The sequence below is a fragment of the Kogia breviceps genome, chromosome 4, assembly GCF_026419965.1.
Source record: "Kogia breviceps isolate mKogBre1 chromosome 4, mKogBre1 haplotype 1, whole genome shotgun sequence".
NCBI lineage: Eukaryota > Metazoa > Chordata > Mammalia > Artiodactyla > Physeteridae > Kogia > Kogia breviceps.
This window is the reverse complement of record NC_081313.1, coordinates 115483591-115537815: the sequence shown is the minus strand read 5'-3', so window position 1 is coordinate 115537815 and position 54225 is coordinate 115483591. Positions and strand designations below refer to the sequence as shown.

Sequence of the window (54225 nt, the reverse complement as noted above, 5' to 3'; positions counted from 1 at the left end):
TTGCGATAAAGTTGACTTTAGAATACAATCTTTAATAATACATGTTAATCTAAACAACATGATTTACTTAAAATCACTTCTATATAACACCCAAAGAATGGGTTCAAAACATTCCCAAGGGTGTTGGTAAAACCATATATTACTATGAAAGGGTTAAAAACAAAACAAGGTTGAAAATGTTCATGTAGTGTTTAAGAACTCTGGGTTTTGGAGTCAGAGCTGGGTTATAATCTAAACATTCTCCTTGGAAGAGTGATGCAAACTCTGAGCTTTCGTTTTCTTCATCTGTAAAACTGGGATGATGCAATATCATAGAGCTGTTTTAATGGTTAAACCAGATTATGTATGTAAAAGTACAGAACCTGTAACAAGGTAAGCCCTCAATAAATGTTAGTTACCCTCCCCCCTCCCCCGGGGTAAGAAAAAGGTGGGTAAAGAGGAAGAGTTCTCCACCTGTGGCAATACAACTTACTTCTTTAAGAAAAAATCTAGAGGATACCAGACATCCTTGCTACACACATACAACACTATGTCATAGCGGCACAGAATCTGCCCATGAACTACACTCTTATCTTTCGTCCAGTCACATCATTCTGCACTCTCTTGCCCGTATTCCCAATCCTAGCTTCCCAAGTCACCTTCCCAATCACTCATTCCTCTCTGCCCCGCCCAGAAGTCGTGGCTATCCCCACTCTTGTTCTAACTTTCGCGCCCCACTAGTTCTTCGCCAGTCGGAGAAGTAATTGCCTCTTCCCTCCCCGCCTCTTGCTGACGTTCCAAGAAGGCAGATTTCTGATTGGTTTTTCTGGAGCAAGAGCGTGCCAATAACAGACAGACGTTTTTGGTGAGGCGGGGCAGCCAGTATTTTCGCTGGTGATTGGCTGGGGTGGCCAAGACTAGAAAATGGCTGCAAGCTCCTCTGTAGTCTCGGTGGCAGTGTCGGCTGCCGTGGTCCCCGCCCTGTCATCGAGCGGCGATTTCTCAAATTTGCGGGAAATTAAAAAGCAGCTGCTACTTATCGCGGGCCTTACCCGGGAGCGGGGCTTACTGCACAGTAGCAAATGGTAAGATGTCGGAGTCCGAGGGGACCGAGCTTGGATCCTCGGCCTTGGGGGTCTTGAGCTGATTTAGTTTGTGTGGGTGTTCCAGGTCTGCGGAGTTGGCCTTCTCCCTCCCGGCGTTGTCTCTGTCCGAGCTGCAGCCGCCGCCACCTATTACAGAGGTAAGCACGTCTTCACAGTGAGTGCTCCCCATCATCAGAAGAGATACTGAGTGCCCTGTCACCGGAAGGGAGCATACTGCTTAGCAGGGATGTTTGTAGAGGAAATTGAAGCATTCAAAGAGCTGGGTGTTTTAAGCGATTTTATCTGTATGTTTTTGCTGAGTTTTGAAAGACTTAGTGGTGCTCTTACTTAAGCTGGAGAGATTAGTAAACAATCCTTGCTTAAGATTTCAGCCTTTTAGGTTTTCTAACTCAACCTAGACACTATTCATAACGAGGAGAAGCGTCAAAGGTTTCTATTGGTTTGGCCAAAAAGTTCCTTAGGTTTTTAAATAAAAATACAAATCACATTTTCACCAAGAACTTTATTGAACAACGTATTCACTGTTCCACTACCTTCTCACATTTTTTAGGCAACTTCATAATTCCATCTTACCAAAATTTTTTATCTTTTTTTTTTTTTTTTTTTTGCGGGCCTCTCACTGTTGCGGCCTCTCCCGCTGCGGAGCACAGGCTCCGGAGGGACGCACAGGCTCAGCGGCCATGGCTCATGGGCCTAGCCGCTCCGCAGCATGTGGGATCTTCCCGGATCAGGGCACGAACCCGTGTCCCCTGCATTGGCAGGCGGACTCTCAACCACAGCGCCACCAGGGAAGCCCAACTTTTTATCTTTTTGAGCAAAGAACTGTTCCAGGTGCCTTTTACAGTCTTCCAGGGAATTGAAATTTTTTCCATTAAGAGAATTTTGTAAAGACCTAAATAAATGGAAATCCAAAGGTGCAATGAATGTCTGGTGAATACAGCAGTTGAATCAGAACTTCCCAGCCAAGCTGTAACAGTTTTTGCCTGGTCATCAAAGAAGCATGCAGTCGTGCGTTATCCTGATGGGAGATTAGTATTCTGTTGACTAATTCTGAAGGCTTTTCGTCAAGTGCCGCTTTCAGTTGGTCTAACTGGGAGCAGTACTCGTTGGAATTAATTGTTTGGTTTTCCGGAAGGAGCTCATAATAGAGGACGCCTTTCCAATCGCACCATATACACAACATCACCTTCTTTGGATGAAAACCGGCCTTTGGTGTGGTTGATGGTGGTTCATTTCGCTTGCTTCACGATCTCTTCCGTTCCACATTATTGTACCGTATCTATACACTTTTCATCGCCCGTCACAATTGTTTTAAAAACGGAACGTTTTCATTGCGTTTAAGAGAGAAAACACATGCGGAAAAACGGTCAAGAAGGTTTTTTTTCCGCTTAACTTAAGTGTAACCCAAACATCAAAGCAATTCACATAACCAAGCTGGTGCAAATGATTTTCAACTCTTGATTTGGATATATTGAGTATGTCAGCTATCTCCTGCATGGTATAACGTTGCTTGTTCTCAATTAATGTCTCAATTTGACCGCTGTCAACTTCAACTGGTCTACCCAACCATGCAGCCTCATCCAGCGAGAAATCTGCACGAAACTTCGCAAACCACTTTTGACGCGTTCGATCAGTCACAGCACCGTCTCCATACACTGTACAAATCTTTTTTTGCGTTTCAGTTGCGTTTTTACCTTTCTTGAAATAATAAAGAATAATATGCGGAAAATGTTGCTTTTTTTCCTTCCAACTTCAAAATTAAAATGGCTACACAAAAGTTCACCAGCTTTGATAAGTTTTGTAAAAAATTAACCCCGATATGACAGGTGTCACAATACACTGTAACAAAATTGTTTCAAGTGAAGTTAAAGACAACTAAGCACTACTAGAGCCATCTAATGGAAAAAACCGAATGAACTTTTTGGCCAACCCAATACAACAGCACGAAATTGATTTTGGATCCAGACAGCTCTGGGTTCAAATCTCAACCATACTAGTGACTTTTGGTAACTTAATTAACTTCCTGAGCCACAGTTTTCCCCATCTGTGGATAATAGTATTTATTTTGTGGGGATATTGAGAAAATTAAATGAGATAGTAATACATTTTATGTATGATCTGTAGTACATATGTTTACATAGTCTGTGTCATCTGAAAGATCTTTATCATAATCCATTTTATTTTTCCTGAAGATGCCATTTCTTGATTGCCACCCCCACCAACCACACACACACACACACACACACACACACACACACACACACACACTTAAAAACAATGAATGTTCCTTAATCCAAAAGATACAATGCAGGTGAGAGAGGCAGGAGAAGAAATAAGTAAATGGTGAGTGTACGTGAAAAGGGCCACCAGAATCCTAAGCTGAATGGCCATATTTAGGACATGTTCATCCAATGAAGAAAATATTGAACATAATTTTGGTTCCAGTTTTGTGCTGGTAATATTTGGACATGAAGGATGAGGAGAATGAAATTACTAAAGTTTTAATCAACTTATCCTTAGAATTTGGGAAGATTGTATGTTTTTACCTCAAATGTGCATCATTTCTTTCTTTTTTCTTTTTTTTTTTACGTAGAGAATTATAGCTGTGTTTTTTTGTTGTTTGTTTTTACAATACTAACATGTCAAAACTTTCTTGAAGGGCTTCCCTGGTGGCGCACTGGTTGAGAGTCCACCTGCCGATGCAGGGGACACAGGTTCGTGACCCGGTCCGGGAAGATCCCACATGCCGCGGAGCGGCTGGGCCCGTGAGCCATGGCCGCTGAGCCTGCGCGTCCAGAGCCTGTGCTCCGCAGCGGGAGAGGCCACAACAGTGAGAGGCCCGCATACCGCAAAAAAAAAAAAAAAAAAAAAACTTTCTTGAAGTACAAAAAGTATAAGTAATTCCACAGCATGTTGCATTTATGTGAAAATTTAAAAGTCTGCCGAAGGAAAGGAATGTCAGATATTAATGCTAGACATTTTTCATGACTTTTTCACTTTTTCCTCATATCAAATCTGTATTACTGGCTCCATTTTACAGATGAAGAAGTGAATACTCAGAGAAGCGAAGTAAGTTCCCTACTAATGTCTTAAAACCAGGAAATCAAGGAGTCAGAATTTAAATCCAAGTCCCTAACACTAAAGCATATGCAATTTCCAGAAACAATAAAAGTTTGTTTTTTTGCAGAAACAATAAAAGTTTCTGAGTGCATTGGGTTAGTTTTTAAAATTTTAATATTTTTAATATTTTTCCCCAAACTTTTATTTTGAAAAAGTGTTCTATGACCTTACTTCATAAACTAATAAATAAGTATCAGGTTTTGGTTGGTTTTTTTTGTTTGTTTGTTTTTTTCTCGATACGCGGGCCTCTCACTGTTGTGGCCTCTCCCGTTGCAGAGCACGGGCTCCGGACGCGCAGACTCAGTGGCCATGGGTCACGGGCCTAGCTGCTCCACGGCATGTGGGATCTTCCCGGACCGGGGCACAAGCCCGTGTCCCCTGCATTGGCAGGCGGACTCTCAACCACTGCGCCACCAGAGAAGCCCCAGTATTAGGTTTTGGGGAGGAGGAAAATAATTATTTTTTCTTACATCTTGAAATTAATGAATATTCTTGGATTGAACTTTTGTTATCCTGTTCCTAACCACTTACATAAACTTGTCTCTTTTTTAGGAGGATGCCCAGGATATGGATGCTTACACTCTGGCCAAGGCCTACTTTGACGTTAAAGAGTATGATCGGGCAGCACATTTCCTGCATGGCTGCAATAGCAAGAAAGCCTATTTCCTGTACATGTATTCTAGATATCTGGTGAGGGCCATTTTAAGATGTCATTCTGCTGTCAGTGAAGCATCCATATTTAGAATCCCAGTAGCAAAAGTTTAATCTTCAAATAGTTTAGCAAAAGTCTACTTGATGAATGTACTTTATAAATACTTAGCAATAATAAAGAATACATCATAAGTAAAGTAAAAAAAAATAAAAGATGGTGTGAAAGAAAATATAAAAATATTGGTAATATTCATTATTGACAAAAGTTTGGGTCAGTAGACCGTCTGTTTCAGGAGTAAAAGTAGTTTGGCGTTGGTTTGGTTGGCGTGCCTGTGGGTGAGATTTGGCGCCCAGAACCACTGGGGCCTCAGCCCACCCACTCCTTGGTATGGGGAGATGAAACCCGGGCCCCGACATGTGTGGGCCGCTGCTCCGGGCAGATTATGTCGATTTGAAATACTATGCCCAAACAATTCTTCTTTAAGAAACTTAACTTGTCCAATAGAAATACTTCAATATGTGCACAAGGATATATATATGTACAGGGCGGTTCATTGAAGGGTTTTTTGTAATAGCCAAAAAAATAAAAAACCTAAATAATCATTAGTCAAGAAATTCATTGTTAATTTTTGCCTGAAGTATTCTTTATTATAATGTTGCAAAATGACGATTTTCTACTCCAGTACTCTCGAGTAGTAAATTCTACTCTAAGCAAGAGCCTGTCTTCCCCTTCTCCACTTATTTATGTATTTATCTAGTATCAGTATGGACTCAAGAATTCCTATATTTTTAATTGTTTATAATTCATTACTTCACTTTATCATTTTGGTACTCAGATTATTCCAGATTTGGCCAGTGGGAGCCCCTGAATACTTGTTTAAAATTAGTGACCAATAGTAGATGTCATTTTGGTTGGACTTGTACCCTTTAGGTCGAATGAGGCTGCTACAAGTTTCAGAATAAGCGGAAAAAAGACCTATTTATTGATTTTCTCTTACAGTCTGGAGAAAAGAAGAAGGATGATGAAACAGTTGATAGCCTAGGTATGAATTTCTTTCTCTTGCCTTTTGGACTAAAACAGAGGTTGCAAACTCTGTAATGCCTATAGGAGCCAGGCAGGTAATATAAACATGGGAAGTGGACTGAGGAGGAGTCTGCAAATTGGAGAGCACAACTGGCTGGTCGTCACCCAACTCCCTCTGAGGGTTGCCCTGTGGGAATGTGGGCCTGGTGTTGTCAGGGGCTTTCTTCCGCTGGCCCTACCCTGTTCCCTGCAACCTGAACCTGGAAATGTAGATTTTTAGTTGAGGCTTCTGATTTTTAAACATTGATAATTAATTCAGATTTTTAAAAACCTGTGTGGGCCTAACAAAATATGACTGCAGACCAGTTATCAGTTGCAGTTTCTATAATAAAGTAAATGAACTGTGTAAGATGTCATTGGCCACTTGTGAGTATTTGCTGGAAGTTCCAGGTGTAACTTTGGTTGATGCCAAAGGGAGTATCTAGGTCTATGAAATGAAAAACAGCAGTCTACCCTTAGATCAGAAACTCTGTTTCTTTCCTAGGCCCCCTGGAGAAAGGTCAAGTGAAAAATGAGGCTCTCAGAGAATTGAGAGTGGAGCTCAGCAAAAAACACCAGGCTCGGGAACTTGATGGATTTGGCCTTTATCTGTAAGTGTTATAGTAATTTGGAACTTACGTGAGATATTCTTCTGAGTAGAGGGGAGATGTTGTTAACTTCTGTGATCGTTCCCTTCTTTCCTAGGTATGGTGTGGTGCTTCGAAAGCTGGACTTGGTGAAAGAGGCCATTGATGTGTTTGTGGAGGCTACTCATGTTTTGCCTTTGCATTGGGGAGCCTGGCTAGAACTCTGTAACTTGATTACAGACAAGGAGATGGTAAATTGAGATGAGCTATGTGAAAAATCTTCTGTTTCAAGTCTTATGTAATTCTTTAATAATGGGGTAGGGGGAGAAAGTTTTGCTAAACCTTTCATTATAGCTACCTCTTTGTTCCTTCTCTAGTCTCTTTCACTGTTGGGATTTAGGTCTTTATTTGAAAGACTAATGTCTAGATCTTGTTTGGTAGTTGCTGTTGCATTTGCATTCAGTTGACTTAGAATATCTTTTCTTATTCACGTTTTCACATTCTAGTTTTACTGTAGCTTGTTTTATAGATTAAATGTTATTATAGTTTCTCTCCTAATTCCAAATATGCTATAGGAACGATTTCTCTGATATCAAGAATTGAATTAAAAACATTTTTAATGTTTCTTTTGAGCTGTCATAGGTCTCTGTTGAGATTTAGAGATTTGTTAATGAAATAGTGTATATGAAATTGCTTTATAAACTGTATTGTTTCATTAGTCATTGTTAGAGAACATTGTCTACAAAGTTTATTTTGCTGTTCTTCAATAGTTAATAGAAGCAACAACACACTCCCTTTTGTTGGCTCTGAAGGACCAAGGGCTGGTTGATTTTCCCCAATAGTGATACATGCTACTACATTTGTGTCTGAAATCTTAATCTTGGTTTACTTGTATTTACCTATCTCTGACTGCCTACTAGACTTTCATTGAAAGTTTGTTTTATCTCTGAACTCAGAATATGCAAAACCAAATTTCTCATCTTGCCTACCAAATTCTCTTTCTTCCTCCCAACTTGATGGACTCTCAGTTGTATCTCTGTTGCTCAGGATGCACCCAGTCTTGACGCCTCAGAGTCATATTTTGTCTCTTTCCTTTCTCTTATTTCCCTTTATCTAGTCAGTCGCCAGACATTGCCATGGTTACCTTCTTGTCTGCATCTCTTTTTCTTGGTTTCCTTTGCTGTCTTGGTTATCATCTCAAGTTTGGATTGCTTAAAAGTAATAAATACTTTCTATCTAGCTTTCCCATTTTTATACTCCCATTTCCAAGCCATCTGACATACTGTTTTGAAACTTATTCTTAAAGCACCCATGTCATCATATCATTCTTCTGTCAAAAACTGCAGTGGTTTCCTGTTGCATCCCATTTCCTGTTGCAGCATAGGACCCACCCTATCAATTCAGTCTTATTTTTCCACTACTTCCCAACACACAGCCTCCCCTCAAATTGAGCTAGTTGCCTCATTCTATTTACCCACACTCATCATGACTGTTTTTCCTCTATTTTTGTTGTTCTTACCTAGAATGTTGTCTTTTTTCTCTTCCTCTCCCTTTTTCTATTCAGTTTTTACCCATCCTCCAAGGCTCGCCTCAAATCCTATCGTTTCTTTGAAGCTGTCCCCAGCTAGACCATTCCTCCCTATTGTGCTTGTAAGTCCTATTCACTTAATTGAACTGCCCTGTGTTCATTATTAGGTACTCTAATAAAATTTTGGTGATAAATTCTTTTAGACAATAAAGATAGTTCCTTGATGTTCGTTTGGGAGAAAGGTCAAAGTATATTAAGTGTGTTCCTCTCTCTCCTGCTGCAAGCTGAAGTTCCTGTCTTTGCCAGACACCTGGATGAAAGAGTTTTTTCTGGCTCATATATACACAGAGTTGCAGTTGATAGAGGAGGCCCTGCAAAAGTATCAGAATCTCATTGATGTGGGCTTCTCTAAGAGCTCATATATTGTTTCCCAAATTGCAGTTGCGTATCACAATATCAGAGGTGAGTGAATAAGGACAACGAAATACCATCAAACCCTGAAGGTAGCGCTGTGTTGTTTTCTGAACTCTCTGTCTTCTTTCTGCAGATATCGACAAAGCCCTCTCTATTTTTAATGAGCTAAGGAAACAAGACCCTTACAGGATTGAAAATATGGACACATTCTCTAACCTTCTTTATGTCAGGGTGAGCTCCTTCCTTTGCTTGGACTTAAGCTCTTTTGTGCTTTGATCTCCTGGGTTGGATTGTCACCTAGTAGCATTAGCTACAAGAAAAATTATGTAGGGGTTCCTTTTTCATGCTTAGATTGTCTTTCTTTTCTTTCAGAGCATGAAATCTGAGTTGAGTTATCTGGCTCACAACCTCTGTGAGATTGATAAATATCGTGTAGAAACATGCTGTGTAATTGGTAAGAGTCACCACTTTTTTTCTTTTTTTACCTTTATTGTAAGTAATCCAAATGTAAAAATAAAAATAATATAAAAGTGTCAAAAGAAAAAAAGGGAATTCCATGGCAGTCCAGTGGTTAGGACTCCGCGAATCCACTGCAGGGGGCACGGGTTCAATGTCTGGTCGGGGTACTGGGATCCTGCATTCCTGCATGCCTCACAGCACAGCCAAAAAAAATAAGTGTCAAAGGTAACAAAATTATATACAATAGAATGTGAAGGATCACTGTAATCCCACCCCCAAGATTGGTGGATATGACTCCAGAATATTTTTCTGTGTGAGTACTATAAATGGTGTATGTGTGTTTGAGTACTAAAAATGGTGTATGTGTGTGTGTATGGTTTGCTTGCAAAAACTGTATCATTATACACACTGCTTTGTAATGTCCTTTTTTTTAACCTAACAATATATCTTTTCCATCTTTTCATGCTAGTACATACAGAGTTGTATTATATTATTTTTGATGGCTATTTAGTATTTTATTATATAGATGTGCCATTATTTTTATTTAATCATTTTCTATTGTATAAGTTGTGGCTAGCGTTAACATAAAAATTGCTTCAGGAAACATCTTTGTATGTATATATTTATTTTTGCATGTTTATGCAACTATTTCTGTTTAATTAGTTCCTTGCAGTGAAAGGCTGGATCAAAAATGTGTGTATTTTATATATATATATATATATATATATATGTTTTTTTTTAAAATAAATTTATTTATTTTATCTATTTTATTTTTGGTTGCGTTGGGTCTTCATTGCTGCACGCGGGTTTCTCTAGTTGTGGTGAGCGGGGGCAACTCTTCGTTGTGGTGCGCGGGCTTCCCATTGTGGTGGCTTCTCTTGTTGCAGAGCACGGGCTCTAGGCACGTGGGCTTCAGTAGTTGTGGCACACAGGCTTAGTTGCTCCGCGGATGTGGGATCTTCCTGGACCAGGGCTCGAACCCATGTCCCCTGCATTGGCAGGTGGATTCTTAACCACTGCGCCACCAGGGAAGCCCCTGTATTTTTAAATTATTATTTTATTTATTTATTTTTATTTATTTTTTGGCTGTGTTGGGTCTTAGTTGCGACACTCAGGGTCTTTGTTGAGGCATGCAGAATCTTCTGTTGCAGCGTGGACTCTGTTGTGGCACGCGGGCTTCTCTCTAGTTGTGGTGCGTGGGCTCCAGAGCGCGTGGGCTCCAGAGTGCATGGGCTCTGTAGTTGTGGCGCGCGGGCTTCAGAGCTCTTGTACTCTAGTTTGCAGCACTCAGGCTCAGTAGTTGTGGTGTGCGACTTAATTGCCCCGTGTCATGTGGGATCTTAGTTCCCTGACCAGGGATCGAACCCACATCACCTGCATTGGAAGGCAGATTCTTTACCACTGGACCACCAGGGAGGTCCCAAAGCACGTGTATTTTAAACTTACTAATATTACTAAAATGTTTGTAAGAATTTCCAATCCTATGAAAAGAGATGAGAGTGTATCTTTTTCTGTATCTGGGTGTCTCACTCTTGGCTCTGTTGACATTTTTGTCTGATAATTTCTTTTGTGGGGGTCTGTCCTGTACATTGCAGGGTGTTAGAAGTATACCCAGCTCTACCCACTAGATGTCAGTAACCTCCTTCCCCCAGTTGTGCAGATAATGCCAAATAACCTCTTGGGGTCAGAATCATCCTTGGTTGAGAACCATGGCCCTATGTACTTGGCCACACTACTGTGGCCTGATAATCCGTTGACATAAATAGATGAATGGCCACTCTTGGATAAAAGTAAGCTTGGTTGGTTGTGATTGAAAGCCTGAGTTTCCTGGAGATGAAAGACCCTGTTCCTGGGTCTTTGGTGACACTGCATTGAGAACATACATTTGTATGTTAGGATGTTGTTAATAAACTGACAGAATTTCAATTCAGTCGTTCAATAAATATTTACAGCCCTTTAGGAAGTTGTAGTCTAGTATGGGAAATAAATATTAAAAAAACAAAAATCCTATGGGAACATAGGTAAGAGGAACAAATGATCTTTTCAATATCAGAACATTGTGAATGAAATATAAAGTCCATTAAAGTGAGGATGGAACACCAGTTTATTCAGAAAACATCTTTTGAACATCTTCTGAGTGCCAGATACGGTGGTTTGTGTTGCAATACCTACCCCATTACCTACTGAGGAAGACCAGTAAGAAACAACTGTAATATAGTGGGTTGAGGGTTATGATTGAAGTAAACATAGGATGCTAAGAGAGTGCATAGGAAAGGTAGCTAATCCAGTCTGATTAGGGAAGGCTTCTTGAGAAGGTGATACCTGAAGGATGGGCAGGAGTGAAAGAATTCACCAAAGGAGGAGATGGATTGACTTGGGAAGGGTATTGCAGTGCAGAGGCATTGAAGTGTGAAACAGACAGTGATCCTGAAATAATTTAGTGTCCTGAAGCATGGTGTGGGAGGAGGGAATGTATGAATGGGGCCAGATCTTGAAGAGCCTTTTGTGCCTTACTTAAAGTTTGGATTTTATTCTTAAGGCAGGAGAAGTCTTCTGAAGGATTTTAAACCAGAGAATGATAAATGTTTTTAGATTTTCATTTTCAAATGATAACTGGAGATAGTATGCTGGGAGGATTAGAAAAAGGGCAAGACCAACAAGGAGGCTTTTGCAATAATCCAGTCTAGAGATGATGAGAGCCCAAGCTGAGGTATTGGCAGGAGGAATGAAGAGAGGCGATTAGATTTAGAAGATATTTAGGAAGTAGAACATACAGGAATTGGTGAATGGGTAACCAGATTGATAACAGTGTCCTTCACCTGAAGAAAGGAAATAGAGGTAGGGGAGATAATGAACTGTTCTTTTTTTAGCCTACTAACTTAAAGCCAGTTAAAATCAAAGGATACGTACCTATGAAGAGTAATGCGTTAGGAGTTTCTGGTTTTTTACTTTATGTATTTATTTATTTTTTGGCCAGGCCTTGCGGCTTGCGGGATCTTAGTTCCCAGACCAGGGTTTGAACCCGGGCCCTTGGCAGTAAGAATGCGGAGTCCTAACCACTGGACTGCCAGGGAATTCCCATCTGGTTTTTTAAATAATCGTTTGATTGGTAAACTTCTTAATGAACTGTTTTTTCTTCAGTGTGTCTGTAATGCCTAGCAAAGTTCCTGACATATGGTCAATAAGTGTTTGTTGAATTCAGCCCACCTATCTTAAAAATCAAGAAAAAGGAACATTAGATATGACAAAAAATATATTTCATCTTTCACAAAGGAGAAAGAAGGGTGGAGAGAGAAGAGAAGAAACTGAGGACCTGAAAGAGAATGAAACAACTTAAGAATAGAGTGATGGCAAGAATCTCCTACTTGTTTAGCCCTTGCTTCTGCAGTTATGTCTTGATGTGAATTGAATGCTTCCTTCTGCATCTTTTCTGGAGTCACAGTCTCTGAGAGGCAGCTTTACACACACACACACAAATACTATATGTATGTGTATTTATATATGTATATATTACAGTATAGCATGGTTAAGATTTGGACTCTGCAACAAAACTGCCCAAGTTTAAATCTTGGTTTTGCTACTAACTAGCTGTGTGACATTGGATTTAACTTCTATGTGCTATACTTTCCTCATCCATAAAAGGATAATAACAGTAGAACCTTCTCCCATGTATTCATTGTGAGGAGTAAGTAACTTAACATATAGAAAGCACTTATAACAATGTAAGTTGCCCAGCACATTGTAATCATTCAGTACATTTTAGCTGTTCCAACTGGTCAGAAAATCTCATCTACTTAATCTTTGCCCAGAACTTGCCTGTTCTGACTTCCTTAACATCTCATTTGTCATACTGACTCCTTTAGCAGCTAAAGCTTATACCCTTGCTACCACTACTTCACTTCTCCTATTCTATTACAGAAGTTAACCTTTGGACAGTCTGCCTAGAGTTTGCTTATTCCTCTGTCTCTGGGTCTGAGTCAGTGGCAGAAGCAAAGGTATCCTTTTATAGGGCATAAAGCCCTCCATCTTGCTTTTTTCCCAGGTGAATGTGAACTTGAATGATCTTAAGTGATACAGACAATTGTTATAAATAATTTCTCCTGAATCAACCTGACAGCTGAATCTAGACAAATTAAAAGTAAAGACAAACACATATATAGAAATCTTATTACTTGTTTTTTTACCAAAGTGGAATCGTATAATTTCTCTGCAATTTGCCTTTTCCGTTTGACAGTATATCATTATCTCTGTAAATTAGTATATATACATTTAAATCCATCTTTTTATCTAGTTTATTCACATGCAATTTATACATAAAGGAGATTTTTTAAAGTGCAGGTTTTTTTCCCTCACTGCACCTTTCCTCCTTTAAAATACTTTTATTAGCATGTCCCATACCACATGAAAAATACACATACACATATGCAGGGTTTAATGGGCTGTTTGCTTACAAAAGTAGGATCATATTACACACATTTCTCTGTATTTTACTTTTCTCACTCAACAATATCTCATGAAAAATCCCTCAAAGTCTTGGTATATCTCGAATTGCTTTTTCTTCTTTTTAATTTTTATTATTTATTTATTAATGAATTTATTCATTTATTTAATTTTTGGCTGCATTGGGTCTTCGCTGCTGTGCGCAGGTTTTCTCTAGTTGTGGCGAGCAGGGGCTACTCTGTTGCGGTATGTGTGCTTCTCTTGTGGAGCACAGGCTCTAGGCGCGCGGGCTCAGTAGTTGTGGCTCGCGGACTTAGTTGCTCCGCGACACGTGGGATCTTACTGGACCAGGGCTCGAACCCATGTCGCCTGCATTGGCAGGCGGATTCTTAACCACTGCGCCACCAGGGAAGCCCTCTTCTTTTTTAAAAAATTGAGGTATAGTTGATTTACAATATTATATTTGTTTCAGGTGTACAACATAGTGATTCAAGTTTTTTATAGATTATACTCCATTTAAAGTTCTATAAAATATTGGCTATATTCCCTGTGCTGTACAATATTTCCTTGTAGCTTATTTATTTTACACGTAGTAGTTTGTACCTCTTAATCCCCTATGCCTGTCTTGCCCTCCCCACTTCCCTCTCCCCATAGGTAACCACTAGTTTGTTCTCTTTATCTGTGAGTCTGTTTCTGTTATATTCATTCATTTGTTTTATTTTTTAGATTCCACGTATGTGATAATAGATTGTCTTTCTCAAATTGACATTTCACTAAGCATAATACCTTCCAGATCCATCCATGTTGTTGCAAATGGCAAAATTTCATTCTTTTTAATGGCTGAGTAGTAGTCCATTATGTATGTATACCACATCTTCTTTATCTATTCCTCTGTTGATGAACACTTAGGTTGCTTCCATATCTTGGCTATTGTAAATAATACTGCTGTGAACATTGGGATGCATGTATCTTTTCAAATTTGTGTTTTTGTTTTCCTTGGATATATACCCAGAAGTGGAATTGCTAGATCATATCGTAGTTCTATTTTCAGTTTTTTGAGGAACCTCCATACTGTTCTCCCTAGTGGCTGCACCAATTAACATTCCTACCAACTGTGTACAAATGTTCCCTTCTCTCCACATCCTCACTAACATTTGTTATTTGTGATCTTTTTGATGATAGCCATTCTGACAGTTGTGAGGTGATATCTCATTGTGGTTTTGATTTGCTTTTCTTTAAAAAAAAATTATTTATTTTTGGCTGCATAGGGTCCTTGTTGCTGCATGTGGGCTTTCTTTTAGTTGCGGTGAATGGGGGCTACTCTTCGTTGTGGTGTGCGGGCTTCTTATTGCTGTGGCTTCTCTTGTTGCAGAGCACGGGCTGTAGGCATGTGGGCTTCAGTAGTTGTGGTGCATGGGCTCAGTAGTTGTGGCTCATGGGCTCTAGAGCACAGGGTCAATAGTTGTGGCACACGAGCTTAGTTGCTCTGCGGCATGTGGGATCTTCCTGGTTCAGGGCTCGAACCCGTGTCCCCTGCATCAGCAGGCGGATTCTTAACCACTGCGCCACCAGGGAAGCCCCATGATTTGCTTTTCTGATGATTAATGATATTGAGCATCTTTTCATGTGCCTATTGGCCATCTGTATGTCTTCTTTGGAAAAATGTCTATCAGGTCTTCTGACCATTTCTTGACTGGGTTGTTTGTTTTTTTGATATTAAGTTGTATGAACTGTTTATATATTTTGGATATCATTTGCAAATATTTTCTCCCATTCAGTAAGTTGTTTTCTTGTTTTGTTCTGTTTTGTTTTAATTAATTTATTTATTTTTGGCTGCACTGGGTTTTTGTTGCTGTGCACAGGCTTTCTCTAGTTGTGACAAGCAAGGGCTACTCTTCGTTGCAGTTCACAGGCTTCTCATTGTGGTGACTTCTCTTGTTGCGGAGCACGGGCTCTAGGTGCGCAGGCTTCAGTAGTTGTGGCTCGTGGGCTCTAGAGCATGGGCTCAGTAGTTGTGGTGCATGGGTTTAGTTGTTCCACGGCATGTAGGATCAAACCCATGTCCCCTGCATTGGCAGGTGGATTCTTAACCACTGTGCTACCAGGGAAGTCCCTGTCTTTTCGTTTAGTTGATGGTTTTGTGTGCTGTGCGAAAGCTTTTATGTCTAATTAGGTCACATTTGTTTATTTTTGCTTTTGTTTCCTTTGCTTTAGGTGATGGATCCAAAAAAATATTGCTATGATTTCTGTCAAAGGGTGTTTTGCCTCTGTTTTCTTCTAGGAGTTTTAATGGTTTCTAGTCTTACATTTAGATCTTTAATCCATTTTGAGTTTATTTTTTTATATGGTATTAGAAAATGTTCTAATTTCATTCTTTTACATGTAGCTGTCCAGTTTTCCCAGCATCACTTATTGGAGATTGTCTCTTCCTCATTGTATATTCTTGCTTCCTTTGTCATGATTAATTGACCATAAGTGCGTGAGTGAGTTTCTGGACTAGTACCATACTGTTTTGATCACTGTAGCTTAGTAGTATAGTCTGAAGTCAGGGAATATGATGCTTCCAGTTTTGTTCTTCTTTCTCAAGATTGTTTTGGCTGTTCAAGGTCTTTTGTGTTTCCATACAAATTTTGGGATTATTTGTTCTGGTTCTGTGAAAAATGCCATTGGTATTTTTTAAAAAATATTTATTTATTTATTTGGCTGCGCTGGGTCTTAGTTGCAGCACACGGAATATTCATTGCCATGTGTGACATCTTTGTTGTGGCATGCAGGATCTTCTGTTGTGGCATGTGGGATCTTTAGTTGCGGCATGCGGGATCTCGTTCCCTGACCAGGGATTAAATCCGGGCCCCCTGCATTGGGAGCACAGAGTCTTAACCACTGGACCACCAGAGACGTTCCACCATTGGTATTTTGTTAGGGATTGCATTGAATCTGTAGATTGTCTTGGGTAGTATGGTCATTTTAACAATATTAATTGTTCAAATCCATAAACAAGGTATATCTTTCTGTTTGTGTCTTCAGTTTCTTTCATCAGTGTATTATAGTTTTCTGAGTACAAGTCTTTTAACTCCTTAATTAGATTTACTCCTAGGTATTTTATTTTTTGGATGTAATTGTAAATGGGATTGTTTCATTAATTTCTCTTTCTGATAGTTTGTCATTAGTGTATAGAAATGCAACAGATTTCTGTATTAATTTTGTATTGTGCAACTTTACTGAATTCATTGATGAGCTCTAGTAATTTTTTGGTGACATCTTTAGGATTTTCTATGTATAGAATCATGTCATCTGTAAACAGTGGCAGTTTTACTTCTTCCTTTCTAATTTGGATTCCTTTTATTTCTTTTTTTTTTTTTTTTTTTTTTTTTTTGTGATACGCGGGCCTCTCACTGTTGTGGCCTCTCCCGTTGCGGAGCACAGGCTCCGGACGCGCAGGCTCAGTGGCCATGGCTCACGGACCCAGCCGCTCGGTGGCACGTGGGATCTTCCTGGACCGGGGCATGAACCCGTGTCCCCTGCATTGGCAGGCGGATTCTCAACCACTGCGCCACCAGGGAAGCCCCTATTTCTTTTTCTTATCCAATTGCTGTGGCTAAGACTTCTAGTAGTACACTGAAAAAAGTGGCAAAAGTGGGCATCCTTGATTTTTTTCCTGATCTTAGAGGGAAAGTTTTTAGCTTTTCACCATTGAGTATGATGTTAGCTATGGGCTTATCATATATGGCCTTTATTATGTTGATGTTCCCTCTATACCTACTTTGTGGGGAGTTTTTTTTATCATAAATGCATGTTGAATTTTGTCAAAAGCTTTTTCTGTATCAAGATGATCATATAATTTTTATTCTTCATTTTGTTAGTGTGGTGTATCACATTGATTGATTTGCAGATATTGAACCATCCTTGCATCCCTGGGATAAATCCCACTTGATCATGATGTATGATCCTTTTAACGTATTGTTGGATTCAGTTTGCTAATACTTTATTGAGGATTTTTTCATCTACGTTCATTAGTGATATTGGCCTGTAATTTTCTTTTTTGTGGTATCTTTGGTTTTGGTATCAGGGTGATGCTAGCTTTGTAGAATGAGTTTGGAAACATTTCTTCCTCTGCAATTTTTTGGAATAATTTGGAAAAGATAAGTGTTAGCTCTTTTCTAAATGTTTGGTAAAATTCACCTGTGAAGCCATCTGGTTCTGGACTTTTTTTTGTTGGGAGTTGTTTAATTACTGATTCAGTTTCATTACTGGTAATTGGTCTGTTCATATTTTCTACTTATTCCTGATTTAATCTTGGGAGATTATACATTTCTAGAAATATGTCCATTTCTTCTAGGTTGTCCATTTTATTGGTATATATTAAAAATAGGTTTATTGAGGGATAATTTACATAACATAAAATTTACTTATTTTAAGTTTACAGTTCACTGAGTTTTTGCTAATTTATACAGTTGTGTAACCATAATCATAATACAGTTTAGAACACTCTGTCATACCAAAAAGTTCCCTTGGGTCTATTTGCAGTCAGTCCTACTCCCAATCCCCAGCAGATCTGCCTTCTATCTGTATAGTTTTGCCTTTTCTAGAAATTTCATCTAAGTGGAATCTTGGAATATTTAGTCTTATTGTCTGGCTTTTTTCACTGAGCTCTTTTTTGAGGTTTGTCCATGTTGCAGCATATGTCAGTAGTTCTTCTCTTTTTACTGCTGAGAAGTATTTCGTTGTCTGGATATATACTACATTTCGTTTATCCATTTACTAGTTAGTATAAGAAAGATGGCCTTTATTCCCTTTCTTCAAATAAAATTTTTATAGAATCTTAAAATCTTTCATATATTCTTTTTAAGACCAATGATAATAGAACTTCCTTGATTCTTGTGGAAGAGGGGAGTTCAGAGTGCTACCTTTTTAATCCTTTAGGCACCTCCTTAGAAACCTAGGAAGATAGTTGGAAAACCACCTATCTAGGAATTCCCTACCCTTTATTAAGGACATATGTATATAAATGCTATATCGAGAGGAAATAAAATGAAGAAAACCTTTGTGGTGTTAGGTGGTTTTTTTTAAACCAGAATGTGTGATAGATAAAATATATTTTCCAAGGGAATGATGATGTTGCCCATATGTAGAATTTGGCTTTTCTGCAAGGACTTTGGGGGAATGGGTTATGGTTCATGCCTACTCTGTGGAATGCTGCCTATTTTAGTGACTTATTTTTGCCTTTCTAGTTATTTATATATTTTGTTTGTTTTTCAATTAGGCAATTATTATAGTTTGCGTTCTCAGCATGAGAAAGCAGCCTTGTATTTCCAGAGAGCACTGAAATTGAATCCTCGGTATCTTGGTGCCTGGACGCTGATGGGACATGAGTACATGGAAATGAAGAACACATCTGCTGCTATTCAGGCTTATAGGTGAGCATTTAGTTGGAGGGGGAGATGGAGCAGATTGTTGTGATTTTAGGAGTCTCTATTGAGCCTGCAAGTTGCTAACTTTGATTCTGCTCTCTTACCAGTCTCTCTTCCATTTCTTAGGCATGCTATTGAAGTCAATAAGCGGGACTACAGAGCCTGGTATGGCCTTGGGCAGACCTATGAAATCCTCAAGATGCCATTTTATTGCCTTTATTATTATAGACGGGCCCACCAGCTTCGGTAAGTCGGGCCACTTGAGGATGTGTTTGTTGTGGGAAGGGCTGACACTTTTATTTCTCTTTTGATAGCTATTGAAGAATCACAGTGAATGGTTTTGACTCTTAGAGACCTAAGTTTAAACATGCCATATGTTGTTTGGTCATTTTTATGTAGTGTATTCTACTAACATGTTAATAGTATAATTGTGAACACAAAATAATATAATTACATGAAGTATTGGATTACAGCCCATTCCCTTCATAGCTTTGAAATAGTGGTGGTGGTTCCTCAAGGGAGGACTTCAGTTTTTGCTTGGATTTCCTATTTCTCTTCCCTCTCAGGCCCAATGATTCTCGTATGCTGGTCGCTTTAGGAGAATGTTATGAGAAACTCAATCAACTAGTGGAAGCCAAAAAGGTATCTGAAATTGGGTCCTGGAGAATTTGTGTGGAAATCTGCTGTTTGGATGAGGGGTTGAGCTATCTGTGCTTAATTTTCCTTCGTGTGGATCTATCTACATAGGGAAGTCTGAATATTTATAGGCACATAGGGTGTATAAAGCAAAGTGGGGCTGACATCATTAGTGGGAATATTAGTATGTAGCCTGGACCCATCAGATCTAGTAAAAATGCTTTGTATTCTCCAAGTCTGAACTTCTGGGAGGCTTGCAGGACCTGAGTCTCTATGTGATTAGTCATGGCACATGGGGCAGTGGTTGAAGTGACCAGTTTATTTATTTTTTTGACAGTGCTATTGGAGAGCTTATGCTGTGGGAGATGTGGAAAAGATGGCTCTGGTGAAACTGGCAAAGTGAGTGTAAGAGTGACACGCTAGTGATATTTCTGTTGGCTTCTCTGGTGAGGTGGGTCCTGCACATTCTAGAGCTTCCCATCCATCATCTACATGAATGAGGGGATGTAGCACAGTGTATGATTACTGATCTGGAAATTTAGCCATCTTGCCTCAAGAGAATGCTACTTCTCTTTGAAGAGGAATTGTTTTCCTATTTGGAAAATTCAAGAGTGAATTGAAAGAAATGAAATTTTTATGTCAGAGCAGTCTAGGAAAACTACTTTAGGTACTAATCTCCTCCTGATAAGGCCCAGGAAAATAAGGAATAACTCAGAAATGATAAGGAAAGAGGTTCTTAAATGCAATTTAATTCCTGCCAGTTCTTTTCTGGATTCTTACCAAAAATCTGAATTGCTTGGTATCTTTTTTAATCTCACTCAGGGTATTACCAGGGAATTTTTGCAATATATGTTATCCAGCTTAAGTGTTTACTAACTTTCCCTCCATCACCAGTAGCAGAGTAATGATTCTAAGCTTTGATAAAGTTACCACCACCTCTGGGCACTAATACTATTCTGGGTCCCACTGTGTCATTTATGTCAAAATTTGTACTTATCTATATATTATCATTTTTTAATCTTAATTGTGTGCTTTTACTTTTTATCACTAGCTTGCTTTGAGATATGATTTATACTTAAAGACCAATTTCTTTTGTAGGCTTCATGAACAGTTGACCGAGTCAGAACAGGCAGCCCAATGTTACATCAAATATATCCAAGATATCTATTCATGTGGGGTATGTGTCATGAGCATGAGAATTGGGTTGCTGATCTTATTCTTGTCACCTCAGTCATTCCTGATTTCCTTATCTAGGAAATAGTGGAACACTTGGAGGAGAGCACTGCTTTCCGCTATCTGGCCCAGTATTATTTTAAGTGCAAGCTGTGGGATGAAGCTTCAGCTTGTGCCCAAAAGTGCTGTGCATTCAATGATGTGAGTATCAGTTCTTTAGTAAAAGGTTTGGAGTTTAGGTTCTAGCACATGACTTTACTATGATCTGGGGGTGGAAAGTGGTTAAGAGGGTGAGTGGTATGCATTCAATCTGTAGATTGCTTTGGGTAGTATAGTCATTTTCACAATATTGATTCTTCCAATCCAAGAACATGGTCTATTTCTCCGTCTGTTTAAATCATCTTTGATTTCTTTCATCAGTGTTTAATAGTTTTCTGAGTACAAGTCTTCTGCCTCCTTAGGCAGGTTTATTCCTAGGTATTTTATTATTTTTGTTGTGATGGCAAATGGGATTGTTTCCTTAATTTCTCTTTCTGATTTTTCATTGCTGGTGTATTGGAATGCCAGAGATTTCTGTGCATTAATTTTGTAACCTGCAGCCTTACCAAATTAATAGATTAGTTCTAGTAGTTTTCTGGGGGCATCTTTAGGATTATCTATGTATAGTATCATGTCATCTGCAAACAGTGACAGTTTTACTTCTTCTCTTCCAATTTGTATTCCTTTTATTTCTTTTTCTTCTCTGATTGCCGTGGCTCAAGAGGGAGGGGATATCGGGACATATGTATGCATATGGCTGACTCGTGTACAATAGAAACTAACACAGTATTGTGAAGCAATTATACTCCAATAAAGATTTAAAAAAAAAAAAAAAACAGGGTGAGTGGAAAGGCTACCTTGTTCTGTGGAACTTTGTATGTCAGTATTTTAGAAACTGTTTTTGAGAAAAGCCTTGGACATATTTTGACACATTTGCCTGACTTTGTTTCAGACCCGGGAAGAAGGTAAGGCCTTGCTCCGGCAAATCCTACAGCTTCGGAACCAAGGCGAGACTCCCTCCACCGAGATGCCTGCTCCCTTTTTCCTCCCTGCTTCACTGTCTGCTAACAACACTCCCACACGCAGAGTTTCTCCACTCAACCTGTCTTCAGTCACACCATAGTTGGCTACTTTCAAGCCAGCACATTGCTAGACCCATATTAAGACCTACCTCCATGTAAAGAACAGACACGTCTATTCTTCCAAGGACCTTAGTTCTTTTTGTTTGTACACATGGAAACAGCTCCTAGGGGACAGTTTATAGAATCACCTGCAGAGTAGACTGACAGAAGAATCCTGGCAGGAACAGATACTGTCTTTGCCAGTTTGAAGCACTTCTATCTTCTGTTCAGAGTGGCTATAGATCTTGGCCTTTTTCCCAGACCTTTTTGCCCCACAAAAACATCCCTTTAACAGCACTTTAGCACAGGCAAGGCTACAGGGACAAAGTTTAAATGCTGCTGGGAGTGGGAGGTTTCTTTAGAGAGGCAAGGAAGAAAGAAGGGAGAAAAGCTTGCCACTCTACCCTCTGCTGATAGTAGGGCACTGGATACCCTAGGAAGGTCAGGGCATTGGATAGACATGATTCATCATTCTTTGACTTGCTGAGCATGACTATTCTGATATCAGAGATTAGGTTTAAATGGGGTGAAGGTATACTTTTGTTCTTACTGCGGAGACGTTCTGCCGTTTTGGTTTTGAGGCGTCTCCTAGAAGCTTTCAAATTGGAAGTAACTAGAGTTGAACAAAAGAAGGGGCAAAAGGACTCTCACTGAGTGTGGAATTGCTGATGGCCCCTACTAAGGGGAAAAGATGTCTATAGAGTTAGCTATACCCCTACTAAAGCAGAGCAAGGAGGCAGGGTTACAGAGAGTTTCATGGACATTTGGGTGTGATAACTTCTGTGACTGTACAGATAATAAACTCTTAGAGTCGGTCTGTTGTTGTTTTTTTTTTTTTTGGCGGTACGCGGGCCTCTCACTGTTGTGGCCTCTCCTGTTGCGAAGCACAGGCTCTGGACGCACAGGCTCAGCAGCCATGGCTCACGGGCCCAGTCACTCCGCAGCATGTGGGATCTTCCCGGACCCGGGCACGAACCCGTGTCTGCTGCATCGTCAGGCAGACTCTCAACCACTGTGCCACCCGGGAAGCCCAGAGTCGGTCTGTTTTAATAAATATTTTGCCATAATTGTCTCTCCCCTCCACATGCCCCCCCATCTCCAAAAGAATGGTTTTTTCCTAGCCTTCATGTATTAGACAAGGTAAAAGCAATCATTCTTGCTATGCTCTTGGGAGAGTTTCAGGCCTGTGCTTGTGTATTCAGTAGGAGGTAATATGCTATGACTATAATGCCTGCTGTAATGAATTTGTACAGTAAATGCTATGGGTTATTCTGAGCTCAGGGCCCAGCCTTCCTTTATTTTTGTTCCAAAACAAGTTTGTTACTCATTCATCTCCTAATGTGTGACACTTCATTTTATTTTTTTATGAATAACTTTTTTATTAACCTTTTAATCATTTGGTTAATTAACCTGTTTTTGTTTTGTTTTTAGTTTTTTAACATCTTTATTGGTGACACTTCATTTTATATTAAGGAAGGTTTAGAATATCTAATGTCCCTTGAATTAATTTCTTATCAAGCTTTCTTGGGTTAGCTGTGCACCAGTTGCTGGTCTGCACTGCCATTCCGGTGCAAAGTTCCCAGGGGCCCGAATGATATTTGATTTTCAATTTTTCTGTCCCTTTTATAATTTACTTCAATGATTATGCTAAATTTAGAATTCAAATTTAAAATGTGAACAATATATTTATTTTAATATAACTTTTGTGTGCATAGAAACCATATAAGTAAAAAAGTGTAAGATTACATGGGTGATTATATTACAAAAGGGAGAAAAACTAGTGTCTGAATATTGCATTCTGGATAGAGTTCCAGGTATATATATAGTAAAGCTTTAAAGAGACCTATTTCTTAAGCTGAGCAGCTGACCCACCTCAGGGCAATGCTCTCTCCTTCTCACAACCTTAGTATTTTTTGCCAAAAGGCCCAGATTTGAGTAAAGGGGAGCACCGTGAGCGCAGGATCCGGGCATAAGGGCTGCAGTCTGTTGAGCTTTGGCAGGTGGGTGTTCGGGGAAGTAAGTTACGAAGAAATGGTTTCTTCCCTGGGGGCTGTTGGTTTGGTTGCTGGTTTTCCTGGTTGGCACCGAGGCGCTTTTTGGTAGAAGCCTGGCCTTGGAGTTTCAGCACAGTATGATACTGCTCCGCGATGCATGCTGCCTTCTTCCGAAGGTCCAGTTTCACTAGCATCATGTTATTCTGCAGCTCAGCCAGGGTCTGATCCTAAGGAAGATCAACAAAGTTATAGAAAACATTTCTGTCTAATCTATTAGAGAAACAGGAGGGCAAGGTAATACACACTATCCACTACTAGTTACTAAAACTGCTTTTTACAAAGATTAACTCTTTATGGTCAGAACTTTTAACTGAATAGGAGGGTATTTTCTTTAAGACCAAAACAAATAGCACTGAATAGAAGGACCTTTTCTAACACATCAGGTGGTATGAACTTGAATGATTTTACTTAACTTCCAAGAGCCTCAGTTCCTAGGTATCAAATTAGCCTAGGATGGTTTTTTTTTTTTTTTTTTTTTTTTTTACATTTGAATACATCTGGAATCAGGATGCATTTACTGATGACAGTGTCATAGCTTAATTGTTAGTGTTTTGTCTTACAATTAATTGTTTCTTATAATCTAAGCATCTTGGATGAAATATGATAGTACCTACCTCTCTAGGGTTGTTATAACAGAAAAAGCCCACAAATTACTTAACATAATGCCTTGTACTTAGTGAATGGTTATTTTACAAGGAAGAGAAACTCCCCTCACTATAAGATTAGCCTAAAAATCTTTACCTTTCTCTTTCTCATGTATACTCTGAAGTGGGCTGATGGGAGAAAGTGGTATATAGGCTTCCCTAACCTGTTTGATTAAGATGTCATCACATGTGGCTAAGGCTTGGCGAAGTTTTCCTGCTCCAGTGCTATGGCAACAGGCTCTTTCTGCTGACTGAAGAGACCCACCAAGTTTCTGAAGCTCTGTCCGCAGCAGCCTTATATTCTGAAAAAGGAGGAGTAGGAACCAAATTGTGGCCAGGATCAACCAGTGATCTGGAGGAGTCGGAGAACCATTTGAAAAGTAAAACTAGAAAGGCTAGTCATTTGAATGAAGTAGCCACTCTCTAGGACTGCAGAGAAAACATCTTGTCCTCATATGAACCATGGATAAAGTGTTGGAAATTGCCTTAGGTGAGAGCTTTGGTAACAGAGAAAGGTAATTACCTTCTGGCCCTCCTCTAACTTTTTGTCCACATCAACGATGAAGGGCTTGGCTGAGGGTGGTGGTTCTAACATTTTCTGATACTTCTGCAGCTCTGAGAGAAGGAAAAAATAACCTTACATGTGTAGGCTTTCTAGCCTTGGACTTATCTCTTTAACTGAATTAACAGTAGCTTGCAGCAAACATAACAAGTAATGCCATGTGTATCCTAGAAAGAAGGGTCAGGGGGATGTAGCTTGGAGTTGAGGAAATTATGTTGGAGCTGCACCAGAAGGCCCAAATTTGAAGAACAGCTCTTCCCTGAAACTGTTATGCTTCCTGCCCTGTCTCCTTCCTCACCTTCATTGGTGGAGTTTAGCTCTGCTTTGCATTGTTCCAGTTTAGCTTTAATCTCCTGGAGCTGCTGGGTGGAGGCAGAAGCCGCCAACCTTTGTGACCGCCGTAAGGACAGTTCAGACCCTGATTGTTGATGGGCCGCTGGCTGCTGTCTGGCTTCCTTCAAGAGAGCTTCTAGCTCTTCAATCTTCTCATCCCGCTCCTAAGAAGGAAGCAGAGAGCACAATTCCATTCAGAGTCAGACAAATCCTACAGGAATAGATGAACAATGAGCAAAAATTTCCCTGATACATGGGCCTCAAAATCCTGTTTGTTAGCACTTACACAATTTCCTGGCCAATCAAACTCTTAATCAATTAATCAAACATAGACTGACAAGTACAAAGCACTAAGGAGACTATAGAAAGGTGAATTACATATTCCTACCCCTATGAGAGTTTATATAATCTTTATCTCAGGCAAGCTAGCGATGGGAATCTGAGCAGCTAGTTGGGAGTGGTTCAGGGCAACTCACCTGAAGTTCTTCTTGGTAAAAACTTGTCAGTGATTCCTTGAGGATCGTTAGTTTCTCTTCATACATTTCCTCTAGTAGTTCCTTTTGGGTGTCCAAATGTTCACTGTCAGAGGAGAAGAGAGAAGTGAGTGAAGATTCTGCTGAGTGAGCTTGGAGAGCAGATCTTGAGGCACTACTCCATCCTAGTCTCTGCTTCCCACCCTCAGGTCTAGGTGACAGAACAAGAGGGGTTACTCAGCAGGTACCTGCACCACTGTTCCCGTTGTTGCATCTGCTCCACCATCTCATTGCAAATTTCATCACGGAGCTGCATCTCCAGCCTCAACTTTTCCTGCCGTTCTTTCAAAACCAGTGCTTTCATGGCTCCCACCACCTGTAGAAGCTCCTAGGAGGGAAACAGGTCAGAGGTCACTAGAAGCCCATGCCGTAAAAAGGCACAGGCCTACCTGGAAGGTAGCATGGAAAATGTATAGCCATCAAGCTGCTGCACCAAAGCTTTCTTGCATTCTCACCTCCTTGCCATATGTGGAGATGTCAACTTCATTTTCAATATCATCATCAAGGCCTGGGTCTGTTTTAGCTCCAGTCGCTAAGCTGGGAGATGCCCGCAGACTGTGTTCTTTGATGAATGAATGTAGCGATGGGAATCCCAGTTGCACAGGTGGAGCATGCACAAGCTAGTGAGGGGGAAAAATCTTAACTGAATCCATTACTAGTCCCTAGTAGCTTCCTTAAATACAGGTACCAGCCCAAAGTGAGCACAGTCATCAAACCTATAGCTTCTCACCTGGCTAGTAATGGCTGAGAACTTGGCCACATGAAGGGTCTCATCATAGGTAGATGCACAGGGATTCACATTGACAATCATGCAAGAGCGGCCTCGGCCTGTGAAGAAGCCTTGGAACACTCGAGTCAACTTGCTGTCACGGAAGGGAACCAGGTTCTGCTTTGACCTGGCAGGGAATCAGAGAATAGAGCTGTGAGCAGAACTCCAGCCCTTGGGGGTATCCTAGCACTAGCCCCAGTGATGACCAGGAAGTCTCTTAGCAAACTGTAGAGCTCCAGGCCATCCTGGCTTGCAGTGAAAAGCTTACCGGTTCTGCTGGTTTTGGCGCAGGGCAGTAATACAGCGGCCCAAGGTGTGCAGAGAAGTGTTAATGTTTCCTGCTTCCTTCAGGCGCTCACCACTCTTTTGATCTTTGCAGCGCTCCGAGCCAGCCAGATCACAGAGTGATAACCTTGAATGATGGACAGGATCTAACATAAGGACCCCACGTTATGAGCTTTCTAGCCCTTTGTATAGTTTTAGGGAGGGGAGGACCCATGAAGAATCTCTGTACCCAAGGAAGGAGAGCATTAATCTAGCGGAAGTAATTCCCCTGAGGACCGCTCTCGTCCCCTCCCCCAATTACTGTTTATGGCCAAGAACCCAAATTTCTAAATGGAAAAACTTACTCGCTAATCTTGGGGATTATATCCCCTTCCCCCTGAAGGTGCAGGATCCGGACTGAGAAGATGCTATGACTGGAAGTTAAGAAAGAAAAGTCACTGCATATCTTCTATGACCAGGTGGAGGACTAATGTTTCCTGGAACACAGTGAAAGGCTGACTCATAACCCACTAACCTGCGGCTGGAGTTCTGGTTCAGGTGGGTGCTGGCAAAGCTCTGGTTTTTACGACCCACTTTCAGGAGTTTCCAGGCCTCCTCAGCATCCTGAACATGAATCCAATTGAGATCTGAGAGGCCAAGGAAAGAAGGGCATACATAAGAGGGGAGCACCTAACTCTTTTCCTAGTCTCTCCCAAGGTCAGCACCTAACTCTTCCTAGTCTCTCCCAAGGTCCCCTCCAGGGTTCATGCCAGCCTCCCTGCTTTCCCATACCTTTCACGTAGGGATTGCCATTCTGATCCTCACACAGCCGCAGTGTCTGCCTCTTGCGCTGCTGGCTATGTGGTTCTAACAGGTCATAAAGCAGTTCATTGTAGATCTCAAAGAAGGAGATCCAGATGGAGAAGCGAATATCTGCAGGGACACTTACTGGGGCAGTGTCTGGCTGTGCCCATTGGTGACTCGTTTCTGGGGAAGAAGCCAATGTACACAGCATCAACTCAAGAGTAGTCCATCTCCTCTTTGGCCTGCAGGGGCCTCAGAAGGTGGAGCTTAAGTTGCAACCTCTGGTCTGTACCCCTGGAAGTTTTGGGGAGTAGAGAATAGGTTCCTACTGTTACTTGGCACAGAGCCCAGTCATGGTACATACCATCCAGCTGGCTACTGCTGGTAAACTGACTGGTGGAGGAAAGCCCAGCAATGCCACTGTCAAAGCTGGTGCTGGTACCCATCCGACTTTCAATGTAGACATTCTTCTTCAAGGAGGTGGACAGCTCCTCCTGGAGGGGTCCAGGGATAAGATAAGCACAAAACTTTCTGGAGATTTTGTCCCCCATCCCTGCCTCTGTGAACACCAACACTTTACCTCTTGGAGGCCTCCATTTAGCAGGGCCAGTTTCTTCAGTTCCTCCTGTCGGATCTGCTTGCTGTCTAGCCACATTACCTCGTTGGAGAGCACAGGCTTCAGATCAGGTGTTGGATGAAGTTGGCCTTGGAGACTATTGAAAATCAGAGCCAGGGACCGGGGCAGGATCCCACCATCCTTGATGGTACCTGGAGGCATGTGAAAGGTGGACAGCTGTAATAAGTGCTATTCCCCAATTCAGAGCATCAAAAGGCAAAGACAGCAGTTCTGTGAGGCCTATTACTCACCTTGAATTGTGTGGGTTTTCCCTGAGTTGGTGACTCCGTATGTATAGATGAGCCAGTTCTGTCCTTTAAGTACATCCTTGACCATCTCCTTCACAGTCAGGTTGAAGAAAGATTCCTGGCCCACTTCTGGCCCAAAGATCTAGAGACACACCCAATTTCTCAGAGGCCCATCCTTCGTCTCCCACTTTTCTCTGTGCAGAGCCAGCAGATACATCCCTTCCTGGGTGGTTGGCTCTGGAGACTACTCAAGCAACTTCTAACTGCATTGCTGCCAGCTACTGCCTAAATACTCTCTGCTAGTCCATTTTTCATCCAAATCAACAAATACTTATGGAATGCTATCCACTAAGTCCAATGCTGCACACAAAATGGAACAACATAATGGTCACAAGCATGGGCTTGGGAGATAGATGGATCTAGACTCAAGTCCTAACTCCACCAATGACTAGCTACATGGCTTCAGCAACATTATACTCACCGAGCCACAGTATCCTTACCGGAAATTAGGGACAATGATGATAATAATAACAATAGAGTTGTTAGGAATTAATGCACATAAAGTACTCGACACACTGACTAGCACATAACAAGGGTCCCCCAGATTGTAGACATGCATATATAAGGAGTCACAGTCAAGTAAAAAGCTTTCCTTCTAAAGAGGGAATAAAGTTGCCCCTAGGTGTTGGTCCCTTGTTCACATGTCAGTAACTCCATACCTGGGAAAAGGTGAATCTGTGGGTGGCCTGACCAATTCCTCGCTCGTTGCTCTTCTGGGCAAAAGAGTCCTTGGGTGCCTGTAGGGCGAGGGTCTCTATATTCTCAATACGGACACAACCCTGAGAAGGGAGAAAACACAGTTGTCACAGAAGGAAACATTCCTGGGAACCTCTACTGTACTGTATCATTCCACCTTGAATCCTCCCTCCTCAGAAACTTACCTGATCCTCCTGTCGTTCTAACTCTGAAGATAACAAGGGCCTGACCCTCAGGTATACTTTCACCTTCTCTGTACTATCTTCAGATGGAACCTGTGGCAGAATTCCAGGCCAATATCACAGATTAATCTCAACAGTTACTTCTGAGCAGATGGGCAAATATAGCATATTTCCTGGGAATCATGCTAACACTACCTCTATTCCTCAAATGATTCTATGCCATTACTTGGGTTCCATAATCATTCCAACCCACATGGAGTTTTTCAGTACTTAATCACCCTTCCTTGTCTCTTCACTATACTGAAAACTTGATTTACCACAGATTATCTGAGTCAGAACTAGTTGACTGGTATGAAAATCAGTGTGTGATATAGCAAAAGACAGTAGTTAAGCACCTTGGAGGCAGACATACCTGAATTTGAGTCCCAATTTCATCATTTAGTAACTATAAGATCTTGAAAAAGTTCTTTAAATTCTTTTCACCTCAGTTTCCTCATCTGTAGAGTGGGGTTAATAATAGCACCCACCACGTTCATTCAACAGATATTTAGAGATCTGTCTACTCTGGCCCAGAAATTCTAAGAGCTCTGGTAGTCCACAGTGAAGAACATTAACAAGGCTCCTGCTCTCATGAAACTTCTACAAAAGGGGAGACTTCTGAGTAGAGTTGTTCTCAACCATGGCCATTTCCCTTTCAAGGGACATTTAGCAATGTCAGGACAGGTTTCCTGGTTGTCACAAATGGTAAGCAGCTACTGACATCTAGTGGGTAGAGGCCAGGAATGCTGCTTAACGTCTTACAACGCACAGGATGGCCCCGTATAACAAAGAATTATCTGGCTCCAAACATCAATAATGCTGCAGCTGAGAAACCTCAGCTCAGCAAAAAGAAAGGCTCCTTAAATGGAAGCTATGGTTGATATTAAAACCTGAATGTACATTCCACCTACTTAATGGCAATATAGCCTTGTGCAAATTATTTAAAATGTCTGGGACTCACGGCAAAGGAGACACAATTGCCTTCCTTCATAGGATTAACTGAGAGTATGCATTTGAGGATGTTTCATTAATGCAATGCAATTAATAGTTTTCTTATGGACACACAACTGTACAATTTTTACTTGTCATGCTCTTAATTTTGAGTTGATCTCTCAAACCCTAGGATTGCTGGATTTTTTTACCTCATGCTACTCTGTATGGACAACTAGTAGGCTGAGGATATCACTTTCTGTCCCCAAGCCACTCTTCAACTCCTTTACCTGCTGCTTGTCTTCCAAGGAGGTGGAGATGACAGAGCAGTCTGACAGCAGGTCCTTGCGTACCACAGATCCCAAATCTGCAGCTGTGGACTCAAACACGGGGGAGACTACGACCTCCTCATCCGACAGCAAGCCGGCTGGTGGAGAAAGGATCCCTTGCGACATTTCAGCAGGGGCAGTTTAGGTCTAAAAAGACAAGAGTGGGTAGAGAGGAGAACCTTTAAGGGATAAAAGGGACTGCAAATTCTGGGTAAGAAACAATTCCCTGGCCCCAGGACAGTCTAGTCTCGCTGCCTGAATTCTTACTCCTTTTTCCCTTAAACTACCAGCAAAGGGGAAGGGAATGAGAGAAAGAGTTAATCATTTAATCCAATCTGAGGCAGCATTTCGGACCGCGAACAGGAATGAACAGATATCCGGCTCCGAAAGCATAAGGTCACGCTCCAAGTAGGGTGCCTCGCTCAACGGTGTCGTGGAGGCGATGTCAGTAGCCCTAGGCTCCTGCTCCAACCTCGCCCCCCAGGCCCACAGTGAGGACAGTGGTATTAAGAAAAAAAGGGATGGCGGCAGTTCCGCTTTCTGAAAGCCGAATCCGCCAGGGCAAAAGCAAGTACCCCAGCTGGGCTCAAGCACAGCCGCACACTCACCCGAAGACGCCACACTTCTCCTACGGTACCGGCTCACTCTCACTCCGCGGCCGAACCTGGACTTTCCTAGCTTGAGAGCACAACTCCGCCCACGAGGTGCACCTTTGTTACTGATACAATGTTTTAAATTACGCGCTGCTTTCGTTCGGCCAATCAGATAACGAAATCTGCACCTACCAATCGGCGCAAGGGGGCGGGCGAGACCGGGAAACTGCTACGGCTTGACCTCTCTTGCTCTAATGCAGGACGGGTTACCAACTGTCGGAGTTTGGAGTTGGGCCCACTGGAACTCCGGTTTATCAGTTTTTCTTGAACTCTAGGCATTTCTTTTCTAAGAAGCCTAAATGCAATCCTTAGGCTTCAGTCGCCATCCTCTCACAGGAGACCTAGTGTAGGGCGCTTGTTCATACTGGGGGTTGGGGGTGGGTAGGGGACTACATTTCCCATGACGCACCGCGAACAAACACCGGAACTCGATTTCCCAGAATCCCGCGGGCTTTAGCCCTACCAGTTGGTCTTCCTTCAGGGGTTGGAGACTTCGAGGCCAAGATGGCGACAGGAACGGGCAGTAAGTAATTGCGCTGCTCTTGTGTGGAAGGTGTTTGTAGAGCCAAGGCCAGGCAACAGATTTCTGTCACACTCTTAGAGAGTAGGAGCAATGATTTGCCTGAGGGCCCACCAGGGCCGCCAAAGACCTGCGCTCGACCGGCGTTGTGAAGGCCAACGGTTGGGGGCCTAGAAGCGTAGAGTCTTGTTTCAGTAAGGCCGCGGAGTTTTGAGAGAAGCACCTCAGGGAGTCCTTGTATGTTTGGGAGCTCCGCAGAGTGAGAGGAAAAAAGGTGCCTCAGAGGCTCGGGCGTGTGGACAAAAATGTCCACACGACAGCTATATGGAATGGCCGGCGTCTCAAAGAGTCGTTTTCTGACGAACGTTTGTGAGGCCCGTACTCACAGAGAAATGGGGTATCTTAACCGTGAGCTTTTTTTGCCACTGGGGGAAAATTGCATTTCGTGCATCTCAGCCATTTCCCCCGTTTCACGGAATGAAAAGGTCTTTTAGGCCCAACAGCTAAAGGGGAGTGGGTGTTCCTGAGAGAAGTAAACAAGTTTATGCTAAGAAGGAGGTGGGGCAGTGTGTGGTGGGGGTGGGAGGTTTGGCCGCTCGGAATCCTGGGAAATAGCCCTTGCGTCCAAATTGGAATTCTTGTTTGGCTACGCCGCGGGGCTTGCAGGGTGTTGGTTCCCCCTATCAGGGATCCAACCTGTGTCTCCTGCAGTGGAAGTGCAGAGTCTTAACCACTGGACCGCCAGGGAAGTCCCTGGAATAAAGCATTCTTAAAACTGGGTCTTTGGGGAGAACTGCTCTAAATAAATGACTTAAAAAAAAAAACATAGAGTAACCATGGCATTTGAAGAAAAAATGTTTTGCCATATACTCAGTGCAGTTCTCATGCAATGAATAGGCATCACCCTAGTGGTGGTGTTTACTAGAGGGATGAAAATCAAGATTTGGTAATAGTGGCTCACTTTGTCCTTATAGGTTGAGATGTTTTGTGTTAGGCTTTTAGTCCTCCCTTTGGGGCTTGGAATTAGTGTCTCAGTGGTTGTCTCCAAGTCTTCTCTTCTTTCAGAACATAAGCTGCTGAGTACTGGCCCTACAGAGCCATGGTCCATCCGAGAGAAGCTGTGTTTAGCGTCTTCCGTTATGAGGAGTGGAGATCAAAATTGGTAAGGTATCTAGGATGTCTGCTTTCTTGGGTATTAGAAACTGTCGGGTATTTTTTTTTTTTTTAATACCGGTGGATTCCAGTAGTTAACCTTTGTTAACCTTTGTTTTTTAACAGCTTTATCAAGATATAGTTCACATACCATAAAATTAACCCAGTATATTCACAGAATTTAGTATATTTAGAATTGTAAGACCATCACTAGAGTCTAATTTTAGAACATTTTAAATACCCCTGAAAGAAGCCTCTTATCCCTTAGCAGTTATTCTACAGTCTCCTCTTTACCTCTCTAACATCTCCCCTCCCCCTTCCCCACCAACCACTCATCTACTTTGTCTCTCTATAGGTAACTTATTTTGGACATTTCATGTAGATGGAATCATATAGCTTGTGGTTGTCTGTGACTGGCTTCTTTCACTTAGCATAGTGATTTCAAGGTTCATTCATGTTGGAGTATGTATCAGTACTTTATTCCTTGTTTTGTTTTTTTTAAATATTATTTGACTGCATTAGGTCTTAGTTGCAGCATGCGGGATCTTTCGTTGTGGCGCGCGGGCTTAGTTGTCCTGCAGCACATGGGATCTTGGTTCCCCCGCAGCACATGGGATCTTAGTTCCCTTACCAAGGATCAAACCCTCGTCCCCTGCATTGGAAGGCAGATTCTTAGCCACTGGACCACCAGAGAAGTCCTTGTTTTGATTAAATAATAGTCCCTTGTGTGGGTATGCCACATTTTGTTTACCATTTGTCAGTTGATGAACATTTGGGTTGTTTCCATTTTTCTAACTATTATAATTAATGCTGCTATGAACATTCGTGTACAAGATTTTGTGCAGACATGTTTCCAGTTGTCTTGAAAGAGTGGAATCGCTAGATCATATTGTAATTCTCTATTCAACTTTTTGAGGAACTGCCAAACTAGAAAGTGGCCCCACTGTTTTACATTCCCATCAGCAATAAATGAGGGCCCCAATTTCTCTGCATGCTTGACAACATTTATTGTTGTCTTTTTTCGTTATAGCTGTACTAATGCGTATGAAATGGTATCTCATTGTGGTTTTGATTTGCATTTCCCTGATGACCAGTAGTGATGTTGAGCATGTTTTCATGTTCTTATTGGCCATTTGTTTGTCTTTTTTGTAAAAATGTCTGCGTTTGGATTATTTTTGGATTGTTTTCATTTTATTATTGAGTTTTAACAATTCTTTATATATTCTGGACACAAATCCCTTGTTAGATAGATGATTTGCAAATATTTCTCCTGTTTTGTGTGTTGCCTTTCTTTGGTATTGTTGATATCTGTTGGTATTGTCTACAGCACAAAAGTTTTTAGTTTTGATACGAGTTTATTTTTTCTTCTGTTGCTTGCGCTTTTGTTGTCATAGCTAAGAAACTATTTACGTCTATATTTTCTTCTAACAGCTTTCAACTCTCCACATTTAAGTCTTTGATCCATTTTGAGTTAATTTTTGTGTAGGTTATATAGCAGGAGTCTCTTTTGCATGTAGGTATGCAACTGTCCCAGGACTCAGTATTTGTTGAAAAGATTATTCTTTCCCTGTTGAATTGTCTTAGCACTCAGTATTTCTTTTAAGTGCCAGAAAATAGGACTGTGTGTGGTTTCCAGTCTTTTTTGCTACCAGGACATACGCTTTCATTTTTAACATTAGTACTTTTTTTCCACCCTCTTTTTTCTCTCAGGATCTAAGGACACCTTTTAATTGTCTTAAGTGTTCAGATTACTTAATATACAAATTTGCATTTGTATGGTATATCTCTACTACCTTAACCATTAAATGAATTTACCAAAGCACCATTGCTGGTCACACTTAGCACTTATACAATTTTATGTATTTTTCAAATAAGTTTTCAAAGATGAAACCAGGATCTTCCAAGTAGCAGCTGTTCTCGAGCTGGTAAATCCTGTGACAAAATGAAGCACACTAATTTGGTAAATCTCAGATTGAACTTAAATATAACTCAAATATAAACTGAACTCTTTTTTTTTTTTTTTTTTAATAAATTTATTTATTTTTTGTGTGGTACGCAGGCCTCTCACTGTTGTGGCCTCTCCCGTTGCGGAGCCCAGGCTCCGGACGCGCAGGCTCAGCAGCCATGGCTCACGGGCCCAGCCGCTCCGCGGCTTGTGGGATCTTCCCGAACCAGGGCACGAACCCGTGTCCCCTGCATCGGCAGGCGGACTCTCAACCACTGCGCCACCAGGGAAGCCCAACTGAACTCATTTTTAAACAAAATACCAAGTAAACTGAATTGAAATAGAATCTAATCTGTATATTTTCTTACATTTTTATAAAAAAAATAGTAGAAGAACACTTAAGTAAAACTTTAAAATTTTAAATTGTATTTATATTTTGAAGAGGTACTTAAGTCATAAGGTTCAAAATTCAAAATGGTTGGGACTTCCCTGGTGGCTCAGTGGTTAAGAATCCGCCTGCCCGGTTGAGAGTCCGCCTGCCGATGCAGGGGATGCGGGTTCGTGCCCCGGTCCGGGAGGATCCCACGTGCCGCGGAGCGGCTGGGCCCGTGAGCCGTGGCCGCTGAGCCTGCGCGTCCGGAGCCTGTGCTCCGCAACGGGAGAGGCCACAGCGGTGAGAGGCCCGCGTACCGCAAAAAAAAAAAAAAAAAAAAAAAAAGAATCCGCCTGCCAGTGCAGGGGACATGGGTTCGAACCCTGGTCCGGGAAGATCCCACATGGCGCGTAGCCACTAAGCCTGTGTGCCACAACTACTGAGCCTGCGCTCTAGAGCCCGCGAGCCACAACTACTGAGACTGTGTGCCACAACTAGAGCCCACGCATCTAGAGCCCATGCTCCACAACAAGAGAAGCCACTGCAGTGAGAAGCCTGCACACTGCAACGAAGAGTAGCCCCCACTCGCCGCAGCTAGAGAAAGCCCGTGTGCAGCAATGAAGACCCAAAGCAGCCAAAAATAAATGAAGAAATAAATAAAAGTTTTTTTTTAAATGGTATACAGTGTTTTCCTCCCATCACTGTATCTTATCTCCCAGGGTTAGCAGTTTCTTGTGTGTTTCTCTGCCATTAAATTTGTATACATGAATAAATAAATATTTTCTTTTCCCCCCTCTTTTTTAAACACAACTGGTTATATATAATGCACAGTGTTCTTTACCTTATCACTGCTGCTTTTTTTTCTTTAACTTAGTACTGTATCTTAGACCCTTGTATATTTTTATATGAAGATCTAGCTCATTTTTTTTAACAGCTGCATGATATTGTTTTATGCAGTACCATAACTTATTTAACTAGAACTCTGTTGATGGACATTTGCTAATATAAATATAGCCTTGCATAGTTATGTATGAATTGTATCTAAGATAAATTGAAAGTAGAATTATTGAGTCAAAGAATATATACGTTTATAAAATTTGGTAAGTATTTCAAATTACCCTACTCAGAGATTTGTTTTCAATTTATACTCCCATTGGTAATATGTCATAGTACCTGTTTTTCTATGGCCTGGTTCATAGAATGTGGTGTTATGTATTTTTGATCTTTGACAGTGTAAGATCAGACTTTGAAATAGTTCTCATGTCTTTCATTTGCATCTATCCTATGATGAGTGAAGTTAAATATCTTCTTGTGTTGAAGAGCCACGTGTATTTCCTTTTTTGTAAACTGCTTTTTCCTGTTTTTCTATTTGACTATTAGTCTTTCTCTTTGACTGGGGATGGGGGGGTGGGGTGACTCCTTATATATTAGGGAGATTAGCCATTTGTCTATTTTGAGGTGCATTTTTTTAAACCACTTTGCTATTTGGCTTTGCTTAATGTAATATTTTTACATGAAGAGTTTTAAAATGTAGTTTATTAATAATTTTCTCTTATAGCTCCTGGATTTTGTGACATAATTAGAAAGTTCTTACCTAGTCTGAGATTATAAAATAATTCTCCTTTGATTCCTTCTAGTACTTTTTTTTTTTTTGCGGTACACGGGCCTTTCACTGTTGTGGCCTCTTCCGTTGCGGAGCACAGGCTCTGGACGCGCAGGCTCAGCAGCCATGGCTCACGGGCCCAGCCGCTCCGCGGCATGTGGGATCTTTCCAGACCAGGGCATGAACCCGTGTCCCCTGCATCGGCAGGTGGACTCTCAACCACTGCACCACCAGGGAAGCCCCTTCTAGTACTTTTATGGTTACATTTTTTAAAATATATAAATTTTTGATCGATTTGGGGGCTTTTCTTGGTATAAAGAAAGGTGTAAATTACGGCTCAAACTTTATTTTTTGCTGATAGCTATCCACATAACAATGTTAAAGTAAATTTTTTATGAAAGAACTCTGAAACCATTATCCCAACACAAAATTCAAAACTTTTTTGTTTTTAAAGTTGTGAAATACTTCAGCCACAGAAAAATAGGGCGAGTAATACAGAATGCCCATGTATCTGGTACCTGGATTTAAGAAATCTTAATATTTTGTCATGTTTCCTTCAGATCTTTTAAAGAAATAGACAGAGTTGAAGCCCCTTCACACTCTTGCATCAAGCAATTTCAGTCTGTTTTCATTTTTGCCTGTTTCTTCCTTTGTCTTTATACCTGTAACTTTTTAAAAAGTCATATGAGTGCATCAAAGCAGAAAATTGTGTCACTTTTTTTCAGTTAATATTATGTTATAAGTACATTCTGTATCACCACATATATTATACTTCATAGTTATTTTTATGGGTTTTTAATATTTTCTAGAGGTGAAGTGCCATAAGTTAAACATCCTCTTGCAGGCATTTAGGAAAAACCTAACTGTTCATCAGTCTGGTCAAGTCTACATGGTGCTTTCTTTCTGGTGCTTGCTTCTTTTGTTATTTTCTTATATTCCTAAGAGCTGTATTAATAGATCAAAAGATTACTTTTGGGGTCTGGAATATTTTACAGATTGCTTCCCAAATGACAGATGTTTTCCGAAAGAACCAAGATCAACATAAAAATATTTTCCCAAATGGGGCTTCCCTGGTGGCGCAGTGGTTGAGAGTCCGCCTGCCGATGTAGGGGACGCGGGTTCGTGCCCCGGTCCGGGAGGATCCCATGTGCCGCGGAGCGGCTAGGCTGGTGAAGCCATCCGGAGCCTATGCTCCGTAAAGGGAGGGGCCACAAGGGTGAGAGGCCCACATACCGCAAAAAAAAAAAAAAAAAAAAAAAAAAAAAAATATTTCCCAAATGAACAGAAATGATACTTTACTAGGTCCTAATAACTTCCCTTCACTCAGGAAATACATCATGTAGGAAAACTGTTTAGCAATAACGCTTTCCCTCTAAAATGACTTTTCAGTAGCTATGTCATTTTTCATAGTCACATATTCCAGAATATTTCCCAGTGACAATTTTTTTTTTTTTTTTGTGGTACACGGGCCTCTCACTGTTGTGGCCTCTCCCGTTGCGGAGCAGAGGCTCCGGACGCGCAGGCTCAGTGGCCGTGGCTCACGGGCCCAGCTGCTCCATGGCATGTGGGATCTTCCCGGACCAGGGCATGAACCTGTGTCCCCTGCATCGGCAGGCGGACTCTCAACCACCGCGCTACCAGGGAAGCCCTCCCAGTGACAGTTTTTTACTCCAGAGTTTGTACTGTAAACCTCAGTATACCTTCTGTCTTTTTTTTTCAATTTGGTATGTGATAAGGCTTTTCTAATTTTGTAGGGTATCAGTTAGCAGAGCAATCAAGCCCTTTGCAGAACCTGGCCGCCCTCCAGACTGGTTCTCTCAAAAAGTAAGTTCGCAAGTAAGCGTTCTTTTAGAGCACTTTTTGAGATGTGAAGTGGGTTCCCTTCCAGGTCCTGCCTTTTTTTTTTTTTTTTTTTGGTCTTAAAGTATCTTGCTTATTTATTTGTTCTTATTTAAAGTTTATTGAAGTATAGTTGACTTACAATGTGTTAATTTCTGCTGTACAGCAAAGTGATTCAGTTATATGTACATATATTCTTTTTCATATTCTTTTCCATTATGGTTTATCACAGGATATTGAATACTGTTCCCTGTGCTATACAAAAGCACGTTGTTGTTTATCCATCCTGTATATAATAGTTTGCGTCTGCTAATCCCAAACTCCCCATCCTTTCCTCCCCCACACCCCCTTTTCCTTGGTAACCACAAGTCTTTTCTCTATGTCTGTGAATATCTTTTTTAGCCATTCACTTGTCGATGGATATTTAGGTTGTTTCCATGTCTTAGCTTGGCTCTTGTAAATGGTGCTGCTATGAACATAGGGTTGCATGTATCTTTTCAAATTATAGTTGTGTCTGGATATATGCTCTAGAGTGGGATTGCTGGATCATATGGTAGTTTTATTTTTTGTTTTTTGAGAAATCTCTGTGCTGTTTTCTACAGTGGCCGCACCAATTTACATTCCCACCAACAGTGTTAGAGGGTTCTCTTTTTCTCCACACCCTCTCCAACATTTGTTATTTGTAGACTTTTAAATGATGGCCATTCTGACCAGTGTGACCAGGTCCTGCCCTTTTAATCACAAGGCTTTTGTACCATGAAGAATAGTTTGAGAATACTTTTCCTTTTTCTCAATATTTGCCGATCCATCCGTGTATGCCCACACTATTACAAACTGTTCTTGTTAGTGTAGCATAACAGTTAAAAGGCCAGTCTTGTACATTAGATGGATCTGGGTTTAATATGACTCCACTTGAAAACTTTGAACCATGAGCCTCAGTTTTCTGATTTGTAAAATAGGGATAAAAGTTGATTCAGGATTGTTGAAAATACTTAGTTGAGGTAATACCTAGAAAGCATTTAGCACAGTTCCTTGCGTACGGTAACTACTCAGTAGATATTAAATATAAATATTGGCTCTTAGCTTGTCTTTCCTCAAATAGACAAACTCCACGCCAGAAGACTTCCTTTTCTGTGTTATGGTATTGATTATTTTGAACTAATTTGATTGCAAAGTAATTTGTCCTAGAAGCTACTCCTACCTTAAATATAGCTCCCCTGTCTAAACTTTAGTCTAATATGTTGAAACTTTGAAAGGTCATTCCTTTTTAGGTTTGCTCATCATATTTTCACTTTTTTCCATAGCATTGTGCTTCCCAGTACTCAGAGCTCCTAGAGACCACTGAGACCCCAAAGTGAGTACAAAGCCAGGCACTTGAGCCAAATCTTTTTTTTTTTTGCGGTAAGCGGGCCTCTCACCGTTGCACGCAGGCTCAGTGGCCATGGCTCACGGGCCCAGCCGCTCCGCGGCATGTGGGATCCTCCCGAAACGGGGCACGAACCCACGTCCCCTGCATCGGCAGGCGGACTCTCAACCACTGCGCCACCAGGGAAGCCCGCCAGATCTCTTTAGTGGAGAATATTTACCGTGGAAGTCTGATTTTTTTATGTTTATATCATGGTGTGATAAAAGTTAGAAATTATCTCTGGTTAGATGGTGGAGAAGGCCCAAAGAAAGCAAGTGGGAGTAGGAGAAAATGTTCTCTTATTCAAGTGTGTGCCTGTTTTTTGTTTGTTTGTTTTTTAAATTTTTCCATAGACGGAAACGGGGTGAAAAGGGAGAAGTGGTAGAAACTGTTGAAGATGTCATTGTTCGGAAACTGACTGCTGAGCGAGTTGAGGAACTAAAGAAAGTGATAAAGGAAACCCAGGAAAAATATAGGTACTTATCAGAGAATGCAAAATGGTTGGGAGAGACAAATCGGGCTGGCTTATACTAGTCAGAATTTTTAAAATAGATTAAAAAAACCCAGTCTACCTACCTCTCATCCTACAGACGGCTGAAAAGAGATGCAGAACTAATTCAAGCTGGGCACATGGACAGCAGACTGGATGAGCTTTGCAATGACATTGCGATGTGGGTTATATTATACTGTTCTTCCATCTGTACTCCTTTTTCTCTTTTTATCCTCTTCTTAAGTAACCTGGCTTATTTCTTACATCTGCCATCCCTTTAGACTTGAGAGATTCTGGAAAGGGAAAGCTGCAGGGTGGCCTGGTGGCTGGGAGGGGGTAGTGAGTCCTAGAAGGTAATGTAATAGAATATTTCAGTGTGAGAACATAACTTAGTTCTAACTTAAAAGTGGCTCTAGTTTGCCTGGGTAAAGAACGGGTAGTTAGGCAGAATACTCAAAATTCCCTGTTTTGCTGATAAAGATTTATTTTTTAGGTTTTTCCTGTAGAAAGTGCTAGCCTGGCAAAAAAATTTCCTTGTGAGGGCACTGTGAAGGAGCTACAGCCAGCTAGGATCTAACCCTTACTTTCCTCTTTAGGAAAAAGAAATTGGAGGAAGAGGAGGCTGAAGTAAAGAGGAAGGCTACGGATGCAGCTTATCAGGGTAAGGAGAACCTAGTGACTCTGTTTAACAACTATACACTACTACATGACGATGACAGTTGAAGACTGTTTGTTAACACAGAATCTACTAATTCCAGTTGCATGGTTTTCTCTGTCATCTTCTCTTTTACCAGAATAAAAACGTCCCTTTATGTCCAGGAAGAAACTCTTAGAAAGTGAGCTCTGCTGAGGTCTCACTAGACCTTGTGTTCTTTTAAGACACAAAAGCCTGATAATAACGTATTGAACATAAACAAGGTTTTAGAAGTCTAAGCCTGTAAAAAGATTGAGACTAACTTAGTCATTGGATAAGGGGAGGAACTTAAGCATTTCTAATTCTAGGAATACATGCTTTGAGCCATTGAGGTCTTTCCCTCTTGCTAAAAGTAGAATCTTAAGTTGTTGAAGAGGATATTGAGGGATGTTTAAACTACTTTCCTACTCCAAGGACCTTTAGGGTACACAAGTTTGCTTAGGGTGAGAATTGCTCATTGGAAAAATTAGGCTTAAAACTTGTAAAGAAGGCTTTCTAATCCAGATTCTTAATGCTGCCTTAGTAATGTAACATCCCTATTTGTCCTTTCTTATATAATAGAGTCTAGCTTTATTTATTTAATCTTGAAGACAGAAATTGTTCTTTTCTATGTTCTAGCTCGTCAAGCAGTAAAAACACCCCCTCGGAGGTTACCTACTGTGATGGTTCGCTCTCCTATAGATTCTGCCTCCCCAGGAGGTGATTATCCACTTGCCGACTTGACTGCAACCACTATGGAAGAGGCCACCTCTGGGGTGAGTATATTTCTATCCACAGGAATTGATCAGCAAAGGGGCAGTAAGCCAGAAGAGAGCTGAGTGATGAGGAAACCACTTTTTGGCTTAGAGGCAATTTCCTCTCTTGGTCTGAATGCTAAAGACATAATTTACCATGTTCTGTGCTCTAAGATAAGAATGGACCTAAAAACATTGAGGCTTTTGACATTTTTAGAGATAGGTAAAAGACTAACTTAAGGAATTACTTGTAAGTGTACTGGTCTTATGAAATTCCTGCTGAAATATAGGATGATTTCTCTGTAAATATAATATTGGTAGTGGGTAAGGAGTTTATAAAAGGCAAGTTGGGTGGAATGGTTGAGTCATTTTGGGTTTGAGTGAGTGGAAGAGAAAAAATTATGGGAAAGAAAGGTGTGGTTGAGAGCAAGATGGGTAGAGGGTTTCTGGGCAGTTCCACTCAGGACTAATAAAGTAATAGGTAGACACACTAACCCATCCAGATTAGTAGGGAACCTTCCTGAGTTTGAGAAGTCAGATAAAGGTTCTCTGTTGTCTCTTAGGTAACCCCTGGGACTTTGCCGAGTACCCCAGTCACCTCGTTTCCTGGAATTCCTGACACCCTTCCTCCAGGCTCTGCACCCTTAGAAGCCCCCATGACCCCAGTAACAGATGATTCACCCCAGAAAAAGATGCTTGGACAGAAAGCAACTCCACCCCCCTCCCCTCTGCTGTCAGAGCTCTTGAAGAAGGGCAGCCTCCTGCCTACTAGCCCCAGACTGGTATGGAGACTTCTGTGGGTGTTTGAGAGCTGTGGTGATTAAGTAATTTGGAAGGGAGTGCCTGGGACCTAAAATATAACATGGAAAAAAAGTTCAAAAGAGGAAGAGATCTCCTAGTTAAATGTTAACTTAAAAACAAAACAAAATAGTTGATAGTATCCTTGGGTCCTGAGGTATCTGAAGCCATAATTACTTTGGTTCTCTTCTCCAGAGAACTCTTGTCAATAAGTTTTGAAAATCAGAGTTTCCCTTGGGTCTGAAATCATTTTCTTTGGATATTAACTTTTAGTTTCATGAAGTTTGGCCAACTGCTGGAGCTTTTTTGGGAAGTGGTAATCTAAAGGAAAGCTTGAGTGTAGCCTTCACCTCTATTCTTCCCTGGTAGGTCAATGAGAGTGAAATGGCTGTGGCTTCTGGCCACCTGAACAGTACAGGTGTCCTCCTGGAGGTAGGCGGGGTCCTTCCCATGATACATGGTGGGGAGATGCAGCAAACACCCAACACTGTTGCAGCCTCCCCAGCTGCCTCAGGTAAGTCACTACTTTTCTGTTGTCGACTTTATTTTAGAGATGTTGAATATGGCATTGACTGCTCTTGGTTTCTAGCCTTTGTTATTAAGCAATTGTGAATCCTAGATTTAAAGCCCAACCTTGGAGCTACTTTACCTGTTAAACCACATGGTGCTTGAAATTGTAAATCCATTTCATCTTCAAAATACTGACTGTCCTGGATGACCACAGCATAGATACTGAATGAGAGGAATAGTGAAGTTAATGGTGAAGGTGCAAAAATCACAAAAGAGTGCTAGGGATACTTGAGACTATAGCATAGGCAGACAAGATTTGGAACTAGAACACTAGTCTTAAAGAGTCTCAGGCCTGCCACACACTGGTTTTGTGACCTTGGATAGGTAACTTAATTCTTGAGCCTCAGTTTCCTCTTTTATTAATTGCAATATATATACTTCACAACGATGTAGTGAGAATTAAATGAGGTAAAAAATGTAAAGCAAAAAAGAGTTTTAAAAAATGCCAAATATTTGATTTTGGTATTTGAGTGGTGTTAAATTTGGGTGGTTTATAGTATGCTTAACTTCAGTAGAAGGGACAGATTTATTCATAACTTTTTAAAAAAATTACCACTCATTTTTCATGTGAGCTGTGTATTCTAGTGCTTTGAGTCATTCCTAACTTGGCAGAAGATCTTAAGTAAGGTTTGAAAAAATAAGGATATAGGTAATGAGCTTATTTAACAGAGGAGTTACTTTCATCCTTTGAGACTAAAAATTTTCTTGGTTGAGTCTTAAAGTGGCTATGTTTGCTTCTTGCTCATGTGCTTTCTTCTTACCTCGTTTGTGTACCTCTTTGTCTGTTAGGTGCTCCCACTCTTTCCCGGCTTTTAGAAGCTGGTCCTACACAGTTCACCACACCTCTTGCTTCCTTCACTACTGTTGCCAGTGAACCTCCAGTTAAAATTGTGCCACCCTCTGTAGAGTCTGTGTCCCAGGCTACCATTGTCATGATGCCTGCGCTGCCAGCACCATCCTCTGCTCCGGCTGTCTCCACTCCTGAGAGTATAGCTCCAGGTGCGTCCTTGACCCACGCCCTGAGCAGCAACTAGATCCAAAATTTCATTTTGAGCTTCAGTTAGAGAAAGGTGACCAAGAGCATCACCTTCTGTTCTCTGTGGACTTGTGCCGTCTTTATTCTTACAAAAACAAGGATTTGAGAAGAAGTGGGTGGGCATTTATGTGTTGGGGCAAAAGGGCTAAGTGTACATATATGAATGGGCTTGAGAATATGTTTTCACTTTTCTAGATAAAACTGAGGAGAAGAAAACATAGACAGATGTAAGATAACTTTTACTGAGCTTAAGTGTATCGGTGCTTGACATCTGTCCACAGCTTTGGTGTGATCTCCAGGTGGGCAGTTGGTACCAAATAAGCTTCTGAGATGGTTTTCTTTTCCTGTTATTCAGTGAGTCAGCCTGACACCTGTGTTCCCATGGAGGCTGTGGGGGATCCACATACTGTGACTGTCTCCATGGATAGCAGTGAAATCTCCATGATCATCAATTCTATCAAAGAAGAGTGTTTCCGGTCAGGGGTAGCAGAGGCCCCTGGAGGATCAAAGCCTCCTAGCATTGATGGGAAGGAAGATTTAGATCTGGCTGAGAAGATGGATATTGCTGTGTCTTACACAGGTGAAGAGCTGGACTTCGAGACTGTTGGGGACATCATTGCCATCATTGAGGACAAGGTAACTATTCAGCAAAGCCCCAAAGAATGTCTCATGGGTCCTACATAGGCTTCTCTCCTCAGCCTCTCTTTGCTTCTTGTAGTAAGAATTACATAAACAACTTTCCTGCTTCTTCACATCTCCATCTCTGTAGTCCCAAAGCCCTTTGATGCTGACATACTAGTCATGTACCCAGCCTTTCCTATGTTAACTGGTTTGCACCAGACAAGTACCTGTCCATTGGTTGCTTCTGCTACATGGAGAAGGTGGAGAGAGAAGCTGCAGATTCAGGCCATCTCATTTGGTGCTAATGAATTGAGGGACTTAGGCTTCTTATTGTGACTTCAACAGTGTATGTATTATGGGACAGGTAGATGATCATCCTGAAGTGCTGGATGTGGCAGCAGTGGAAGCAGCACTGTCATTCTGTGAAGAGAATGATGATCCCCAATCCCTGCCTGGCCCCTGGGAGCACCCTATCCAGCAGGAACGGGACAAGCCAGTACCTCTCCCTGCACCAGAGATGACGGTCAAGCAAGAGAGGCTGGACTTCGAAGAAACAGAAAGCAAAGGAATCCATGAACTGGTGGACATCAGGGAACCCAGTGTTGAGATCAAAATGGAACCTGCAGAACCAGAGCAAGGCATTTCAGGGGCTGAAATAGTGTCTGGAGTTGTTCCAGCCACGAGTATGGAGCCACCAGAACTCAGGAGTCAGGACTTAGATGAGGAACCCAGAAGTACTGCAACTGGAGAAATTACTGAAGCAGATGCTTCCAGTAGGAGAGGCGATGAAACTCCAATTACAACAGTGAAGACAGAGGTATTTAAGATCGGGGGCTTGGGGGATGGGGGCAGGGGGTGGAGGGTTATATCTTAAGTAAAAAGTGACATTTTAGGCCTTTGGTTTTCCTGTTGCATGCCTGAGTTCTGACATGTTGATGTGTCCAAAGCCCATAGGTATGATCAGTGCTATATATACTTAATCCTGTTTTATTAAGGTGACAATTAGAATCATATTACATGGGTAGGAGGACTTAGAATTTCTTGTATAGTCTCATTATCATTGAAGAATAATGTATAAGCTGTAGTGATTTACCAGGACTTAAGGTATTTGTTCTTTTTGGTCTTCAGGCATCCCCTGAAATCATGTTGTCTCCGTCACATGGCTCAAATCCCATTGAAGATCCTTTAGAGTCAGAGACTCAGCACAAGTTTGAAATGTCAGGTAAATAATAAAGCCAGGAAATATGTACTCTATAACTAACTTTAAATCATTTGCTTTGGCTTCTGAGGGATTTGTGGGTTGTGGGCAAGTAGAGGAGGTAGAATAGGTCAGCATGGAAAGGAGAGCTGCAGGGGACTATTGTCCATAGGAAGGGGAAGGCTAAGGTGGAAAAATCTTCAGGTAGTCTTTCTCTCCTCTGCAGACTCATTGAAAGAAGAATCAGGGACTATTTTTGGAAGCCAGATAAAGGTATTTCAGACTTTTCTTTATTCCTCTTGCTGTGTGACTAGATTTTCCTTTTAATGAATTTCAGTAAACTCGCATCATTATTCTCTGAGATGAGACTGATTAAGGAGTTTCATGGGGAAAAGCTGCAGTGGACAGTTAGGCATAGTGGGAGTACTATGGCAACAGGTGCTTCCTAATTGAAAGAGTTTGTGAATATCACACAGACCTTTCTTTGCATATAATGCACAAAGAAGCTTTGATACATCCAGAGTGATTTGGAGTGAGTAGGGATATCAGAGCCAGGGAGAGCATATAGAAATCAGATTATTAATTATACTATTCAGAGAAAGTCATCCAAAGTTTTCTTATTAGAATTACTAAAGCAGTAGTAACAAACAGACTTAATGCGATGTGAGCTTGCTCCATCAGATGAGACACAAAATAAAAACTATTTTTGATAACTTTGTACCCAGGGTCAGAGTTCCTCTCAAGAGCAAGGGGAAAGAAGGAACGCCTCTTAGCTTAGTCTTAAGTAAGTAGCTTTTTTTTTTCTTCCTTTAAAAAAGATCCTGGGTCTTATTCTTTGTCCAGGTTCTAAGTTATTTGATCAGTCAGTATCTGTAAGTAGATGGTAGTATAAGTGATAGAGGGCTCAGTCAGGAAACAGTGTGAGGTCATTTTCTAGAACTGATCTAACCCAAAAGACATCATGTTTAGTGATGCTTTGCTGGATAGCTTTGCTGTCCTTTCCATTTGTTGACTGGAGCACACTATGTCTAAGGATGCCCCAGGTGAGGATGAGGAGGAAGATGGAGTCAGTGAAGCGGCCAGCCTAGAGGAGCCTAAGGAAGAAGATCAAGGAGAAGGCTATTTGTCAGAAATGGATAATGAGCCTCCTGTGAGTGAGAGTGACGATGGCTTTAGCATACATAATGCTACGCTGCAGTCCCACACACTGGCAGACTCCATCCCCAGCAGCCCTGCTTCTTCACAGTTGTGAGTATCTGCGATTCTTTATTTGAGGTCAAGGCAGTGAAGGTGAGAAGTAGGAGAAGATCTTTTCTTTAGTCTTATTTTTTCATCTTCTGTTTCTTGGTCTGGAACAAATATCTGACAAGAAATAATTAGGACTCTTTTTTTTTTTTGGACTTATGCCAAGTGGGGCTCCCATATTTCCTTTATTTCAGCTCTGTCTGTAGTGAGGATCAGGAAGCTATTCAGGCACAGAAAATCTGGAAGAAAGCCATCATGCTTGTATGGAGAGCTGCAGCTAATCATAGGTGAGTGGGCTTTACCAAGTAGTAGGAACATTTTCTCCTACTCCTCCTCATTGTTGATAATTAGAAAAAAGTCTAGTACGCTTATACAGGACTGATGGCATTGGCTCTTACAGCCTTCAGCCGCTTAGATCAAGTTCCCTAACCTGTGCTTCTTGGAGGATAAGTCAGTAATTGCACCATATTCTTTTTGGACAGGTATGCTAATGTCTTCCTGCAGCCTGTTACAGATGACATAGCACCTGGCTACCACAGCATTGTACAGAGGTAAGCCATGATCCATTCAGCATGTTGACTAGGCCTGAATTGTAAGTTGTCCAGTATTAGTGGACTTTTGCTCTAGACAGAAAGTTTAAAGCAGATGTTTTTGATGTATGACCAAGTGCTAAACTAATTATTTCACTGACTGGATCACTGAGTCTAAAAGAATTAACTTCCTTTATTACCTTTCTCAGTACTTACTATACAGGCTGAATTTGGTTTTGGGGTTAAGTACTTGTTTTAGGGTTTGGTGTTTTGAGTCCTGGCAGCTGGGACTAAAGGTATATATGAGGAAATGCATACGGTAATAATATATTCAGAGATCCAGTGGAGTCCTTTTCCCCTCTATGCTCCTATTTCCCCCTGCTCTGTTTTTTAGGCCTATGGATTTGTCAACTATTAAGAAAAACATTGAAAATGGACTGATCCGCAGCACAGCTGAATTTCAGCGTGACATTATGCTGATGTTCCAGAATGCTGTTATGTATAATAGCTCAGACCACGATGTCTATCACATGGCAGTAGAAATGCAGCGAGATGTCTTGGAGCAGATCCAGGTACTTTGAGGATCCTGAGAATTTTAAAATACTCAAGAGAAGGATTTGTATTGATGTTAGGAAGGGGTGTTGTGGTTTTTGCTTGGAATAGCCATCAGGGACACAATTTTGTTCTTGCTGGATTCATGTTGATTTTCTCATGTTGGTTTGGTAAAAGAGTTGTGAGAGAATATTCTGCCTTTCTTGGGCAAATATATTGTTTCCTGAAGTTTTTAAATAAAATTTTTGTAAAATGGTGAATATATTTTTAAGTGATATGAATTATGTGCATGGTAGACGATCCTTTTCATTGCAGGGAACCTACTTTTATCCTACAGTTACATTACCAGGCACCCTTTGGGATATTGAACTTGGAGGGATGTTGTCTATCTCTGCAGAGTCTGCCAGTCTACTTAAATTGCTTCAGTTCATCTAGTTTTATTCTCTCTCATTCTCATTCTTAGAGCATAGAGATTTGTTTTTTAGGATTTTCTTAAAAAATTGAAATATAGTTAATTTACAGTGTTGTGTTAGTCTAAAGTGGACAGCAAAGTGATTCAGTTTTATATCTATTGGGTTGGCTAAAAAGTTTGTTCAGGTTTTTCAGATAACATTTTATAGAAAAAAATCCTAACGAACTTTTTGGCCAACCCAATTTTTTATGTCTATTCTTTTCAGATTCTTTTCCATTATAGATTATTACAAGATACTGAGTATAATTCCCTGTGCTATAGAGTAAGAACGTAGAGATTTTGATGCTGTATTATAACAACAACAACAAATTAGAGCTATTTGGCATTTTCCGATTCCTTAGCGTGCACAACTAGAATTAAAACCTAATGTGCTGGGCTTCCCTGGTGGCACAGTGGTTGAGAGTCTGCCTGCTGATGCAGGGGACACGGGTTCGTGCCCCGGTCTGGGAAGATCCCACATGCCGCGGAGCGGCTGGGCCCGTGAGCCATGGCCACTGAAGCCTGTGCGTCTGGAGCCTGTGCTCCGGAACGGGAGAGGTCACAGCAGTGAGAGGCCCGCATACCAAAAAAAAAAAAAAACAAAAAACCTAATGTGCTAACTAAAACTCCTAATCGTTCAAGACGTATTTGAATGCTGTTTGCAGAACAGTACTGTACTACTATTTACAAAGCCTAAGGTGTCTTCATTCTTCCTTGATGGATCAGGTCTCTAGGGCCAACTCTGTTTCTTCTCCCTACAGCAATTCCTGGCCACACAGTTGATTATGCAGACATCTGAGTCTGGGATCAGTGCTAAAAGTCTTCGAGGGAGAGATTCTACCCGCAAACAGGATTCTTCAGAGAAGGTGAGGAGACCAAGGAAGAGCCTATGTGCCAGTGTTCCAGTGATAGAAGTTTGAAGCATCCAAGGAACCTTATGTTACTACTTGGTACTTCCAGGCTTCTACATTCCAATGGTATACAGACATAAAGATTTTAAAATGGTAGTTGTTTGCTCCCATCCAAACACTGAAGAAACCTGCTGTGACTGGAAGACCCAGTCACATGGGAGAAATTGTGAGCTGAGTGCATGAATTATCTCCTCTCGGAGAGTGCTCACAAGGTGGGAGAAATAACTTAGCTTGCAGCATTTGGGGACCATCAGTTGCTATTCCAGAGACATAATGGCCAGATTGCTTTTGGATCTCTTTCCTCTTATTCTTGAGTTTTAAAATTTTTGTCTTCGTGTGTGTGGTGCTTGTGTCTCTGTCCTGAGGTTTGGGGTGCTTGCAGCTGAGAGTTTCCGTGGAACCTGATCAGTGTTTGTTTGTCCTCTAACAGGACAGTGTCCCCATGGGCTCTCCTGCCTTCCTTCTCTCTCTCTTTGTAAGTATTGAATGGCTGCAAGGGGTGGTGTTGCCACAAAGTTTCTCAGCTCTTGCTGGGGGTGGGTGGCAGAGGGAAATCAAACATGCAGACTGTGGCAATGTCTTAAACTTCTGTTTATTCAAGTCATCGAATAAGAAACTCTCTCTTCTGCACTCCTGTCTTTCTGCATGTGTGTGTGTGTGGGCTGGGTAGGGACTATTTATGACTTCACTGAGCTGAAATGAGGTATTATTGGTAAGGATCTAGGATGCACCTGCTCCTCATTTCTTGACTGCACCTTTTGACAGTTCTTTTCTTACAAATATAAGATTGCTCAGAGCAGCAACTGCTAGCTGGCTTTTAAAAAGTGTTCCTCATACCTACAGATACTCAGCATATGGGTTTTTTCTTTTCCTCTAATATTAAATTTCAAGAGTGATGACTGATACACAAACATTCAGTAAAATTTAAGATAAAGATCTCAGTAACAGTGACCACTACATACAGTAGTGGCTGGTGGAATTGGAGGTAAGCTTAGTAAAGCTAGCCTAAAGACTTATTTTCCTCTGTAATTTGAACAATACTCTGACTCTCTGTTGTTCATTATGAGGCACTAAGTCATGATGTAATAGAAGGATATCAGCCTAGAAAACCACATGATCTTAAAACTCTGGATTATCTCTTGGAGCTTTGTTTTCCTCATCTGTGTGATGGAGGTAATATAATGAGGTGCCTGTCCAGCGTACCTCACAGGGATGTTGTGAGGATAAAATGGCTTGAAAAAAAAAGGAAGTGTTATACAAATGCAAGGGTGGTATTTTTATACTTACTGTTGCCTCAAAGGCAGCTTGTGTTCATGAGCTCTAAGAATTTTAGAGTCCTTGCATGTTAGAAATGTAAAAATGGCCTGGCCCAGCAAAAGTGTTCACTAGATCATCTTACCTACAGGCCTTAGTCCATACCACAGACAGAACACTGTAATCTCCATTCTTTCCTACTGGCCTGCAACAGTGACTCTGGATCCCCAAACAATTGGCTGGTTGTTGCAAGGCTGGTTAATAGAATCTTTTATCTATTGAAGACAGCAAAGTGTTGCACAAGAGGAAGGAGCTGGGCTGCAGGGAGAGAGCAGCAGATGGAAAGAAGCCTTCTGATTGTCCTGATCTCATGGAAAACAACTCAGGAGGTGCTAGGGAACTAGTGCCAGGGTCAGTCTGCAGGAAAGGCCTTTCTTATAGGGATCAACAGCTGGACAGGTATGTTAGCTAAGAATCTCACTATCCACTGCCCTTTCTGACTCTCCCACCCATCTTTTACTCTTCCTGTTCCTTTGCACATGATTTGGGACCTGGGTGGGATGACTCATAGTCATTCTGTGGGACCCCAGGTGAACTCCATTGACCTCTATGGTGGGCAGAAGCAAGGTACTCTGTCCTACATTTCCTCTCACACACTACTACCAGGTGCTTTTTAGCCCACTCTGTGGGAAGACAGATAAATGCCCCTCATTTCCTGGATTTTTCTGCTGATTCTCACCCCTCTTACCCCCAAAAACCAAATCCCCAGCATTCTTGTTGCACCTTTTCTCTTACCTCATAGCTAACTCACTCATGCTCCCTTTCTTTGTCTGCCTGTCATCTAGGATGGGGGAACCAGGGGGCGCCGCTGTGCCATTGAAGCAGATATGAAGATGAAAAAGTGAAGCCTCAGAGTATCTGCACTGAGCTGAACATGAAATAGAAGTAAAGATAGAGCTTGGGCTTGTGGAAGTTCCAGAAGTGGAAGTTACAGAAGAGGAGGTGTCTGGGCCACATGACATGAGCTGGAAAAATCTCTCTCAGAGAGTTGGAGTAGCACAATTGCCTGTTTTAGGGCAAAAATCTTGGGATGTGTTAATGTCCTGATGTGTTGCTAGCACATTGTAGCTAGTTTGTACTGTCTTGTGAAGTGTACAGACTTAAAAAAAAAAAACCTGTGAAGTGTATGTGTACACAATAAACTCTGAAAGAAAAGAAAACTCCAGCCTTTGGTGTGTTCTTTGAGTGTGTGAATGTGTTTGTGAAACTTGTAATTTCTTCTATATAGAAACTTTCGTCATTTGTGGGAATGAGATTGTTGGGGGGAAAGTGGTCTTATAATATGAACTGTTCTACTACAGGTCAGAGAAGGTGAGTAACCAAGATTGAGTTTATAATGTTTAAAAGTACTGCATTGTGCCATAAGTACTGCCTCATTCAGCCCTTCTTCAGTGTTTGGTAAAACTTAAGGTTTTCAGAGTTCTCTGTTCATGTCATTGCTTAAAGAAGATTAAAGCATGGATATAGGTAGCATCTTTATCCTCGGCATTTGTTCTACTTATACTGTCTTTGCACATGGTATTTCTTGAATAGTGTATTGTTATTCCTCTATGTCTATGTGTAGCGTTCTTGTGTATTTTAGAATTCATAACATTACTATCTGAAGGCTAAACTCAGTTATCAAGTTTATCACCTGAGTTTATTCCAACTTCTGTTACTAAATAAAAACTATATCAGTGAAGTGAACTAGTGAGCTTTTTATTAAAAAGAGATGGAGATTAATAAGGTATTGTCTGGTATTTTGAGCCTTCTTGAGAAAGATATAGAACTTTATGATTGGAAGTCACGGATCTTTTTGGCTTAAGTAAAACTATAAAGCTTGCTGGGATCCTAAGGAAGTAGAAGATACCTTTGTGAGTGATAGTTCAGTCAATCCAGGAGTTAGAAAATTAAATACAATTACAGTATATTCCCAAAGCAGTCTGCAAACATGCATGTGATATAAGCAACGGAGCCCTAAAAGTTGGAGAAGTTTGTGGAGGAAGAGGTCCATTAAAGGACATAGATTTGGGGTTGGTAGAGAACGTGATTTATAAGCTTAGCAAGCTAAATTAAGGTATAGGCATCTGAGGTGGGGGAAATAAGGAGACTAATGTAATTAGGAATTATATTAAGGACTAGTGAATTACAGGTACCAGGCTAAGGAGACAAAATAGAGCTTGATTTATGGAGGGCTTTGAGTGACAGATTGAGAAATTTGAAGTGGTAGCTATTGTAAAGCATTGAATAGGGAGACTATTCAGAGCAGGTTGGATTAAGAATAGAGAAACTGACCAGGAGGCTATCACATTTATTCAGATATAAAGGATGGGCACTGAGAAAAATTATTGTGGAAGAAAATTGGGAAGTGGCCTTGTTTACTGAATATAAGAGAAGAAAGAGTCAAAACAGGACTAAGAAAGTAGTGTTGATGATAGGCATAAGGAACTTCGGGAGAGCAAATTTTTGGGAGATGTTCAGAAAGAAAAGTGATTTTAGTTTTATAAGTGTTGATTTGAAGGAGATGGTAGGGCACCTAAAGGGAGTTGACCTTTGGGTACATGGAGAAATGAGACCAGAATGCATATAAAAATTAAAGGTGGAGAGATTCGGAAGCCACCTTAATAAAGATCAAAGTTGAAACCTCAAAGTAGCTGTATGTTTTTAAGGACGTATTAAGGAAGCAGAGGCCCAAAGAAGAACATAGAAGATGGATGTATTAAAATTGTAAAAGGGAGAGGACGAAGGGCTAAGAAAACCAGGACTGCAGTGTACTGAAAGCAAGGAAAGATATTTTTAAAACTTGATTTACAGTTCTCTTT

The 54225-nt window shown here is 41.1% G+C and overlaps 3 protein-coding genes and 1 non-coding gene across 24 annotated transcripts; 3 read left to right on the top strand and 1 right to left on the bottom strand.

The window, feature by feature from the left end:
- The first annotated feature begins 873 nt into the window (after positions 1 to 873).
- CDC23 (cell division cycle 23) lies at positions 874 to 22544 on the top strand. 2 transcript variants are annotated; one of them, XM_059061270.2, is made up of 16 exons: positions 874 to 1064; positions 1150 to 1222; positions 4758 to 4895; positions 5857 to 5899; positions 6425 to 6530; positions 6625 to 6757; positions 8319 to 8496; positions 8582 to 8679; positions 8821 to 8902; positions 18611 to 18764; positions 18885 to 19004; positions 19325 to 19400; positions 19732 to 19793; positions 20493 to 20571; positions 20649 to 20768; positions 21559 to 22544. In XM_059061270.2, exons 1-16 carry the CDS (start codon positions 904 to 906, stop codon positions 21727 to 21729), a joined length of 1794 nt encoding a protein of 597 aa, XP_058917253.1. In that variant the 5' UTR covers positions 874 to 903; the 3' UTR covers positions 21730 to 22544. The 2 variants fall into 2 exon arrangements, with proteins under 2 accessions (XP_058917253.1, XP_066887820.1); XM_067031719.1 differs by lacking the exon at positions 21559 to 22544 and adding an exon at positions 21329 to 21426 and having other exon boundaries at positions 895 to 1064.
- Positions 5157 to 5275, top strand: LOC131756514 (small nucleolar RNA ACA64). The gene has a single exon (XR_009335687.1). It is a non-coding gene; the product is annotated as a small nucleolar RNA ACA64 (small nucleolar RNA).
- An 851-nt stretch (positions 22545 to 23395) lies between the features above and the next one.
- On the bottom strand, positions 23396 to 31749 carry KIF20A (kinesin family member 20A). Of its 2 annotated transcripts, none has more exons than XM_059061250.2 (19): positions 31399 to 31749; positions 30752 to 30937; positions 29496 to 29585; positions 29274 to 29393; positions 28558 to 28696; positions 28271 to 28458; positions 28055 to 28184; positions 27679 to 27873; positions 27422 to 27533; positions 27252 to 27320; positions 26891 to 27034; positions 26584 to 26749; positions 26309 to 26473; positions 26042 to 26181; positions 25797 to 25899; positions 25286 to 25484; positions 24949 to 25040; positions 24590 to 24727; positions 23396 to 23948 (listed from the first exon to the last, which is right to left on the bottom strand). In XM_059061250.2, exons 2-19 carry the CDS (start codon positions 30914 to 30916, stop codon positions 23631 to 23633), a joined length of 2673 nt encoding a protein of 890 aa, XP_058917233.1. In that variant the 5' UTR covers positions 30917 to 30937; positions 31399 to 31749; the 3' UTR covers positions 23396 to 23630. The 2 variants fall into 2 exon arrangements, with proteins under 2 accessions (XP_058917233.1, XP_066889497.1); XM_067033396.1 differs by having other exon boundaries at positions 31576 to 31589.
- A 140-nt stretch (positions 31750 to 31889) lies between these two features.
- LOC131755057 (bromodomain-containing protein 8) lies at positions 31890 to 52584 on the top strand. Of its 19 annotated transcripts, XM_059061245.2 has the most exons (22): positions 31905 to 31966; positions 33029 to 33125; positions 38791 to 38860; positions 40180 to 40229; positions 40634 to 40756; positions 40871 to 40951; positions 41367 to 41431; positions 42083 to 42219; positions 42762 to 42980; positions 43366 to 43510; positions 44356 to 44565; positions 44958 to 45238; positions 45588 to 46040; positions 46352 to 46445; positions 46648 to 46694; positions 47455 to 47669; positions 47861 to 47953; positions 48149 to 48217; positions 48591 to 48768; positions 49961 to 50065; positions 50541 to 50585; positions 52210 to 52584. In XM_059061245.2, exons 1-22 carry the CDS (start codon positions 31948 to 31950, stop codon positions 52267 to 52269), a joined length of 2856 nt encoding a protein of 951 aa, XP_058917228.1. In that variant the 5' UTR covers positions 31905 to 31947; the 3' UTR covers positions 52270 to 52584. The 19 variants fall into 19 exon arrangements, with proteins under 19 accessions (XP_066887809.1, XP_066887804.1, XP_066887813.1 ...); XM_067031703.1 differs by lacking the exon at positions 38791 to 38860 and having other exon boundaries at positions 31899 to 31966; XM_067031702.1 differs by lacking the exon at positions 40871 to 40951.
- Positions 52585 to 54225: the final 1641 nt, after the last annotated feature.

Excerpts from the sequence above, each read along its gene's own strand:
- KIF20A (XM_059061250.2), bottom strand. The coding sequence starts at position 30,916 with ATGTCGCAAGGGATCCTTTCTCCACCAGCCGGCTTGCTGTCGGATGAG. Across the intron at positions 29,586-30,751 it reads CCTTGGAAGACAAGCAGCAG|GTTCCATCTGAAGATAGTAC; the intron begins GTAAAGGAGTTG and ends ATTCTGCCACAG. Across the intron at positions 28,459-28,557 it reads GAAAACCCACACAATTCAAG|GTACCATCAAGGATGGTGGG; the intron begins GTGAGTAATAGG and ends ACATGCCTCCAG.
- LOC131755057 (XM_059061245.2), top strand. Across the intron at positions 41,432-42,082 it reads TACGGATGCAGCTTATCAGG|CTCGTCAAGCAGTAAAAACA; the intron begins GTAAGGAGAACC and ends TCTATGTTCTAG. Across the intron at positions 44,566-44,957 it reads TCCTGAGAGTATAGCTCCAG|TGAGTCAGCCTGACACCTGT; the intron begins GTGCGTCCTTGA and ends CCTGTTATTCAG.
- CDC23 (XM_059061270.2), top strand. The coding sequence starts at position 904 with ATGGCTGCAAGCTCCTCTGTAGTCTCGGTGGCAGTGTCGGCTGCCGTG. Across the intron at positions 4,896-5,856 it reads ACATGTATTCTAGATATCTG|TCTGGAGAAAAGAAGAAGGA; the intron begins GTGAGGGCCATT and ends TTTCTCTTACAG. Across the intron at positions 6,531-6,624 it reads GATGGATTTGGCCTTTATCT|GTATGGTGTGGTGCTTCGAA; the intron begins GTAAGTGTTATA and ends CTTCTTTCCTAG.